The sequence below is a fragment of the Phyllobates terribilis genome, unplaced genomic scaffold (genome assembly GCF_046119375.1).
Source record: "Phyllobates terribilis strain yellow unplaced genomic scaffold, ASM4611937v1 Scaffold_11__3_contigs__length_659146591, whole genome shotgun sequence".
NCBI lineage: Eukaryota > Metazoa > Chordata > Amphibia > Anura > Dendrobatidae > Phyllobates > Phyllobates terribilis.
In genome coordinates this window covers 369,740,778-369,812,866 of record NW_027362771.1, presented here as the reverse complement: position 1 = coordinate 369,812,866, position 72,089 = coordinate 369,740,778, and the positions used below count along the sequence as shown (strand labels likewise).

Here is a 72,089-nt window from a genome sequence, read left to right as displayed (position 1 = left end):
GAAACTTGAAGGGTGCAGTTTTTAGAATGGTGTCATTTGGGGTATTTTCTGTCAAAAGGGCCCCTCAAAGTCACTTCAAATGTGATGTGGTCCCTAAAAAAAATTTGTTGGAAAAATCAGAAATCGCTGGGCAACTTTAAAGCCTTATAGCTCCCTAATAAAAAAAAAATTTGTTTCCAAAATTGTGCTGATGTAAAGTAGATATTTGGGAAATGTTATTTATTAACTATTTTGTGTGACATATCGCTCTGATTTAAGGGTATAAAAATTCAAATTTTGAAAATTGCAAAACTTTATAAATTTTAGCCAAATTTCCGATTTTTTCATAAATAAACGCATGTGATATCGAAGAAATTTTACCACTATCATGAAGTACAATATGTCACGAAAAAACAATCTCAGAATCAGTGGAATCCGTTGAAGCGTTCCAGAGGTATTACCTCAAAAAGTGACAGTGGTCAGATTTGTAAAAATTGGCCCGGTAATTAACGTGCAAACCACCCTCGGGGGTAGAGGGGGTTAATATAGGCTATACATATGATTTATTTTAGGATATTTATCCCTGTATATTTATAACAAGAGATCTTTTGCATTATTGGGATTTTATATATGAATACCTTGTAAGACTATTATGCTATGCTGCTGGAGCATTAAGGATTTGATATTACCCATGTATTTATATTAGCCATTGGGCTCTTATAATGTACAAACTTTGATTATTAGGTAGCAAAAAAATCTCTTTGTGGCTATTGTTTTTTTTTGGTTCATCCTTTAACTTGGGCAGTCATGAGGTCCAGACCCCTTTGTGTCTATATATTTTTTTAAAATATTTTGTCTACGAAGTTTCTGGAATAAAATTATACCTTTTATATACAGAAGTGTGCTGCTTCTTGCATGTGGTTCTTTTCTCTTTTTCTTGCATTCTTGGTTACACCACATGGGTTAGCACCTTCTTTAATATTATTGGACTCCATATTTGCTGTGCACTCTTGTATCTATATACAGTACAGACCAAAAGTTTGGACACATCTTCTCATTTAAAGATTTTTCTGTATTTTCATGACTATGAAAATTGTACATTCACACTGAAGGCATCAAAACTATGAATTAATACATGTGGAATTATATACTTAAAAAAAAGTGTGAAACAACTGAAAATATGTCATATTCTAGGTTCTTCAAAGTAGCCACCTTTTGCTTTGATGACTGCTTTGCACACTCTTGGCATTCTCTTGATGAGCTTCAAGAGGTAGTCACCAGAAATGGTTTTCATTTCACAGGTGTGCCCTGTCAGGTTTAATTAGTGGGATTTCTTGCCTTATAAATGGGGTTGGGACCATCAGTTGTGTTGTGCAGAAGTCTGGTGGATACCTAGCTGATAGTCCTACTGAATAGACTGTTAGAATTTGTATTATGGCAAGAAAAAAGCAGCTAAGTAAAGAAAAACGAGTGGCCATCATTACTTTAAGAAATGAAGGTCAGTCAGTGCGAAAAATTGGGAAAACTTTGAAAGTGTCCCCAAGTGCAGTTGCAAAAACCATCAAGCGCTACAAAGAAACTGGCTCACGTGAGGACTGACCCAGGAAAGGAAGACCAAGAGTCACCTCTGCTTCTGAGGATAAGTTTATCCGAGTCACCAGCCTCAGAAATCGCAGGTTAACAGCAGCTCAGATTAGAGACCAGGTCAATGCCACACAGAGTTCTAGCAGCAGACACATCTCTTCAACAACTGTTAAGAGGAGACTTTGTGCAGCAGGCCTTCATGGTAAAATAGCTGCTAGTAAACCACTGCTAAGGACAGTTTGGGCTAAAGAACACAAGGAATGGACATTAGACCAGTGGAAATCTGTGCTTTGGTCTGATGAGTCCAAATTTGAGATCTTTGGTTCCAACCACCGTGTCTGTGCGACGCAGAAAAGGTGAACGGATGGACTCTTCATGCCTGGTTCCCACCGTGAAGCATGGAGGAGGAGGTGTGATGGTGTGGGGGTGCTTTGCTCGTGACACTGTTGGGGATTTATTCAAAATTGAAGGCATACTGAACCAGCATGGCTACCACAGCATCTTGTTGCGGCATGCTATTCCATCTGGTTTGCGTTTAGTTGGACCATCATTTATTTTTCAACAGGACAATGACCCCAAACACACCTCCAGGCTGTGTAAGGGCAATTTGACCAAGACGGAGAGTGATGGGGTGCTACGCCAGATGACCTGGCCTCCACAGTCACCAGACCTGAACCCAATCGAGATGGTTTGGGGTGAGCTGGACCGCAGAGTGAAGGCAAAAGGGCCAACAAGTGCTAAGCATCTCTGGAAACTCCTTCAAGATTGTTGGAGTTTGGAAACACCTTCTCATTAAAAGATTTTTCTGTATTTTCATGACTATGAAAATTGTACATTCACACTGAAGGCATCAAAACTATCAATTAACACATGTGGAATTACATACTTAACAAAAAAGTGTGAAACAACTGAAAATATGTCTTATATTCTAGGTTCTTCAAAGTAGCCACCTTTTGCTTTGATGACTGCTTTGCACACTCTTGGCATTCTCTTGATGAGCTTCAAGAGATAGTCAACGGAAATGGTTTTCTCTTCACAGGTGTGCCCTGTCAGGTTTAATAAGTGGTATTTCTTGCCTTATAAATGGGGTTGGGACCATCAGTTGTGTTGTGCAGAAGTCAGGTGGATACACAGCTGATAGTCCTACTGAATAGACTGTTAGAATTTGTACTATGGCTAGAAAAAGAAGCTAAGTAAAGAAAAACGAGTGGCCATCATTACTTTAAGAAATGAAGGTCAGTCAGTCTGAAAAATTGGGCAAACTTTGAATGTGTCCACAAGTGCAGTTGCAAAAACCATCAAGCGCTACAAAGAAACTGGCTCACATGAGGAACGCCCAGGAAAAGGAAGACCAAGAGTCACCTCTGTTTCTGAGGATAAGTTTATCCGAGTCACCAGCCTCAGAAATCGCAGGTTAACAGCAGCTCAGATTAGAGACCAGGTCAATGCCACACAGAGTTCTAGCAGAAGACACATCTCTTCAACAACTGTTTAGAGGATACTTCGTGCAGCAGGCCTTCATGGTAAAATAGCTGCTAGGAAACCACTGCTAAGGACAGGCAACAAGCAGAAGAGACTTGTTTGGGCTAAAGAACACAAGGAATGGACATTAGACCAGTGGAAATCTGTGCTTTGGTCTGATGAGTCCAAATTTGAGATCTTTGGTTCCAACCACCGTGTCTTTGTGCGACGCAGAAAAGGTGAACAGATAAACTCTACATGCCTGGTTCCCAAGGTGAAGCATGGAGGAGGAGGTGTGATGGTGTAGGGGTGCTTTGCTGGTGACACTGTTGGGGATTTATTCAAAATTGAAGGCATACTGAACCAGCATGGCTGCTACAGCATCTTGCAGCGGCATGCTATTCCATCCGTTTTGCGTTTAGTTAGACCATCATTTATTTTTCAACAGGACAATGACCCCAAACACACCTTCAGGCTGTGTAAGGGCTATTTGACCAAGAAGGAGAGTGATGGGGTGCTACGCCAGATGACCTGGCCTCCACAGTCACCAGACCTGAACCCAACCGAGATGGTTTGGGGTGAGCTGGACAGCAGAGTGAAGGCAAAAGGGCCAACAAGTGCTAAGCATCTCTGGGAACTCCTTCAAGGTTGTTGGAAGACCATTTCCAGTGACTACCTCTTGAAGCTCATCAAGAGAATGCCAAGAGTGTGCAAAGCAGTCATCAAAGCAAAAGGTGGCTTCTTTGAAGAACCTAGAGTATAAGCCATATTTTCAGTTGTTTCACACTTTTTTGTTAAGTATATAATTCCACATGTGTTAATTCATAGTTTTGACGCCTTCAGTGTGAATGTACAATTTTCATACTCATGAAAATACAGAAAAATCTTTAAATGAGATGGTGTGTCCAAACTTTTGGTCTGTACTGTATATATATATATATATATATATATATATATATATATATATATATATATACATTTTGTTGGTCTCTCCTCTTGGGAGATTTTTCTTGAGTAGCATGCTTTCTATTGTGCCATTATTTGTAACAGGATATATAATTGTCTACTGGGTGTGGATACTCTGTTGACTTCCTTGAGATGGATTGGGAAACGAGAGAGGCCTCTTGGCGGGCCCAGACTACTAACGTTTTCTCAGATGCTACAAACCCTATTCCTCGGTCAGAGTTCACGCAAACTGCAGCAAAGCTTATATTAGTACATGAAACTGGTATCCGCCTATGGTGGAACATATGCAGTTTAGAGGAATACCTTAAAACAGGCATTGTCCCACGGGGATTTAGGATTCCCATTTATCCCGCCTGGGAACCTACCCCCAATTTTCGGTCTACTTGGGAGCAGGCATTACTCCGATGTTCCAGCATAATTATCAATATGCTGCTGGAACACGACAGGAAGTTGTTTGCGGAGACTAAAATTAAAATTAAAAGTCTAGAATCCAAATTGAATAAATTTGAACATCAACAGATACAGCCCTTTCAGGCTAAACTTAAGGAAAATCTTGATAAATATAATAATAAAATTAGAAACAAGAAATGTAGTAAATTTCAGAGGGATCGTGAGGATTTTGAGCAAAAACGAGCTTTCAAGTGAAAACACTGGGGAAATAGACACCGGACATCACACAGTACGGATAGGACAGAACATACGGAAAATGCATCACGGGCAGATAACACCTCGAGTGATTTTTTTATCATCCGCGGAAAGCGATCCAGAGGGAGGACTAGACGAGGCATCAAGCGTAAGAAACATCTTCACAAGAACAACCAGGAATGCAAACCGCAGGCCTCCCTTCCAATACAATCGGAACAGGAAACGATAACTCCATCTACAGCATCTGACACAATGGGGGCACCTGGCAGATAGGTATCACAGGACACTCTGCAAGTTATAAATCTATCATCTTATGAGCTATCTACTGGTGAAGTATCAGTTTTGCAGAAGGGATTAACCTTCTCCCCGACACAACCTATGGATAAGTTTATTATCATTAAAGATTTGTTTCTCTTTTGTAGACGCCTGATTCTTAGAGTCCTACATAACAAACCTGAGGCAATTCGAGCAATGGATGAAACGGATCATCAAGTCTTTCGAGATCTGTTGGATCTACTGGAGGAAACAGAGCCTAATAGGGGTAAGAAAGCATTTCCACACAGAAACAAATCCATGATATCTCCACCCCTATCCTTGTTTCCGGCTGTTAGGATCTTCTTTGAGTTAGTCAAAAAGGACATCACCAAGATGCCCCGTCTGCCAGGTCCACGATCCAATTTGACCCAGCAGGAACAAAAGATACTATACAACCACAAAAACAAGGAATTCCTGATAAAAGAGGCGGACAAAGGGGGCAATGTGGTCCTTTGGCCACATCTTTTGTATAAGGAAGAAGCTCACAGACAGCTGGATAACCCGAGGTTTTAACGTAAACTGCCCTCAGATCCTATTGAGATTTTTTCCAAGAGATTCAAGAAATTACTGAATTTAGCATGTGAGTTGAATATTATCAGTAATAAGGAAAGAAGCTATACTTGGGTTGCGCATCCTGTTACACCCACTTTCTACATGTTCCTCAAAGTACACAAATGCATATGCAAACAGCCCGGGAGACCAATTGTCTTTAGTATTGGAGGTTTATGTGAAAAGACAGGGACGTATATAGATTTCTTCCTCCAACCCATGGTCACAGCATTACCCTCCTATGTGAAGGATACCACGCATTTCATCACTATCTGTCGGGATATGATGATTCCCACTAATGGCTTATTAGTCACTTCTGACGTGGAATCTTTGTATTCTAATATCAACCATTCTGATGGGATGAGGGCAGTTACATGCTTTTGGAATCAGCAGATTGCCTCGGACAAAATGCATGACTCGTTCATTATTGATTTGTTGGATTTTGTTCTCCGTAACAACTATTTTTTATTTGACAGAACATTCTATTTACAAAATTCAGGCGTGGCCATGGGAGTACGGTGTGCACCATCCTTTGCTAACATATTTTTGGGATGGTGGGAGGAGACTATTGTGTATCCCTCGCAATGGTTTCGGGAGAAAGTCGGTTATTGGAAACAATACATCGACGATGTCTTTTTTACATGGAGAGAACAGGAATGCCGGACGTTTATGGACTTTTTGAATGGGAACTCCTTAAACATATTTTTAACATACTCAATGTCAACAACGACGGCGACTTACCTGGATCTCACTATCCAGACGAAGGGTGACCGGCTGGTCACAAACCTATATAGGAAACCAACAGCGACAAATAGCCTTTTGGATTTTAACAGCTTTCATCCATTTCATATTAGGCAAGGAGTACCAACTGGACAGTTCCTGAGAACCAGGAGAAATTGTACAGAAGACGAGGACTTTGAGAGCCAGGTGCATCCGCTCACGGACCGTTTCAGGAATCGGGGATATCCCAGGAGGACCATCTCCAAGACATACCAGCGGGCAAAATTGCACACACAGGGAACCCTTTTGGATAAAAGACCTAAACCTAAAGACAACTGCGCTTCATCACGGAATACAACAAACAATGGAACCAGGTAAGGAATGTCCTGACGGAACATTGGAAGATCCTTACCACCGATCTCTAAACCGGTACTTTAGTGGGGGATCGGCCCCACCTTACGGCAAGGAGGGCACCCAACTTTGGGGACATCTTAAGACGGAACCACTATACGAGACCTATGGTCCGTTTAAACAGGGGGGTCACCCCTGAAGGGTTCCTTTCCTTGTGGTGATTGCAATATATTCCAGTTTATGAGTCCTACCAGTGATTTTTTTCATCAACCCTTTAGATTCGAAAACATATCGACTCAAGACATACATCAATTGCAAGTCAAGGAAGGTGATCTACGTGATTATATGCCCTTGTCGACAGATATATGTTGGACAAACCTCACAAGAAATCAGAAGATTTCAGAAACACATCTCCACGATCAACTTGGCTGCCTCAGACATGGATAAAGGTAACACAATTTCCTCGGTGGCAGCATATTACCTGAAATATCATCACGGGAATTGTAGTAAAACGCAAATAGTGGGCTTGGAAAAGATCAGGCACCAGGAAAGAGGGGGGAATATCTGGAGGAAGTTACTCCAACAAGAATCACGTTGGATTTATGAACTCCAATTGATGGCACCCCATGGGATGAATGAGGAACTACTTTTTACCGTTTTTTGGGATCCTAAGTCGTTGGGATGTTTTACCTCTAACCCTTGTAATCCTCTCTCTTCTTTTCCTGACCCTACCAGGTCCTATGTCTAATAGCTATATTGGATCTTCTCTCTTGTGAGTATGGGCCTTTGTATATGGAAGAATCTTCTCCTCTACATTGGTTTAGGGATTCAAATGGTTTACCAGGCCCTCTCCACATCAAAACTTTGGGCTCCCTTTGTTGGAAGATGGCTGCTCGCAAACTGCAAGATTCTTCCATCCTGGATGACTACATTGAAATGGGCCTCATTAGCTGAATCCCATAGGAATCTACTTCTTTGTATCAACTGACAGTAGAATAAATATTTTCACCCCATTGAGTCATCCGGGCAGTTTATGGACTTGGAAACTTACATTGTTGGTGGAATGTTCAACGAAGCCGGATACTTGACCACCTGAAACTTGAAGCTCTACAATAACCAATGTTTACTGGAGGGGGCACATGTTGCTTTACACTTAGCATTCTTGGTACCTCATTTAGATTATTGAATGGGTCAACAATTCTAGTAGGTATTTTTTCTTGTCCCCCTCCCCCAGATGTATTTATGGGACAGCTTAGAGCTGGATACATTATTTGATTATCCAAATATTAGCTATCTGGAGGGGGGGGGGATATGTTGCCTTATCATCCCTATCCTGGTATGCATGGCACGCCTCATCCCTATCCAGGTATGCATGGCACCCCTCATCCCCAATCCTGGCATGCATGACACCCCTCATCCCCAATCCTGGCATGCATGGTGCCCTTCATCCCTCATCCTGGTATGCATTTTACCCCTCATCCCTATCCTGGCATACATGGTACCCCTCATCCCTATCCTGGTATGCATGGTACCCCTCATCCCTATCCTGGTATGCATGGCCTCCCAAGATCCCTATCCTGGTATGCATGGTACCCCTCATCCCCCAATTCTGGTATGCATGGTACCCCTCACCCCTCAATCCAGGTATGCATGGTACCCCTCTCCCCTCAATCCTAGTATGCATGGCACCCCTCATCCCCAATCCTTGTATGCATGGCACCCCCCATCCCCTATCCTGGTATGCATGGCATTCCTCATCCCCCAATCCTGGTATGCATGGTACCCCTCATCCCCTAATCCTGGTTTGCATGGTACCCCTCATCAACCAATCCTGGTATGCATGGTACCCCTCATCCCCAATCCTGGTATGTATGGTACCCCTCATCCCCCAATCCTGGTATGCATGGCCCCCCTCATCCCCCAATCCTGGTATGCATGATCCCCTCATCCCCCCAATACTGGTATGTGTGGCCCCCTCATCCCTCAATCCTGGTATGTATGGTACCCCTCATCCCCCAATCCTGGTATGTGTGGCCGCCTCACCCCCCAATCCTGGTATGTGTGGCCCCATCACCTCCCAATCCTGGTATGCATGGTACCCCTCATCCCCCAATCCTGGTATGTGTGGCCCCCTCATCCCCCAATCCTGGTATGCATGGTACTCCTCTGCACACATACAAAAAAAATACACACTTATACTCACCTTTCTTCCCTGTGCTCCAGTGCTGCTGTGTCCTGTTCTGCCGGAGGCCGGAGGAGGAGAGCGGCGCCGGAGCACCACGCTGTCTGGCGCCATTTTGCTGAAGACACACTGCAAATGTGTCTTCAGTAAAATGGCGCCAGATAGCGCTATGCACATGCGCCGATACCGACGCCTTCACTCCGCCCCCGGTCTCCGGCCAGAAGAGAGGCGCCGCGGCAAAGTTCGTCCCGTCAGGTAAGTATGTAAGTATGGCGCCGGAGATCACGGTATGCGTTCAGTGTCTACGCATACCGCGATCTCCGGTGCCATACACTCCTCTTACCTGTAACGGCTCCATGCGTTCTTCTGTCTGGGGCCAGACTGCGCGTCGCGCATGTGCAATCTATAGAGGCTTCAGACAGAGGGACGCTTGGTCATTATTGATGATTATCTAAACCAGTGTTTCCCAAACCCCATCCTCACAGACCCCCACAGGTCATGTTTTCAGGATCTCCTTAGTATTACACAGGTGATTGAAGTATCATCAAGGTATCAGGAATTCTCTCACCTGTGCAATACTAAGGAGATCCTGAAAACATGACCTGTGGGGGGCCGTGAGGATGGGGTTTGGGAAACACTGATCTAAGCAATCCGTCTTTTCTCTGGTACGCGTTCTGTGATTTGAAAGGGGCATGTATGTATGGGAATAGTCTCTTGGTGGGTTGGAGGTACTCTATGGAGATAATCTTATGTTAGATAAACGGGTATTTTCCTGGGTTCCTCCAGAAGATATCCTCCAGCCGTTTGTTAACCTTTTGAATTGCCTTTCAGATGAGTTAATCTTAAAACATTGCACTATGCAGTTGCGGGTACTACCGGGATTCGGATATTGAGATATGCGTAGGGAGCCTCTGTGACAAATAGGTAGTATTCCTTTATATACATATTCACATCACAGCAATTTTTTGGTAGGCCTTTAATATATGTAATAAGTATCAGTACGATATTGTTATGTTCTACAACTTAGAGCTAAGGAATAGGAGGGAAAACCTGTCCCTGCACTGAAACTCAGCTTTACCCTACGCTAGGGTGGGTGCCCTATTCCTTATAAAGGAAACAAAACAGGTGGAACAAGAAGTCCCAGGATAACTATAGTCCAAAGCAAGAAGAACTAAACAAGGCTTCTTAGCCAGAGCACGAGCGTTACAACACTGATGTCCAGCAGGGAATGGGGGCCAGGTGCTGGGTAATAAAAAGTGCAGAGATCACGTGACCAAGAAACCCAGCACCAGAGGAAAAGACTAGAAGCAAGCAAACGACAAGATGGCCGATAGTAAAACAACATAGATTCTAACAGTACCTCCCCTTTTATGAGGATCCTCCGGATCCTCTAGGCCGGGCCTTACCAGGAAATCTCCTGTGAAAAGCCTTAATTAGCCTTGAGGCCGAGACGTCCTCAGCCTTCACCCAGGAATTATCCTCGGAGTCGAAAACTCTTCAGGACACAAGATACTGTAATTTTCCTCTATGCCACCTGGAATCCAAAATGCGAGAAATCTCAAATTCACCGTCCTCATCAATAGGAGGAACAGTAGGCTTCCACTGCTTATCAGGAATGTGCACCTTCTTAAGTAACGACACATGAAACACAGAATTAATCCTCCAGGACGAGGGAATGCCCAACCTCACAGCTGCCTAGTTAACAATCTGAACCACTTTGAAAGGACCCACAAATTTAGGCCCCAGTTTTTTAGAAGGAATTTTCAAACGAAGATTCCTAGAGGACAACCAAACCATATCCCCAACAGTAAAACAAGGACTCCTTTCTTTTTTTGTCAAAATACCTTTTTGATCTCCTGTTAGCATATTTAAGGTTCAGGCGTACACTGGTCCCAACCCTCTCCAAATCACTAGAAAAATTGTCCTCCTCCGCTAAAGCAGCCCCAACTTTGGAAAATGGACCAAAAAGATGGATACCTGCCAGTACAACAAAAAAAAAGAGAACAACCAGCCGAGGAAGAAGTATGATTATTAAGGGCAAACTCCGCAAGTGGTAGAAATTCTGACCACATTTCCTGATTGTCTGCCACAAAACATCTCAAAAACTGCTCGACATCCTGGTTCTTCCTTTCAGTCTGTCCATTGGACTCTGGATGATACCCCGACGAGAATGACAAATGAATTTTCAATCTGTCACAAAAAGCATGCCAAAAGCGAGCTACAAACTGTGGTCCTCTATCGGAAACAACATCCGTGGGAATACCATGGAGCCTGACAATCTCCTTCACAAAAGCCTTAGCAAGAGTCTTGGCGCAAGGTAACTTGTTGAACGGAACCAGATGACACATTTTACTAAACCGGTCCACAACAACCCAGATGACAGAAAAACCCTCCGATAAAGGCAGATTGGTGATAAAATCCATGGCAAGGTGCGTCCATGGCAAACTAGGAACTTCCAAGGGGCATAGCAACCCCGCAGCCAGAGAGTGAGAGGCCTTCGACCTAGGGCACACAGAACACTGACGCACCCACTTGATGACTTCCCTTTGCCACCCTGGCCACCAGAAACTCTGACCAATAGACTTCCTAGTTTCCGAAATTCCTGGGTGACCCGCCAACCGAGACTCATGACATTCAACAAACAACGCTCTCCCCAAGACTCTAGGCACAAACAATTTACCACACGGAGTGTTAGTTGGTGCCGCACTCTGAGCTCCTAGGATGCTATTCTCCAACTCAGAATCCAATGCGGCCACAACCACCCCTCTTTACAAAATAAACTCCTCCCTCTCAGCATTCACCGCTGGAGAGAAACTATGAGACAAAGCGTCAGCCTTAACATTCTTTTTCCCCGGGACAAAGGTTACGGAAAAATTGAACCTGGCAAAAAACAGTGCCCACCTAGCCTGACAGGCATTCAAACGTTTAGCTGCATCCAGATAGATCAAATTCTTATGATCAGTGAAAACCTATATAGGATGTCGAACCCCCTCCAAAAAATGTTGCCAATGCTCGAACGCGAGTTTAATAGCTAACAACTCACAATTCCCAACATGATAGTTGAGCTCTGTCTCAGAATTTTTTGTTGAAAAGAAAGCACAGGGATGCACCCCGTCCTCACCCTCCTGGGACAGAACTGCCCCTACGCCTATAAATGAGGCATCCACCTCAACCAAAAATGGCTTGGTCTCATCCATCTGGATAAGAACAGGAGCAGAGCTGAACCTCTCCTTGAGATACTCAAAAGCTTCAATAGCCTCAGTGGACACTTGGACTGTATTAGCACCCTTCTTGGTGAGATCAGTGATGGGTTTAGCGATGACAGAGAAATTCTTTATGAATTTCCTGTAATAATTGGCAAACCCCAAAAACCTCTGTATGGACTTCAAACCCTCAGGCCTCGGCCACTCCAGCACAGCCTGAACTTTCACCGGGTCCATCTCAAAATGATCACAAGAGACAAAGTAACCCAAAAAAATGAATTTTCTGGACAGCAAACTGACACTACTCCAATTTAGCAAAGAGTGTGTTATCTCTCAGTATCTGAAGAACTTCGCGGACTCTCTGCCAATGAGACTCAAGATCCGATGAATAAATCAAAATGTCATCCAGATAAACAATAACACTCCTACCGATCAAGGGTCTCGGAATGTCATTGATGAAATTTTGAAAAAATGCAGGGGCGTTAGTAAGCCCAAAAGGCATCACCAAACACTCAAAATGTCCTTCCGGGGTGTTAAAAGCTGTCTTCCATTCATCTCCGTCCTTCACCCGCAGCAAATTATATGCCCCACGAAGGTCAATCTTAGAAAACCATTTAGCTCCGGTCAATTGGTTAAACAAATCCGGAATAAGTGGTAAGGATTGCGCACAGTGATCTTATTAATCTCCCGAAAATCCAGACATGGCCTAAGACCCCCATCCTTTTTTTTTGACAAAAAAAGAACCCAACCACCACAGGAGACTTAGAGGGTCTTATGTGACCTGCAGCTAAACTAGTCTGAAGGTACTCCTTCAAAGCCTCCCTCTCGGGAATTGTCAGATTAAACAACCGGCTCTTAGGGAGCTTAGTATCTGGAACGAAGTCAATAGCGCAATCGTAATCTCTATGAGGTGGTAAAGCTTTCGACTCCATCTCCGAAAAAACCCTCCAAAAATCCTGAATAGGTTCAGGTAACTCCCCCTTCACAACAGCCCAATGTGAACATTACAACACATATCATAACACCCCTGACCCCAGGATCTTATGGAACCAGATGACCAGTCCAGCAAAGGATTATGCACTTTTAACCAGGGCAACCCCAGGACGACTGGGGAGGCAACTTAGCAAGTACAAATAAGTCAATCTGCTCCTGATGGTACATATTTATAGTAAGAAGAAACCCAGTGACCTTTCGAAGAATGCTCCCATGCTCCAGGGGAGTATTATCAATCGCCACCACAGGAAAAGGAGACGACAAAGGTTCAGAATCAAACTTATACTTGTCAAGAAATTGTTGATCAATCAAATTAAGTGCAGAACCACAATCCACCATAACCTGAAACTCAATCAAACGACCCTGACAGGTGGTATTACCAGGAAAAAACACCCCAGCAGAACGTAAAAACGCAATGCGAACGGGAGTGTTATTTCTACTGACCATTTTTTTTTTCTTTCCTTTACCAAACCTCACATTGCTTTACAAAATGATCAGCCTTACCGCAATACAAGCAAAGTCCCTCAGAGAGCCTCCTGTCCCTCTCCCTGGAATGAGATGACATTGCCCCGACCTGCATAGGTTCCCCAGTGTCGGCAGGAATATCGTGAGAAACAGAATCCAACAATACAGAAAACTTCTCATTCTGTCTAGCCCTCAACCTTCTATCCACACGATAGCTAACTGCATGGCAACTTGCAGAGTATCAGGTGCAGGGAATGAAATGAGCAAATCTTTAACCTTTTCACACAAGCCTGCCAGAAACTGAAACTTGAGTGCAGGGTCATTCCACCTGACCTTTGCAGACCATCGTCTGAACAGGGTGCAATAACTCTCAGCATCAAGAGAACCCTGTTTGAGACGTCTGAGTTCTGCCTCAGCTGATGCAACCCGATCAGGATCATCATATAGCAAACCCATTAAGAAATGCCTCCACAGACCTCAGACAATGATCATCAGGAGACAAGGAAAACGCCCAGATTTGAGGTTCCTTACGCAATAGAGACATAATAATTCCTACACGCTGTAGTTCACTACCAGAAGATCTAGGTCCGAGCCGAAAATACAACAAACAAGCATTTTTAAATGAAAATAAATCCTGTCGTCGCCCCGAGAAACACTCAGGTAATCCTACCTTAGGTTCTTCATAGCGTTCTGTAATTACTCACTTACTTCTGAAGATCGGCAACCTCCAAAGTTAACTCTTGCAAGCATTGAGCAACCTCCTGGATGGTAACCATACTGAAAAAATCCAGGAAGAGGAGAGGAGAGGAAAAAAAAAATAACTTTTTTTTTTTTTTAAACGCGGCTGGACATACTGTTATGTTCTGCAACTTAGAACTAAGGAATAGGAAGGAAAACCTGTCCCTGCACTGAGACTCAGCTTTACCCTACGCTGGGGTAGCCCCACCGAAAACTTTGTTGGTAGTCTTCAGACTTCATAATGCCATGCACACGGTCAAGGAGTCCAGTGCCAGAGGCAGCAAAGCAATCCCAAAACATGAGGGAACCTCCGCCATGTTTGACTGTAGGGACCGTGTTCTTTTCTTTGAATGCCTCTTTTTTTTTCCTGTACACTCTATGTTGATGCTTTTTCCCAAAAAAGCTCTACTTTTGTCTCATCTGACCAGAGAACTTTCTTCCAAAACGTTTTAGGCTTTCTCAGGTAAGTTTTGGCAAACTCCAGACTGGCTTTTTTATGTCTCGGGGTAAGAAGTGGGGTCTTCCTGGGTATCCTACCATACAGTCCCTTTTCATTCAGACGCCGACGGATAGTACAGGTTGACACTGTTGTACCCTCGGACTGCAGGGCAGCTTGAACTTGTTTGGATGTTAGTCAAGGTTCTTTATCCACCATCCACACAATCTTGCGTTGAAATCTCTTGTCAATTTTTCTTTTCCGTCCACATCTAGGGAGGTTAGCTACAGTGCCATGGGCTTTAAACTTCTTGATGACACTGCGCACGGAAGACACAGGAACATTCAGGTCTTTGGAGATGGATTTGTAGCCTTGAGATTGCTCATGCTTCCTCACAATTTGGTTTCTCAAGTCCTCAGACAGTTCTTTGGTCTTCTTTCTTTTCTCCATGCTCAATGTGGTACACACAAGGACACAGGACAGAGGTTGAGTCAACTTTAATCCATGTTAACTGGCTGCAAGTGTGATTTAGTTATTGCCAACACCTGTTGGGTGCCACAGGTAAGTTACATGTGCTGTTAATTACACGAATTAGAGAAGCATCACATGATTTTTCAAAAAGTGCCAATACTTTTGTCCACCCCCTTTTTTAGGTTTGGTGTGGAATTGTATCCAATTTGGCTTTAGGACAATTCTTTTTGTGTTTTTTCATTGAAGACAAATTAAATGAAGATAATAATACCAAAGAATTTGTGACTGCAATCATTTTCAGGAAGAAACTGAGTATTATCTGACAGAATTGCAGGGGTGCCAATACTTTTGGCCACCACTGTACCAGTATTTGTTTGTTTAGAGTTTTATGAGGTGGACAGAAGCCACTAAGGAGGCTGTGGAGAGAAAGGGTATTATTAGAAAAAGAAGGTAATAGCCGCTGGGTCCAGTGAGGGGTCAGTGGTGGACACATACCTTGCATTAATGTTTGGGCTGCATGGAGCTATAGGAACGCGGTATCCACCGCTTGTTCCGGAGATGTGTAGTGTGGACTGTATGTGGTAGGCCTTAAATAGGCTGTGGGTGGGTCTAGTGTGGATGAATGAACATTGGTGGCAGTGGGACGCCGAGGATGCGCGCAATGCAGGAAGGACCTGACGGACGAGAAGTGACGCGGCGGCCGCGTCACCTGGTCCTGTAGCTGAGCGGCGGTCACGTGGGCGGAAGTGACGTGCCGCTTGCGTTCCACTCCGTGGGCTGTGTGTTCCACTGGGCAGCTGGTGAGAATGGCTGGCTATTGCAGGGGATAATGCAAAATAATGAAAAAAGGAAAGAAGAATCCAAAGTAGGGACATTGTAGCATCGGCGTCTCTGCCCCGTTCTAGGCAGAGATGCCGTCCCTCTCACCTCCCCGCTCCTGACGCGGCGTCCTCCAGCGCTTCTCTCCCCGCTGCTTCCGGCACGCGCTCCTTCCCCGGCAGTGTGCTTAGGGCGCACGCGCTCCCCCTCTCTTAAAGGGACCGCGCGCGCCGTCCTAAGGAGTCCCCGGCCAATTGCCGGAGGACCTCCCATATAAAAGGCACCTCCTCCAAAATGGAGGTGCCCGAGCAATGTTGTAGCACTGTTCACTACTCTGCTTCAGCCCTCAGGTCCCGTTACCAGTTACCTGCCAGATACCTGCCAGATTCCTGCCAGTCTGCTGTCTAATTCCTGCCTGATATCCTGCTACCTGCCTGCTAGCCTGAGGTCCGACGGTCTGCCTTCCAACTCCTGTCAGTCTGTCTAAGGACCAGCTTGCCCGCTCACCTGGGAGCGCACATCTTCTACCTGCCTGCTTGCCTGAGGTCCGACGGTCTGCCTTCCAACTCCTGTCAGTCTGTCTAAGGACCAGCTTGCCCGCTCACCTGGGAGCGCTCATCTGCTGCCTGTCAGCTAGCCTACCAGGAGGCTCTGCCGTCACGTGCTGTGACCACCCGCCTGTCCAGAGACTCCTGCCCGCTCACCTGGGAGCGCTCATCTGCTACCTGTCTGTTGGTCTTCCTGGAGGCCCCACCATCACATGCTGTGACCACCCGTTTATCCAGAGACTCTCGCCTGCTCACCTGGGAGCTCAAGTCTATCATCTGCCGCCACAGGTCGTACCAATCCTTTACCCAGAGACTGCCCCGGTCACTTGCCGTGACCTCCTGCCCGTTCATCCAGAGACTGCCCCGGTCACTTGCTGTGACCTCCTGTCCGTTCATCCAGAGACTGCCCCGGTCACTTGCCGTGACCTCCTGTCCGTTCATCCAGAGACTGCCCCGGTCACTTGCCGTGACCTCCTGCCCGTTCATCCAGAGACTGCCCCGGTCACTTGCTGTGACCTCCTGTCCGTTCATTCAGAGACTGTGCCGGTCACCTGCTGTGACTGCCTGCCCGTCTACCCTGGTCGCCACCCGCTCCCTTACAAGGACCGCTTCCTTGTATAGTAGCTCAGAGGTTCCGCCTCCCAGACCCGTTACAGTTTGCTCGGGCCATGGAACCCGGTGGCACCCAAGCTCCCTCGCTCTCGGACCTGTGTCATGAACTGTCCCGTCAGAGGTCCCAACAGGAGTCTATCCTGGGTCACCTGCGGAATGTCAATTCTCGCCTGGACACTCTGACTGCTCTGCCTGCATCCACCGCCAGTGCCATGACTCGCAATCTGGCAGCTCCACTGCCCACTAATAACATGGTATCCTACCCCGGACCCCGGCTTTCTGCACCTCCTCGTTTCAGAGGCGACTCCGCCCAGGCTCGGGGCTTCATAAATCAGTGCACCCTGCACTTTGAACTCCTGTCTCACCAGTTTAACTCCGACCGAGCCAAAATTGCCTTCATCATGTCCCATCTCACCGGGGAGGCCCTGGCCTGGCTAAATCCTCTATGGGAGAGAGGAGACCCCCTGGTGTCCGACTTGCCTGCCTTTCTCACGGCTTTCCGGAAAGTCTTCGACGAACCCGGACGGAAGACCTCATCCGCATCATCTCTGCTACGCCTCCGTCAGGGAAGTCTCACCGTGGGCCAATATGCCATACGGTTCCGTACCCTTGCCTCGGAGCTGGCCTGGGATAATGACGCTCTGGTTTCCGTCTTCTGGGAGGGTCTGTCCGGCCGTATTAAAGATGAACTTGCCGGTCGGGACATTCCTACCACTCTCGATGACCTAATATCTCTTGCCACCCGGATTGACCTGCGGTTCCAGGAGCGGGCCAAAGAGGTCACCCGTGAGAGGAGGTTTCCACGTCTAGCTCCTACTTTTCAGAAACCCGTCACTCCCTCCGTCTCTCCTCAGGTACACTCTCCTGAGCCTATGCAGGTCGACCAGACCAAGATGGTCGGTTCTCGCCGAGAATCTCGCCGAGCCGAGGGAACCTGTTTCTATTGTGGCAGTATGAAGCACTTCATCCGTTCCTGCCCGGAAAAGCCGGGAAACGCCACTGTCTAGGACCACTCGGAGAGGTCGTCCTAGACAAAAATAAGCCCTCTCCGTCTCTGACCTTACCGGTCTCTATTGCTTGGGGAGAGAACCGTCTCTTTGAACTCGCCCATCTGGATTCTGGAGCTGCTGGAAACCTCATCTCCCAGTCTCTGGTAGAGAGATACCATATTCCCACCAAGTCCCTGGCTGAACCATTGTCAGTCGCCTCCGTGGATGGAAGACTTCTCTCGGAGACCATCCTGCTCGTCACTGAACCCATAACCCTGCAGGTGGGAATGCTGCACTCTAAGGAGATCTCATTCCATGTGCTGTCCGGACTTTCTCACTCCCTGTTGCTAGGTCTACCTTGGCTCCAGACACATGAACCCGTATTGAACTGGCGGTCCGGTGAAGTACTCCGATGGGGTCCTGACTGCCATAGGACCTGCCTGGTCCCGGTCCGTCCACTTCGCCCTCAGCCTACTCCAGCTAACTTACCTGGTCTCCCGGCTCCCTACTGGCCCTATGCGGACGTCTTCGGTAAGAAGGAAGCTGAGACGTTGCCACCCCATAGGCCATACGATTGCCCGATCGACCTGGTACCTGGCACCACTCCTCCCCGTGGGCGTATCTACCCGTTGTCTGCAGCCGAGACCCAAGCCATGTCTGAGTACATTGAAGAGAATCTGGCTAGGGGATTTATCCGAAAATCTACCTCCCCGGCTGGAGCCGGATTCTTCTTTGTCAAAAAGAAAGACGGCTCGCTACGTCCCTGTATTGACTACAGAGGACTCAATCTCATCACGGTAAAAAACAAATATCCCCTGCCACTCATCTCCGAATTGTTTGACCGTCTCAAGGGCGCCAGGATCTTCTCCAAGCTGGATCTACGAGGAGCGTATAATCTGGTCCGTATCCGTCAAGGAGACGAGTGGAAGACGGCATTCAATACCCGGGACGGTGACTACGAGTACCTTGTGATGCCCTTCGGTCTCTGTAATGCTCCCGCGGTCTTTCAGGAACTAGTCAACGACATCTTCCGTGACCTCCTGTACTCCTGCGTAGTGGTATACCTGGACGATATCTTGGTCTTCTCTCCGGATCTCCCCACACACCGGAGGGATGTTCGTCAGGTCCTGCTTAGGCTTCGGCAGAACCACCTTTATGCCAAATATGAGAAGTGCCTCTTCGATCAGACCTCCCTTCCGTTCTTGGGCTATGTCATCTCCCAAACAGGTCTGCAAATGGATCCCGAGAAGCTCTCTTCCGTTCTAAAATGGCCTCGTCCTGAAGGTTTGAAGGCGATACAGCGATTCCTGGGCTTCGCTAATTACTATCGTCTTTTCATCCCACACTTCTCGTCTCGGACTGCTCCCATATCTGCACTTACCCGTAAGGGGGCTAACCCCAGGACATGGTCGCCTGAAGCCGAGGAGGCCTTCCTTTCCCTAAAGAAAGCCTTCGCCTCTGCTCCCGTCCTGCACCGTCCGGACTGTAATAAACAATTCTACCTGGAGGTTGATGCCTCCTCCTCCGGAGCCGGAGCGGTGCTCACCCAGAAGTCTTCTACCGGGAGAATGGTAACGTGCGGCTTCTTCTCCAAAATCTTCTCCTCGTCGGAGCGCAACTACTCCATAGGAGACCGTGAATTGCTAGCCATCAAATTGGCACTGGGAGAGTGGCGCTATCTGCTTGAAGGGGCTCTCTACCCGGTAATTATCTACACGGATCACAAAAACCTGGCATATCTCCAAAATGCCCAGAGACTCAATCCTCGCCAGGCCCTGTGGTCGTTGTTTTTTTCCCGCTTCGACTTCATTCTTCATTTCCGTCCGGCGGACAAGAACGTCAAAGCTGATGCCTTGTCCCGGTCCTTCCTGTCCTCCGATCAAGAGGAGGAACCTACGCACATCATCGACTCCTCCAAGGAGATGAATGTGGCCCCCTTGGATCTGGCTCGTCTTCCACCCGGTAAGACGTTCGTAGCTGTGCCAGATCGGGAGAGGGTTCTTCGCTGGGGACATTCTTCTAAACTAGCTGGCCATGCTGGCCAAAAGAAGACCTTCCAACTCATTACCCGGCATTACTGGTGGCCTACCCTGCGTAAGGACGTGGTAGACTTCGTCGCGGCCTGTTCATCCTGTGCCCGTAACAAAGTTCCCCGACATCTACCTGCCGGCCATCTCCTGCCCCTTCCCGTACCTGCTGCTCCTTGGCAACACATCGCTATGGACTTTATCACCGACCTTCCAGTTTCTGCCGGTTGTACTGTCATTTGGGTTGTCGCTGACCGTTTTTCTAAGATGGCCCACTTCATTCCCCTGCCTGGTCTTCCGTCTGCACCCGAGCTGGCTAAAGATTTTATCCGCCACATCTTCCGTCTCCATGGTCTGCCCCTCCACATCGTGTCGGATCGTGGGGTTCAGTTCACCTCTCGCTTCTGGAGAGCCACATGTAAGCTGCTGGACATTACCCTGGATTTCTCCTCCGCTTACCACCCTCAGTTCAATGGTCAAGTGGAGCGGATCAATCAGATCTTGACCAGCTACCTCCGGCACTTCGTTGATGCTCACCACTCGGACTGGGTGGATCTCCTACCATGGGCCGAGTTCTCTTATAACAACCATGAGAGCGAGTCCTCTTCCAAATCCCCGTTCTTTATTGTCGGTGGCCAACATCCCCGGATTCCACTTCCTGTCTCAGTTTCTGTGGACAACCCTGCTGCGGAGTCTCTTGTCAGCGAATTTTCTACTATTTGGGAGAGCACCAGGTCCGCTCTTCTTCTCTCCTCTGAGCGGATGAAGAGATATGCTGATAAGAGACGTCTGGATCCGCCCCAATTCCGTCCGGGAGACAAGGTTTGGCTCTCATCCAAACATGTGCGGATCAAAGTACCCTCCTACAAGTTGGGTCCTCGATTCATCGGCCCCTTCGAAGTCCTCAGCAAATTAACCCTGTGGCCTACAAATTAAAACTCCCGGCCACCCTACGGATCCCCAACTCCTTCCACGTATCTCTCCTCAAACCCGTTGTCTTTAACTTTTTTTCCAAAAATCCAGGTGCCCCTCCTGCTCCGGTTTCCGCTGATGACATCTTTGAGGTAGAGAGTATTTTGGCCTCCAAGAGGGTAAGAGGAAAAACCTTTTTTCTGGTAGATTGGAAGGGGTTTGGTCCTGAGGAGAGAACTTGGGAACCCAGGGAGAACATCAACGCCCCGCTTCTCCTTGAGAAATTTCTTTCTGGCCAAAAAAAGAGGGGGCCTAAAGGGGGGGGTACTGTAACATCGGCGTCTCTGCCCCGTTCTAGGCAGAGACGCCGTCCCTCTCACCTCCCCGCTCCTGGCGCGGCGTCCTCCAGCGCTTCTCTCCCCGCTGCTTCCGGCACGCGCTCCTTCCCCGGCAGTGTGCTTAGGGCGCGCGCGCTCCCCCTCTCTTAAAGGGACCGCGCGCGCCGTCCTAAGGAGTCCCCGGCCAATTGCCGGAGGACCTCCCATATAAAAGGCACCTCCTCCAAAATGGAGGTGCCCGAGCAATGTTGTAGCACTGTTCACTACTCTGCTTCAGCCCTCAGGTCCTGTTGCCAGTTACCTGCCAGATTCCTGCCAGTCTGCTGTCTAATTCCTGCCTGATATCCTGCTACCTGCCTGCTAGCCTGAGGTCCGACGGTCTGCCTTCCAACTCCTGTCAGTCTGTCTAAGGACCAGCTTGCCCGCTCACCTGGGAGCGCACATCTTCTACCTGCCTGCTTGCCTGAGGTCCGACGGTCTGCCTTCCAACTCCTGTCAGTCTGTCTAAGGACCAGCTTGCCCGCTCACCTGGGAGCGCTCATCTGCTGCCTGTCTGCTAGCCTACCAGGAGGCTCTGCCGTCACGTGCTGTGACCACCCGCCTGTCCAGAGACTCCTGCCCGCTCACCTGGGAGCGCTCGTCTGCTACCTGTCTGTTGGTCTTCCTGGAGGCTCCGCCGTCACATGCTGTGACCACCCGTTTATCCAGAGACTCTCGCCTGCTCACCTGGGAGCTCAAGTCTATCATCTGCCGCCACAGGTCGTACCAATCCTTTACCCAGAGACTGCCCCGGTCACTTGCCGTGACCTCCTGTCCGTTCATCCAGAGACTGCCCCGGTCACTGGCCGTGACCTCCTGCCCGTTCATCCAGAGACTGCCCCGGTCACTTGCTGTGACCTCCTGTCCGTTCATTCAGAGACTGTCCCGGTCACCTGCTGTGACTGCCTGCCCGTCTACCCTGGTCGCCACCCGCTCCCTTACAAGGACCGCCCCCTTGTATAGTAGCTCAGAGGTTCCGCCTTCCAGACCCGTTACAGACATCAGGAGGGATCAGGGAAGAAGGCTGGGATCTAGGGAGGATTCTAGGAGATAAGGAAAAAGAACGTTAGAATACATACAATGATACATATACCATAATGTAAATGCTAATTATGGAAGACACTGGCGAGTATATATAGATTATGTAGTCATACTCATAAATGAGGCATGTATTATACATAGAACCAAAATAAACGTAGAACCAGAAGATCCCATACATTATCATAATGCAACATGTGCTGGAAAATTTTATGTGTAAGGACCGAGTTAGTATGGGTTCAACGCCAAGGTTGTGATGTTATTTATTAGAGGGATATTGTTCAGGTAAAAGACAGAAGATCATATTCTTGGTTGAGTCCCCTAGGTGTAAGCGATTGTAGTTCATGGATCCAATAGGCTTCACGGTGCTTAAGCATACGTATACGGTCACCCCCCCGGCGTGGTAATGGTACATGGTCAATAACCTGGAATTTAAGTTGTGAAACTGTGTGGCGGCTGATGTGAAGTGATTGGGTAATGGTAATAGTAGGTTCTTACAACGTACAGTAGATTTATGTTTTGATATACGGTCTTTGACGGATTGTGTTGTTTCGCCAACGTAAATAAGCCCGCATGGGCATTTGATTAGATAGATCACAAAGGTTGAGTCACAAGTGTAATAGTCCTTGATTTGGTACTGTTTACCTGAGTGTGGGTGGTAAAATGTGTTACCTCTGGTGACATTGTTACACTGGTAGCATTGAAAACATGGAAACGTGCCGGTTTTCGGGTTTGATAGAAATCTTTGTCTAGGTAAAGTTTTAGTCATGCCAAAATCAGCTTGAATGAGTTGATCTCTGATACTGGGGGCTCTCTTAAAGCAAGGTAAGAAGGGGCCGTTAAATTCCGGTACAGAGGGATATGCTGTTTGTAGTATTTTCCAATGTTGTCGGATTTTTTTATGGAAGATGAGTACAGCCGGATGGTAGGTATGGACAAAAGGAATGCGGTTAGAGGTTTTGGGTCTGATGTTGGCCCTAGGTTGCAAGGATTTTTTCAACAGATCGGGGGGATATCCACGTTCCTCAAATTTGCATTGCATTTCTTTGAGTCTAAGGTCACAAATGGTCAGATCACTGACTATCCGTTTCACACGATGGAATTGTGACTTGGGAATTGAGGAAACCGTGGATTTGGGGTGTAAGCTGTTGAAACGGAATAGCCCGTTTCGGTCAGTGGGTTTAACATAGAGGTCAGTAGAGAGTATCCCCTCCTGGTTCTTTATGACCCTAATATCTAGGAAATTGATGGAATCAAGGTCTGAGGAAATTGTGAATTTAAGTCCCTCCCATGCTGAGTTGATAGTATTGAAGAAATCTGTAAGTGACTCGACCGAGCCCCCCCATATGCAGAATATATCATCTATATATCTTTTCCATAAGATAGCATGAGTTTTATATAGGTTATTGGGGTAAACAATATTTTCTTCAAAAATGGCCATGTAACAATTGGCGTATGGAGGGGCTACATTGGAGCCCATCGCGGTCCCCTGTTTTTGGATGTAATAGGTGTCCTTAAACAGAAAGAAGTTTTTTGTCAAGACTAGGGTGAGGAGATCTATGCAAAGATCGCGTGTTTCTGGAGATACGTTAGATTTGTTCAATAGGTTCCCCACGCATTGAATGTCTTTTTTGTGTGGAATGGACGTATAGAGGTTATTGACATCTAGAGTCACTAGGAAAGCGCCTGGTTGAATTCGGTGAATTGTTCGAATCATACTGCGGAAAGTTTCTGTATCAAGTATAAACGATGGACTTTCTTTTATCAATGGGGTCAGTATTTTTTCTAGAAAGATTGATAATAGAGACAATATAGAGTCAGTGGAGGCAACTATCGGGCGTCCTGGTGGATTCTCTAGGCATTTATGTATTTTAGGAAGTATGTAAAATACTGGAGTTATGGTAAATTTCTTAATTAGAAAATCTCATGTTTTGAGATCAATTGTGCCCTTACTCAGGTGTTGATCTACAATCCCTGTGATGGATGTGCTGATGCCGTGTGAGGCGTCATTTAATAATTTGAAATATACAGTGGTGTCATCGAGTTGCCGCTGGATTTCTGTTATGTATGTAGTCTTGTCCATTACGACAGTGGAACGCACAGCCCACGGAGTGGAACGCAAGCGGCACGTCACTTCCGCCCACGTGACCGCCGCTCAGCTACAGGACCTGGTGACACGGCCGCCGCGTCACTTCCGGTCCGGCAGGTCCTTCCAGCATTGCGCGCATCCTCGGCGTCCCACTGCCACCAATGTTCATTCATCCACACTAGACCCACCCACAGCCTATTTAAGGCCTACCACATACAGTCCACACTACACATCTCCGGAACAAGCGGTGGATACCGCGTTCCTATAGCTCCATGCAGCCCATACATTAATGCAAGGTATGTGTCCACCACTGACCCCTCTCTGAACCCAACGGCTATTACCTTCTTTTCCTAATAATATCCTTTCTCTCCACAGCCTCCTTAGTGGCTTCTGTCCACCTCATGAAACTCTAAACAAACAAATACTGGTATTTTCTCTTTCTTTTCTTCCATTTCTGGGACATGTACCTCATGCCTCCTTCCCCTCCTTCCCTGACCCTCGCAGTACAGGTAGTCCACAATTGGCACAGCTATAAACTACATGTCATATATTATATATCTTGTTATATAATGGCGTTTTTTTTTCTCAACCTCTGTGACCATATATTGATTGTTATTTCCTTTTGTTTTGTTGTTTTAGTACACTGATGAAGGTCCTAAGCGACCGAAACGTTTGTACACTGTATTAAACCTCATTAAAATTAAATCAAGAAAATTAATCTAAGTTTTTGAGTGCCGGGCTATTATAATAGTCCAACAAATCTGTGTCATATTCCCTCCTATCTGATGTGAAGTCAATAATGCTATATATTTTTTCCTACATATACACTGCTCAAAAAAATAAAGGGATCACTTAAACAACAGAATATAACTCCAAGTAAATCAAACTTCTGTGAAATCAAACTGTCCACTTAGGAAGCAACACTGATTGACAATCAATTTCACATGCTGTTGTGCAAATGGAATAGACAATAGATGGAAATTATTGGCAATTATCAAGACACACTCAATAAAGGAGTGGTTCTGCAGGTGGGGACCACAGACCACATCTCAGTACCAATGCTTTCTGGCTGATGTTTTGGTCACTTTTGAATGTTGGTTGTGCTTTCACACTCGTGGTAGCATGAGACGGACTCTACAACCCACAGAAGTTGCTCAGGTAGTGCAGCTCATCCAGGATGGCACATAGTTTCCAGAGGCTGGAGGCGCTACCAGGAGACAGGCCAGTACAACAGGAGACGTGGAGGGGTCGTAGGAGGGCAACAACTCAGCAGAAGGACCGCTACCTCTGTCTTTGTGCAAGGCGGAACAGGAGGAGCACTGCCAGAGCCCTGCAAAATGACCTCCAGCAGGCCATAAATGTGCATGTGTCTGCCCAATCAGTTAGAAACCGACTCCATGAGGGTGGTATGAGGGCCCGAAGTCCACAGATGGGGGTTGTGCTCACAGCCCAACACAGTGCAGGACGCTTGGCATTTGCCACAGAACCAGGATTGGCAAAGTCGCCACTGGCGCCCTGTGCTCTTCACAGACAGTAGGCTCACACTGAGCACACGTGACAGACGTGACAGAGTCTGGAGACGCCGTGGAGAGCGATCTGCTGCCTGCAACATCTTTCAGCAAGACCGGTTTGGCAGTGGGTCAGTAATGGTGTGAGGTGGCATTTCTTTGGAGCCCTCCATGTGCTCGCCAGAGGTAGCCTGACTGCCATTAGGTTCCGAGATGAGATCCTCAGAGCCCTGCTGGTGTGGTTGGCCCTGGGTTCCTCCTAATACAGGACAATGCCAGACCTCATGTGGCTGGAGTGTGTCAGCAGTTCCTGCAAGATGACGACATTGAAGCTATGGACTGTCCAGGAGTTGGCGGATGCTTTAGTCCAGGTCTGGGAGGAGATCCCACAGGAGACCATCCGCAACCTCATCAGGAGCATACCCAGGCGTTGTAGGGAGGTCATACAGGCACGTGGAGGCCACACACAATACTGAGCCTCGTTTTGACTTGTTTTAAGGACATTACATCAAAGTTGGATCAGCCTGTAGTGTGTTTTTCCTCTTTAATTTTGGGGGTGACTCCAAATCCAGGCTAATTGGTTAATAAATTTGATTTCCATTGATGATTTTTGTGTGATTTTGTTGTCAGCACATTCAACTTTGTACAGAACAAAGTATTCAATGAGAATATTTCATTCATTCAGATCTAGGATGTGTTATTTGAGTGTTCCCTTTATTTTTTTGAGCAGTGTATTTATTCCTTCATTTGTGATCCAAAGGTAGTAAAATATAAAAAAATACTAATATAAATATGTTATTTGTAATTGTACCAACCCACAGAATCAAACTAATATTTTAGTACATGGTGAATACCGTAAGCAATTAAAAAAACACAAATAACAATATATTGGAAAAAGTAATTTTCAATCCCTCAATTAAAAAAATAAATACGTTTTTTTTTAAGGAGTCTGGACTTTGCTGCTTGTCTCATGTATTGCTGGGACCTGTTGTGCCCTCCTAACCTCGCTGGAAGTAGTCTGCATGGTCAGAGCCAGGGAAGCCATGTCACTGCCGTATTCTGAACACAGCCGTCACGGAGCTGCCAGCGGAGTGAGGAGGGCTGATAGCCCATAAAACCCAACTTGTTGCCCCCAAACCTACAGAGCTAACACTTCACCTTGCAGTGGCTCTTGCTCGCCTGCTCTCTGCATCACTCTGCTGACACCCAGACTCCAGCACAACCATAGAGCAAGAGTACAGTCATTTACACAGACAAAAATGAGCAGTGTTTTTGGGGTTAATATGGTGTACCTATATATACGTGCCCTGTAGTGAGAGCCCAGGCTGAGCTTGTCTGTGCTGCACCTCTGAAGTGTTGTGAGGTGTCTCCATAGAGAAACGTAATACTAATAGTTACTATACTATTTGCAGTAAAATCATGTCATTTATTATCCTGAATATATGTCTATAGTATTATCCAGATAGACGTCTCTCCTTCTCTTCTCCCCGTCGAGCTATAACTTACTGTCTATCAGATATTAGCCTGTGAATCCAGCACTGCTGGCACACTGCCCACTTCTAAGATGGCGTCTACGCTCCTAGACGCACAACCGGAAATCCATGCCAATAAAGTTTTCATTAAAAAAAAATAAATAAATAAAAAAATAAACAACATGGCGGCGTCCATGGTCAGGGTGACAGGTAATGAAGGTCTCAGAGAGCGGGCGATGGAGAGGGCTGTGTGTTGATAGCGCGCAGTGCTGCAGGCGGCTGCTCTCCTAGGAGGCAGGAGGAGAGTGTGAGGCGCTGCAGCATGGCGTGTGATGCCGGACACTGTTATGTCGCGACACACTGATGACAGCCGCGGCACCCCGGAGGCACTGCTTTATGGAGACTGGTTGCTGTGACCCTGGATAGAAGTCCACACACAAGTAGCCAGCGGTCACAGTAGCCACATTACCTCTGATTAGATACACTTCGCCTTGATTTTCTGACCTGGCTGCTGCACCTTCTCAATGAGGCTGAATTCACACGTCCGTCCCTATTGTATGGCCCATGCGATGGCCGCATTGCCCATTCTGTCCGAGGACTTCTGACCTGAAGTAAAACCTTGGTATATGCCTATGCGACTGTTCAGGTCCGGAGACCCACGGGCTGGCCGGCAATGGTGGCCATAAGGCTGGGCAACACAGGTGTGTTTCACAGTCCGTATATGGACCACGTTGACTGTCTCATGAACACGTACATGAAGGATGTACAGGTGCATCTCACTCAATTAGAATATAATCAAAAAGTTAATTTATTTCAGTTCTTCAATATAAAAAGTGAAACTCATATATAGAGTCATTACAAACAGAGTGATCTATTTCAAGTGTTTATTTCTGTTAATGTTGATGATTATGGCTTACAGCCAATGAAAACACAAAAGTCATTATCTCAGTAAATTAGAATACTTTATAAAAACAGCTTGAAAAATGTTTTTAAAATCCAAAATGTTGGCCTACTGAAATGTATGTTCAGTAATTGCACTCAGTACTTGGTCGGGGCTCCTTTTGCATCAATGCGGCGTAGCATGGAGGCGATCTGCCTGTGGCACTGCTGAGGTGTTATGGAAGCCCTGGTTGCTTTGATAGTAGCCTTCAGCTCGTCTGCATTGTTGGGTCTGGTGTCTCCCATATCCCTCTTCACAATACCTCATAGATTCTCTAAGCGGTTAAGGTCAGGCGAGTTTGCTGGCCAATCAAGCTCAGTGATACTGTTGTTATTAAACCAGGTATTGGTACTTTTGGCAGTGTGGACAGGTGCCAAGTTCTGCTGGAGAATGAAATGTCCATCTCCAAAAAGCTTGTTGGCAGAGGGAAGCATGAAGTGCTCTAAAATTTCCTGGTAGACAGCTGCCCTGACTTTGGTCTTGATAAAACACAGTGGACCTACACCAGCAGATGACATGGCTCCCCAAACCATCACTGATTGTGGAAACTTCTCACTAGACCTCAAGCTGCTTGGATTGTGTGCCTCTCCTCTCTTCCTTCAGACTCTGGGACCTTGATTTCCAAATGAAAATTGGAACTTTGGGACCTTGTGGAGTGTGTCAATGACTGCCTTCTGGACATCTGTCAAGTCAGCAGTGTTCCCCATGTTTGTGGAGCCTACTGAAACAGACTAAAGAACCTGTTTAAATGCTTAGGAAGCCTTTGCAGGTGTTATTTGTTAATTATTTTAATTTACTGAGATAATGACTGTTGTGTTTTCATTGGCTGTAAGCCATAATCATCAACATTAACAGAAATAAACACTTGAAATAGATCACTCTGTTTATAATGACTCTATATAATATGAGTTTCACTTTTTGCATTGATGAACTGAAATAAATGAACTTTTTGATGATATTCTAATTTAGTGAGATGCACCTGTATACCCAAGGAACCTGGGAGAAATGTGATAATGTCTGAGGATAAGAAGAGATTCAAACAACAATAACTAAAGCGTTGTTAGATCAGGAGTTATTTTATCTATCCTGACTCCATCTTGATTTTTGTACGTGCATATTCTGCTTACCAGAATGGAGTTTGAGCTAGCATGTGTGTTTTATCCATGTACTTTGCTCTCAAAGAGAAGCTTGTGATCATATAAGAAGGTTTTAGGAATGTCTTTGTTTGAGGCTGCTTGCCCACTATGCTTTTTTCAAGCGTTTTTGACGCGGAATTAGCACAGCGAAAATGCTTAAAAAATGCTTGGTAATACGTGCCCCATGGTCCCCAATTATAATCCGCATATGCTGTGCACATGCTTCGGAAATCTCTGCCGCCGATTATCATTGCGGAAAAATACGCAGCATGTTCATTAATTTTGCGGCACGGAGCGTAATTGCCGCCATTAACTTGCATTGAATCGCTTAATATCCGCATGACTACATGTGCACATGCGGATATTAAGCGATTCAATGTGCGGATGGTACCTGGGTCTGGAGAAGTGGAGACTCTCATCCAGACCCGGGTACCATGGTACCTGTTAAAAAAAAAAAAAAGAAAAATTAAATAAAAAATAAACATAATACTCACCTTCCGATGTTTCCCGGTCTCCTATATGATGCGTCCGGTCTCTTGTACAGCTCGCGATGGTCTAAAAGGACCTTCCATGACGTCATTTAGTCATGTGACAGGTCACGCGACCGCTGACGGCACTCGCGTGACCTGTCACATGGCTAAATGACATCATGAAAGGTCCTTTCACACAACTGCAAACCATACAAGAGACCGGACACATCGGAGAAAAGACCGCGAGCCATCAGAAGGTGAGTATAATGTTTTTTTTTTATTTTTTACCATTTTAAATCTTTTTTTCATCTATTAACTTGGTAACACTATATAAATCCATGCCGGTTGCATGGATTTATATAGTGTGACCAAGTTGTCAAGCACTTTTCCAAGTGATGTTTAAATCGCTTGGTAAAGCGCTTGATAACCCGTATGCAGAAATGCATGCAAAAACGCTTGACAAACGCTTCTACCCGGCAGGAAAAACTCATGTAAAATCCGTATGCGTTTTTCCTACTTGGGAGATGCGGAAAAAATCTGCAGCATTTCTGCATCGTGGGCACTTAGCCTGAAGAGACTTGGAGATAAGGAAGAACTGAAACTAGAAGGTAGAGAGATTCCTAAAATCCAAAAGCTGGGTGCAGACAGAATTACCATTGGCCAATGAGATGTATGTATGCTAATGTCAGCACTTATGTAGAGATAAGCTGAGCCAATTATATTGTTACCATGTATGACTATTAACAAGCTAGAAGACCCTGACTAATGATGTAATAAAGTCAGATCTGCCCTGATGCTGAATTGTATCAGACATGGACATATTTGAATTTTACGATTTAATTTGGAACAGGCACAACATCTCAGAACGTCCCACATTATGTGGCGACAACAAGTATATTAGTTTTTATTGAAAAATTATTTAAAACCATATATAAAATGACAGGGAAAGCCTCAAAAAGGACACGGTAAATGCCTGGACAACCAGTAATATCATGAGAGGGTCCCCAAGGAGATGTAGCTAAGGGTTAGAGCTATAGGATGCAAATGCTTAGCTGTAATAATAATTATCCCTACCCATAGGGCTTAACCAAGTGAGATCCCCAGGTTCCACAACACCTCACAGTGGCATAATCATAGATAAATGTAAAGAGGTAATAATACCTGTAAAATAAATGCGCTGCCTATGAGGTCCCAGGCACTGTGTCCCACCACGCTGATGCCGTTTCGTTTCGCCTCGCCTGCCACCACCCCGAGGCGAAACGGCGGTAAAGTATTGCAATATAGATACTCCCGAAAAGAACCCCTCTAGTGGGGGCAGCATCACTCCATACACTTGTATTGAGCGACGAGGCACCCCGGCTGTCTGCTGTTTAGTCGCAGACCAGTCAGAGTGTCCATTCAGACACCTTCTTTTTGATGAAGGTTTTTAATTGGGCATGTGAACATCAGACCTTGAGCATAGGAAGAAGGTTGCCTAGTCCACTGAATCACAGATTAATGCACCCTCCCATTCTGCAAAAAAATGTTTTGGAATGGTCTAAGAAACATAACAAATATTTGAAGATGATGACTTGGCCTCCAAATTCTCCAGATCTTAATTTGATAGAGTCATGGCCGAAAGTCTTGGTACGTCTGAAATTGTTCCAGAAAATAAAGTATTTCTCCCAGAAAATTAGTGCAATTAAACATTTTGTTATACACATTTATTTCCTTTGTGTGTACTGGAACAAGACAAAAGTTGATGAAAGGTGCAGAATAGTCTGGATGGTGGATAAGCAGCCCTACTCAAGTTCCAAAGAAAAATTCAATCCATCCTGCAGGTTCAGTGTCAGTGCAAACTATTCGTCGACATTTGAATAAAATGAAATGCTATGGCAGGAGACCCTGGAGGACCCCACTGTTGACACAGAGACATAAAAATATTAGACTGCAGTTTGCCAAAATGTACGTGAGTAAGCCAAAATCCTTCTGGGAAAGTGTCTTGTGGACAGATGAGACCAAGATAGAGCTTTTTGGTAAAGCACATCATTCACATCATTCTGTTTACCAAAAATGGAATGAGGCCTACAAAGAAAAGAACACTACTCACAGTCAAATATGGTCTAGGTTCAAAGATGTTTTGGCGTTGTTTTGCTGCCTCTGGCACCGTGTGCCTTGACTGTGTGCAAAGCATCATGAAATATGAAGATTACCAAAGGATTTTTGGTTGCAATGTAGAGCCCAGTGTCAGAAAGCTGGGTTTGTGTCTTAGGTCATGGGTCTTCCAGCAGGACAATGACCCCAAACATATTTCAAGAAGCACGCAGAAATGGGTGGAAACAAAGTGCTGTAGAGTTCTGAAGTGGCCAGCAATGAATCCGGATCTAAATCCCATTGAACACCTGTGGAGAGATCTTACAATTGCTGTTGGGAGAAGGCACCCTTCAAATATGAAAGACCTGTGGCAGTTTGCAAAAGAAGAGTGCTTCAAAATTCCAGTTGAGTGATTGATTGCAGTTATTTATTCCAAAGGGTGTGTGACCAAATATTAGGTTGATGGTGCCAACAATTTTGTCTTGCCCATTTTTGGGGTTTTGCGTGAAATTATGTCCAAGTTGACTTTTTTTCTTTGTGGTGTTCAAATACACAAAGGAAATAAACGTGTTTAAGAAAATTTGTATAATTTTCTGGGAGAAATACTTCATGTTCTGGAACAATTTCAAGGGTGCCAACACTTTTCGGCTAGGACTGTATTTTGTACACTGTAGTCTGCTGCAAATGTCTACCTGCCAAATGCCAGAGATTTTGCCAACAAGAGGTGAACCTACACCACTTTCAGCAGGTGTATATAATGTTATGAGTGACCTCTTTTATGCAAAATGGTAGATTTGGGTCAAAATAAAGCATTTAGTGCTTGTTCACAATAAACGACCTGCGACGTTAAGCATTCGCCGATTGGCAGTCGTTAAGTAGTCTGATTAAACAGGCCAACTGCATTTACGATGCACAAGGATCGATCATTAATATTCACTATTCTTGGCAGTGCATGCAGGATTATGCAATGATAATGATTTTTCTGGCTAACACGGTACCACAATATAACTTTGTATTGTGCATCATAAGTTTCCTTAAAACTCAATGTAAATACTTTTATGCCCAAAAATTACGAGTATTCTCGGAGTGATACCTTTATTGGCTAACCAGAGAAAAATATATATACAGTACAGACCAAAAGTTTGGACACACCTTCTCATTTAAAGATTTTTCTGTATTTTCTTGACTATGAAAATTGTACATTCACACTGAAGGCATCAAAACTATGAATTAACACATGTGGAATTATATACTTAACAAAAAAGTGTGAAACAACTGAAAATATGTATTATATTCTAGGTTCTTTAAAGTAGCCACCTTTTGCTTTGATGACTTCTTTGCACACTCTTGGCATTCTCTTGATGACCTTCAAGAGGTAGTCACCGGAAATGGTTTTGACTTGACCGGTGTGCCTTGTCAGGTTTAATAAGTGGGATTTCTTGCCTTATAAATGGGGTTGGGACCATCAGTTGTGTTGTGCAGAAGTCTGGTGGATACACAGCTGATAGTCCTACTGAATAGACTGTTAGCTGCTTTTTTTCTTGCCATAATACAAATTTTATGTAAAGAAAAATGAGTGGCCATCATTACTTTAAGAAATGAAGGTCAGTCAGTCCAAAATATTGGGCAAACTTTGAACCCAAGTGCAGTTGCAAAAACCATCAAGCTCTACAAAGAAACTGGCTCACATGAGGACCGCCCCAGGAAAGTAAGACCAAGAGTCACCTCTGCTTCTGAGGATAAGTTTATCCAAGTCACCAGCCTCAGAAATTGCAGGTTAACAGCAGCTCAGATTAGAGACCAGGTCAATGCCACACAGAGTTCTAGCAGCAGACACATCTCTTCAACAACTAAGAGGAGACTTTGTGCAGCAGGCCTTCATGGTAAAATAGCTACTAGGAAACCACTGCTAAGGACAGGCAACAAGCAGAAGAGACTTGTTTGGGCTAAAGAACACAAGGAATGGTAGACCAGTGGAAATCTGTGCTTTGGTCTGATATGTCCAAATTTGAGATCTTTGGTTCCAACCACTGTGTCTTTGTGCGACGCAGAAAAGGTGAACGGATGGACTCTACATGCCTGGTTCCCACCGTGAAGCATGGAGGAGGAGGTGTGATGGTGTGGGGGTGCTTTGCTCGTGTCACTGTTGGGGATTTATTCAAAATTGAAGGCATACTGAACCAGCATGGCTACCACAGCCTCTTGCAGCGGCATGCTATTCCATCTTGTTTGCGTTTAGTTGGACCATCATTTATTTTTCAACAGGACAATGACCCCAAACACACCTTCAGGCTGTGTAAGGGCTATTTGACCAAGTAGGAGAGTGATGAGGTGCTACACCAGATGACCTGGCCTCCACAGTCACCAGACCTGAACCCAATCGAGATGGTTTGGGGTGAGCTGGACCGCAGAGTGAAGGCAAAAGTGCCAGCAAGTGCCAAGCTTCTCTGGGAACTCCTTCAAGATTGTTGGAAAACCATTTCCGGTGACTTCCTCTTGAAGCTCATCAAGAGAATGCCAAGAGTGTGCAAAGCAGTCATCAAAGCAAAAGGTGGCTACTTTGAGGAACCTAGAATATAAGACATATTTTCAGTTGTTTCACACTCTTTTGTTAAGTATATCATTCCACATGTGTTAATTCATAGTTTTGATGCCTTCAGTGTGAATGTACAATTTTCATAGTCAAGAAAATAGGTGTGTCCAAACTTTTGGTCTGTACTGTATATGCAAGCTTTCAGAGCACAGGGGCCCTTCTTCAGACAATATTACAAACTAGATGGTGGCCCGATTCTAACGCATCGGGTATTCTAGAATATGTATGCGGCCAACCGGGCGCAATCAGCAGAGCGTTGTTTAAATTTGGCACCAATCTCGCTGATTGGTCGCGGACGCCAGCCGCGACCGATCAGCACAGCAGTGTTTAAATGTGGCGCCAAAATCGCTGATTGGTTGCGGCCTCTATTTAAATGTGGCGCCCAATTCGGTGATTGGTCGCGGGCGGCGGCCGTGACCAATCAGCACAGCGGTGTTTAACTTTTGCGCCAAGATCACTGATTGGTCGTGGGCGGAGACCGCGACCATTCAGCGAATCGTATTGGTGAGGACCGGGGAGCGCCGCTGCCTGTGCGGCTACTTACGCTCCGAGAAGCCAGGAGATGAGCGGCTTCTCGCAGCAGAAGTATCCCGACCCGCAGCGCCGCTCCCTGGTCCTCCCTTCACACCCTAGCCTCATGGATGTCAGCACCACTTCCTGTGCGGATACTTCCGCTGCGAGAAGCCGGGAGATGAGCGGCTTCTCGCAGCAGAAGTATCCCGACCCGCAGCGCCGCTCCCCGGTCCTCCCTTGACACCCTAGCCGCATGGAGGTCAGCGGCGCCGGCGGTCGGGGTCCTTCTGCTGCTAGCGGCCGAGAGATGAGCGCCTCTCGCCGGTCATCTCCCGGCTGCATCGCCGCTGAGCCGCTAACGGCCGCCATCTTTTTTTCTGAAATCCCGCGTCGCTGATTGGCCGCTGCCGGACCAATCAGCGACGCGGGATTTCCTAGACAGACAGACGGGATAAGACAAATATATATATATATATATATATATATATATATATATATATATATATATATATATATATATATATATATATATATATATATAGATGAATTGATAAGACAAAAGGCACAACATTTAAGAGATGTTACAGCAATACATTTGTTCATGAGGTGTAAGGGGTGGTACCTTAGGAGGCATCAGGAAACTTATAAATCATTTAATCCAAGAAACCAACGTTTTGCTGCTTCTTCCCATGATTGAGAGTCTATTTACACTGCATGAATATCTGGAAATGAATGTTGCTGTGAATGCTTGTTCCCTATAATCATGCAGTGTGAATGCACCCTTAGTAAAAACATTGTTTCATCTCCGTTTCTTAAGCCTCATCTAATTGTGTGCTGACCATGATGCATGGACTGGCCGCGATTCTCCTGACCCAACCTTGAGAGTCTTATAGGAATACTAGATGGTGGCCCGATTCTAACGCATTGGGTATTCTAGAATATGTATGCGGCCGACCGGGCGCAATCAGCAGAGCTGTGTTTAAATTTGGCGCCAAAATCGCTGATTGGTCGAGGCCGGCAACCGTGACCAATCAGCAAAGCGGTGTTAAAACTTGGCGCCTATATTGCAGATTGGTCACGGCCGGTGGTCGTGACTAATCAGAGCGGGGTTTAAATTTGGCGCCAATAATGCTGATTGGTCGCGGCCAGCGAACGCGACCAATCAGCAGAGCGGTATTTAAATTTGGCGCTAATAATGCTGGTTGGTCGCGTCTGGCGTCCGCGACCAATCAGCACAGCAGTGTTTAAATGTGGTGCCAAGATCGGTGATTGGTCGTGGCCGCTATTTAAATGTGGCGCCCAAATCGGTGATTGGTCGCGGGCAGCGGCCGCGACCAATCAGCACAGCGGTGTTTAACTTTTGCGCCAAGATCACTGATTGGTCGCGGGCGGAGACCACGACCAATCAGCGAATCGTATTGGTGAGGACCGGGGAGCGGAATCGTATTGGTGAGGACCGGGGAGCGCCACTGCCTGTGCGGCTACTTACTCTGCGAGAAGCCGGGAGATGAGCGGGCGCTCGCAGCAGAAGTATCCCGACCCGCAGCGCCGCTCCCCGGTCCTCCCTTGACACCCTAGCCGCATGGAGGTCAGCGGCGCCGGCGATCGGTGTCCTTCTGCGAGCGGCCGGGAGATGAGCGCCTCGCGCCTGTCATCTCCCGGCTGCATCGCCGCTGAGCTCCGTCCCGCAGATGAGCCGCTAACGCCCGCCATCTTTTTTCTGAAATCCTGCGTCGGTGATTGGCTGCTGCCGGACCAATCAGCGACGCGGGAATTCCTGGACAGACAGACAGACAGACTGGATAAGACGATTATATATATAGATATGAGGCTGTCAATTTCAGGTCAGGGGACCTTCTTCCAGACCGTGCATAACTGATCATGTTACATGGACATGTGAATGAAGCTTTAGAGTGAGAGAGTGAGATTTACTGGATACAATATATTGTAATGATATGTGCACATAACATCTTTTTCGGGTAGATTCTGCCTGGAACAAGCCTGATAAAGGGCTAAAAAATGATTAACCTATGCACAGCAGTGAAATAACAATTTGCTATGTATATGTTCCTTCTTTTGTTAATTCTTTAAATGAATTCTGTCACCAGATATTTGTAATCTGAGGAAATCATAATGTAGGAACAGATACCCTGTTATAGAATGTATAAAAAAATGGCCTACAAAACAGCCGCTGAAGACATTCAAAAATGCATCAGAAAAGATGCTTTGGGAAAAATACAGCAGGTTTTTTTCCTGAAGCGTCTCCTGGTTCAAAAATGATGTGGGTACGCTGGTGTCACAAACATGCTGTGTGCATTTACCCTAACAATGTCGAATTTCATAGACCTTAATCTTTTATTCTACATTTCCAGGTCTAATTTGCAGAGTTCATGGCGCCGTTCGCGCAAGAAGGAATTTGTCATCATCGCAAACCTTTGTTCAGAAGATTCCTCATGCCTTGTGGAATTTAGGACGCTTGAATCATGTAGCCATTGCTGTACCTGACTTAGAAAAAGCCAAATCATTATATCAAAATGTTTTAGGAGCCAAAGTAAGTGAGACCATTCCCCTTCCTGATCATGGAGTATATACCATTTTTGTGGAGCTGGGAAACACAAAACTGGAGCTTCTTCATCCTCTAGGACAGAACAGCCCTATCTCTGGCTTCCTGCAGAAAAACAAGGCTGGTGGAATGCATCACATTTGTATTGAGGTATTGAATCTTCACAACAAATCAATCCCTATTTCTTATGTATGAATATATAGCAATTCTTCTGGTAATATAGGAAGAATGCTGGCATTTAAACAAGCCATTGCAGTTTCTTTGGCTCACATTTCAAGGGGTATGTGCAGATGGTATCTTATAGACGCTGGCGTACTTGCATAGTTTATGCTGTAGGTTGACATTGCAGGAAAATGCGTTTTTTCTGACATCATTTTGGACGTCTTTCTTGGCGGCTTTTCTGCATGTGTCTTTTCTTTTCATTCTACATATAGTGGAAGGTGCATGCGCCGCTTTCAACTTGCGAGTCATCCAATACACGTAGAGACGCGTCACACAACACACCGGGCTGCTAGTTTGAGCTTCACTGCCATTGGGCGGCTCACCCTGTTTAAATGAGCCATCCTCTTCCCATAAACACGCCCCCTGACGAAGAAAGGGCAAAACGTGCGTTGGGGCGCTGGGGATCTCCCTCCTTGTGATACACATTTATGTAAGTGCACTTTACTTTACTACAATATCTATACTTTCCTTGAATGAATAGAGCTGGGAATGTTGAGCATACTTACACCTCTTATCTCTTCCGTCTCTTTTGTGATTATTGCAACCATATTTATCCCTTATTTATCTTTTTCTTTTGTCTTAATAGCTAAATGAAATATATTCTTATATTGAGGGATATTAGATATCTTATTAATGAACAGCTACTTATCTATTAGGCACTTTTTTCTAACATGGCTAGCATTAATACTGTGTTGTGATTTACTCTGACCTGATATGCACTGGTCACATTATTGCGTTTAGATCAGTTGATAAAAATACAATATACTAATAAGGTTTGCATTCAATACTAACCTATCTTTGATCTACATGCAATTTGTCACTTTACAATCTGTTTTTGTCAGGATTAACAATTGTTGTTAAATTAATGGTGTAGAATAATATATAAATATGGCCGGCATTTGATTAATGACTTGTTTTTTACTTTGTAAAGTGACAAGTGCATATAAATCAATCTATTACTGTGTGACTAATTGGTGCAGTATAACACACTATAACTTTATAGTAGTCCCTTGCATTTTTTCTACTCATTCTGTCCATGTAAATTTGAAGGTGTATGTAATAACAATCATGGACTATATGATAGAAGGATTGTGGATCCACATCTTTTTAGCAGTTCTGTATTTGGTTTTATTGTTTGGATTTTTTCTATGAATAATAAAGATTTATGGTCTAAATTACTTCTCGTGTTGGGCTTTTTTGAATGCCCGTATTGGTATTTTGATATAGTGGAAGCTGCCAGAAGACTGGGCCGGTCACTTTTTTTTAGCCGCTTCACATCTTTTGAAGCCTGAAGTGGTTAAAAAAGTGACAAAAGGCAGAACATGTGCACAGCAAGTCAATTTGACATTGCTGTGCATATTTTTTTACTTTTTTACTTTTATTTAGCTCTTTTTCAGGTAGGTTCCAGGAAGAGTCTTCCTGAATAACACATTGTGTGCACATACCCTACAAGAGGTTTCCATAAATCATACTTGCTGTACAAGGAAAAATTATGCAACTTTCTAGCATACTTTGGCCCCAAACCATCAAACAGTTTTCAGTTAATTATTGGAAGAGTGGTGTACACCTCTGTGTGCAGCTCGCCATAAATCCTACTCCAGGTCCAAGTTACAGCAATTATGCAGCTTTTTTACATCATAATACTGGCATAAAATCTTTGATGAATCGGGCCCTAAGTGTTTAAATTCTTTCGTCTTTTTCAAGATTTCTGCTTGATGTATAGAAATATTCTTGTTAACTTTAAGAAGATGCACTACAGTATGGTGCTCCTTGCCTTCCGAGCCCTGCCCAAACAGTAGTTTTGTCCCACATATAGGACATCATCGTACTCAATAGAAATTACCCAACAAATTGGTATATTTTTTTCCTGTTACCCTTGTGAAAATTAAAAATTTAGGGTTAAAGCACATTTTTGGGAAAAAAAACGTAATTTTTATTTTCACGCTCCAATGTCTTAAAATTCCGTGACGCATCTGTGGGTTGAAGATGCTCACCACAATCCTTGATAAATTAATTGAGGGGTGTAGATTCCACATTGGGGTCACTTGTGGGTGGTTTCCGCTGTTGTGGTACATTGGGAGCTCTTCAAACGCAATACTGTATCCACAGTCTATTCCAAGCTCTCGAAAAGCCAAATACCGCTCCTTCCCTTCCAATTCCTGACGTGTGCCAAAACTGTAGTTTACCCCCACTTTATAGGGAATCGGCGCACTCAGGAGAAATTGCACAACAAATTTGTATGATCCATTTTCTCCTGTTAGCCTTGTGAAAATTAAAAATTTGGAGCTAAAGCAACATTTTTGCGGGACAATCTAATTTTTCATTTTCACAGCTCAATATTATAAAATTCTTTGAAGCACTTGTGGGTTCAAGGCACTCACTACACCTCTATATAAATTCATTGAGGGGTCTTGTTTCCAAAATGGAGTTACTTGTGGGGATTTCCACTGTATAGGCACATCAGGAGCTCCCCAAACACAACATGGCATCTGCTATCTATTCCAGACAATTTTGTGCTTCAGAAGTCAAATGGCGCTCCTTCCCTTCCGTGCCCTGCAATGTGCCCAAACAGTAGTTTTCCACCACATATGGGATATCGGAGTACTGAGGAGAAATTGCGCAACAAATATTTGGGTCCATTTTCTCCTGTTACCTTTGTGAAGATGAAAAATTTGAGGCTAAAGCAACATTTTTGATGGAAAAAGTAAAGTTAGAATTTTTTTTCCTCCATGCTTCTTTAATTCCTGTGAAGCAGCTAAAGGGTTAATAAACTTCTTGAATGTGGTTTTCAGGACTTTGAGGGGTGAAGTTTTTAGAATGGTGTCACTTTGAGGTATTGTTAGTCACATAGGCCCTTTTATTTTAACCCCTTTACAACATGTGCAGTAATAGTATGGCACACATCGTATCCCCCCGCGCGGGCTAAACAGGTGACTTGCTGACATGTGCCCGCAACAGCAGCGGGGAGAATCGCCATCCACCTGCGGCTGTAAACTAGTTAAATGCCGCTGTCAGTCTCTGACATTGGCATTTAACAGCGCCGCGCCGGAAGCGCGTCACTTACCTTGCCCATCAGTGACCCCGTCACATGATCGTGGGTCACTGATGGGTTGGTATGACAACCTGGGGTCTGCAGGAGACCCCTGTGGTTGTCATAGAATAAGAAAGCACAGCAGGGCCAATACATAAAGTTAGGTCCATATATATTTGGACAGAGACAACATTTTTCTAATTTTGGTTCTAGACATTACCACAATGAATTTTAAACAAAACAATTCAAATGCAGTTGAAGTTCAGACTTTAAGCTTTCATTTGAGGGTATCCCCAAAAAATTGGTTTTGGAAATTTTTGGAAAAATGAAAAAATTGCTAATAAACTTTTAACCCTTCTAACTTCCTAACAAAAAAAATTGTTTAAAAAATGATGCAGATGTAAAGTAGACATATGGAAAATGTTATTTAATAATTGTAATTATTTTAGTGGTATGACCATCTGTTTTTTAAGTGCATAAAAAATTTAAAGTTTGACAATTGCAAACTTTTCAAAATTGTCTTAATTTTTCCAATTTTTTCATAAATTAACACAAATCATTTCGCTATTTACCACTTACATAAAGTACCGTATTTTTCGGACTATAAGACGCACCGGACCATAAGACTCACGTAGGTTTTAGAGGAGGAAAATAGAAAAAAAAATGTAAGCAGAAAATGTGGTCACGATGCACTGTTAAGGGGGAGCGGGTCTGCTGCTGACACTGGTATAGGAGTAATGTCCCCCAATTCTGATAATATCCCCAATCCTGGTAGATATGCCCCCTCTTCCTATTATACGTGGCCCCCATCCTGATATGCATGGCACCCCTCCATCCTGGTATGCATGGCAGCCCTAATCCCTATCCTGGTATGCATGGCACCCCTCATCCCTATCCTGGTATGCATGGCACCCCTCATCCCTATCCTGGTATGCATGGCACCCCTCATCCCTATCCTGGTATGCATGGCACCCCTCATCCCTATCCTGGTATGCATGGCACCCCTCATCCCTATCCTGGTATGCATGGCACCCCTCATCCCTATCCTGGTATGCATGGCACCCCTCATCCCTATCCTGGTATGCATGGCACCCCTCATCCCTATCCTGGTATGCATGGCACCCCTCATCCCTATCCTGGTATGCATGGCACCCCTCATCCCTATCCTGGTATGCATGGCACCCCTCATCCCTATCCTGGTATGCATGGCACCCCTCATCCCTATCCTGGTATGCATGGCACCCCTCATCCCTATCCTAGTATGCATGGCACCCCTCATCCCTATCCTGGTATGCATGGCACCCCTCATCCCTATCCTGGTATGCATGGCACCCCTCATCCCTATCCTGGTATGCATGGCACCCCTCATCCCTATCCTGGTATGCATGGCACCCCTCATCCCTATCCTGGTATGCATGGCACCCCTCATCCCTATCCTGGTATGCATGGCACCCCTCATCCCTATCCTGGTATGCATGGCACCCCTCATCCCTATCCTGGTATGCATGGCACCCCTCATCCCTATCCTGGTATGCATGGCACCCCTCATCCCTATCCTGGTATGCATGGCACCCCTCATCCCTATCCTGGTATGCATGGCACCCCTCATCCCTATCCTGGTATGCATGGCACCCCTCATCCCTATCCTGGTATGCATGGCACCCCTCATCCCTATCCTGGTATGCATGGCACCCCTCATCCCTATCCTGGTATGCATGGCACCCCTCATCCCTATCCTGGTATGCATGGCACCCCTCATCCCTATCCTGGTATGCATGGCACCCCTCATCCCTATCCTGGTATGCATGGCACCCCTCATCCCTATCCTGGTATGCATGGCACCCCTCATCCCTATCCTGGTATGCATGGCACCCCTCATCTTTATCCTGGTATGCATGGCACCCCTCATCTTTATCCTGATATGCATGGCACCCCTCATCCCTATCCTGGTATGCATGGCACCCCTCATCCTTATCCTGGTATGCATGGCACCCCTCATCCCTATCCTGGTATGCCCGGCACCCCTCATCCCTATCCTGGTATGCCGGGCACCCCTCATCCCTATCCTGGTATGCCGGGCACCCCTCATCCCTATCCTGGTATGCCGGGCACCCCTCATCCCTATCCTGGTATGCCGGGCACCCCTCATCCCTATCCTGGTATGCCGGGCACCCCTCCTTATCCTGGTATGCATGGCACCCAGTGGCGTACCACCAGTGGCGGCAGGCCACGCGACTGCTATGGGGCCCATGAGCCGGGGGGGCCCGATAGCAGTCGCCCCCCTTCTGCAACCCCCGCTCCCCTGTTTGATTGCCGCTGCCGCCCACCGCCACTGTGTTCAGACATTGCCATGCGCTGTGCGGCTGTGTCTTGTAGTAATGACGGCAGGGACGACACTGCGCCTTTAATTGTGCTTGTGTGACCCCTGCCGCGTCATTACTAGCAGACACAGCCGCACAGTGCACTGCGCGGGGCCATGTCTGGAATCAGTGTCGGCGCGCGGCGGCAATCAAACAGTGGAGCGGGGGGTGCAGGAGGGGGGGCCCTGTTTAAGGGAGGCCCCGATGGAGGGGGGGTCCCGATGGAGGGCGGGCTCTGTTGAAGGGAGGCCCCGATGGAGGGCGGGCCCTGTTGAAGGGAGGCCCCGATGGAGGGCGGGCCCTGTTGAAGGGAGGCCCCGATGGAGGGCGGGCCCTGTTGAAGGGAGGCCCCGATGGAGGGCGGGCCCTGTTGAAGGGAGGCCCCGATGGAGGGCGGGCCCTGTTGAAGGGAGGCCCCGATGGAGGGCGGGCCCTGTTGAAGGGAGGCCCCGATGGAGGGCGGGCCCTGTTGAAGGGAGGCCCCGATGGAGGGCGGGCCCTGTTGAAGGGAGGCCCCGATGGAGGGCGGGCCCTGTTGAAGGGAGGCCCCGATGGAGGGCGGGCCCTGTTGAAGGGAGGCCCCGATGGAGGGCGGGCCCTGTTGAAGGGAGGCCCCGATGGAGGGCGGGCCCTGTTGAAGGGAGGCCCCGATGGAGGGCGGGCCCTGTTGAAGGGAGGCCCCGATGGAGGGCGGGCCCTGTTGAAGGGAGGCCCCGATGGAGGGCGGGCCCTGTTGAAGGGAGGCCCCGATGGAGGGCGGGCCCTGTTGAAGGGAGGCCCCGATGGAGGGCGGGCCCTGTTGAAGGGAGGCCCCGATGGAGGGCGGGCCCTGTTGAAGGGAGGCCCCGATGGAGGGCGGGCCCTGTTGAAGGGAGGCCCCGATGGAGGGCGGGCCCTGTTGAAGGGAGGCCCCGATGGAGGGCGGGCCCTGTTGAAGGGAGGCCCCGATGGAGGGCGGGCCCTGTTGAAGGGAGGCCCCGATGGAGGGCGGGCCCTGTTGAAGGGAGGCCCCGATGGAGGGCGGGCCCTGTTGAAGGGAGGCCCCGATGGAGGGCGGGCCCTGTTGAAGGGAGGCCCCGATGGAGGGCGGGCCCTGTTGAAGGGAGGCCCCGATGGAGGGCGGGCCCTGTTGAAGGGAGGCCCCGATGGAGGGCGGGCCCTGTTGAAGGGAGGCCCCGATGGAGGGCGGGCCCTGTTGAAGGGAGGCCCCGATGGAGGGCGGGCCCTGTTGAAGGGAGGCCCTGTGGGGTCCTTGATAAAGGGAGGCCCCGTGGGGGTCCTTGATGAAGGGAGGCCCCGTGGGGGTCCTTGATGAAGGGAGGCCCCGTGGGGGTCCTTGATAAAGGGAGGCCCCGTGGGGGTCCTTGATGAAGGGAGGCCCCGAGGGGGGGCTCTGATGAAGTGGTGGCAATTAAGCAGCGCCGGCGGAGCATAGGGTGCAGGAGGGGGGCCCCGATTAAGTGCTGGCAATCAAACACTGCCTGAGGTCATCTCTGTGGACATGCTGGGGGAGCGGTCTGGGCCCCGACGGCAAGTGGGCCCCTCTGATGGTCCAGAGCCTGTGATGGCCATCAGACATGCCTGCGGCCCTGCACAGCTGGGCAGGTAAGAGAGGCTTGCCACCAGATTTTCCAGTCCCCATATTAAATATATTTCTAATGTGTATTGTGTGTATGTCAGTGTGTATGCCTATGTATATATATATATTTATGGCTGTATTATGTGTTTTTAAGAATGTGTTCAAATATGTACGTATCTGTGTATGTGCTTGTCTGCATATGTATGTGTGCATATCTGTGTAACATCTGCATGTCTGCGTACTGTGTGTTTGCATGTCTGCGTGCTGTGTGCGTGCATGTTTGCATATGTGAAGGGTGAGGGGGCAGCCTTTGCCCTGTGTTGTATACCTACATTTCTCCGCCGTATCTGTGCATCATGAATGCTGTATGTATTAAAGGGGCCACTGAGACTCTTTCACCCGGGCCTACGAAAACCTGGAGCCGGCCCTGGTTGAAAGCAAAGATGGAGGAGGGATAGTCATTTGACACTCCATCTCCCTCATTCCTCCTCTGCTTCTGACGCAGTGGGGTGATGACGCACCACGCTCTGTCAGACAGTAGAGCTGGCAGCTGCTGAGGTGATGACAGAGACGCACTGCAGAGACTGAAGCAGCGGGGAACGAGGAGCGGTAAGTATGTATTTATTTATTTTTGTAAATCAGTGAGTACTCATAGTACTGGAGGACTGGGGTTGCATTTTACCCTATGGTGGGGGCTGCCTTTTAGCCTATGGGGGGCTGCATTATACTGCATACTGAACCATGGGGAGCGCATTATACTGTGTGGAGGACCATGGGGAGTTCATTATACTGTGTGGAGGACCATGGGGAGTGCATTATACTGTGTGCAGGACCATGGGGAGTGCATTATACTGTGTGGAGGACCATGGGGAATGCATTATACTGCATGGAGGACCATGGGGAGTGCATTATACTGTGTGGAGGACCATAGGGACTGCATAATACTGTGTGGAGGACCATGAGGAGTTCATTATACTGTGTGGAGGACCAGGGGGAGTGCATTATACTGTGTGCAGGACCATGGCGAGTGCATTATACTGCGTGGAGGACCATGGCAAGTGCATTATACTGTGTGGAGGTCCATGGCGAGTGCATTATACTGTGTGGAGGACCATGGCGAGTGCATTATACTGTGTGGAGGACCATGGCGAGTGCATTATACTGTGTGGAGGACCATGGCGAGTGCATTATACTGTGTGGAGGACCATAGGGACTGCATAATACTGTGTGGAGGACCATGTCGAGTGCATTATACTGCGTGGAGGACCATATTGAGTGCATTATACTGTGTGGAGGACCATATTGAGTGCATTATACTGTGTGGAGGACCATGTCGAGTGCATTATACTGTGTGGAGGACCATGTCGAGTGCATTATACTGTGTGGAGGACCATGTCGAGTGCATTATACTGTGTGGAGGACCATGTCGAGTGCATTATACTGTGTGGAGGACCATGTCGAGTGCATTATACTGTGTGGAGGACCATGTCGAGTGCATTATACTGTGTGGAGGACCATGTCGAGTGCATTATACTGTGTGGAGGACCATGTCGAGTGCATTATACTGTGTGGAGGACCATGTCGAGTGCATTATACTGTGTGGAGGACCATGTCGAGTGCATTATACTGTGTGGAGGACCATGTCGAGTGCATTATACTGTGTGGAGGACCATGTCGAGTGCATTATACTGTGTGGAGGACCATGTCGAGTGCATTATACTGTGTGGAGGACCATAGCGAGTGCATTATACTGTGTGGAGGACCATGGGGAGTGCATTATACTCAGTGGAGTGTGGAGGCCATTATACTGTATGTAGGCCCACTATACTGCATGGAAGGCTGTGTGGGAGTCACAGTTGGGGGATTATACTGTGTTGGGGTCACCATACTTTGTCCTGGGAGTTGAGGTGGGGTACAGCAGGCAGGGCTGTGGAGTCAGTAAGCCAAACCTCCGACTCCTCAATTTCCATGACACAGACTCCAACTGCGACTCCCTCATACATGGCTCATGTTTAAGTGATAAATTTACTGTAGCACAGATTCATCTCAGCTACAAGTCTAGACCCTTAGATCCGGAATAGGACATACATTTATAGGACATTTCATAACTTTCCCAAATTCTTATGAAAAAAATATTCCCCACAAACTGCATTGAACTACTGTACCCAATTTATTATATATTTTAGGAGTCTGTCCATTTTATACCGACTCCCACTCCACAGCCCTGACAGTAGGGTCATTACACTGTGCATGTAGAGGCTAATGAGGAGGAATGCACCATGGCATTTTGTTGGCATCACATTTTATGGGGCAATGAAAGCGGAATCTAGGACTTCAGCAAGGAAGAAAATTGCTTTGCAAAGGCTGGAAAGTTGTGAGATCTTCTCTTCTGTGCCCCCAACAATTATTTTCATTTTTTTTTTGGGGGGGGGGTGGCAATTAGAACTTCTGCTATGGGGCCCCATGATTCCTATGTATGCCCCTGATGGCACCCCTCATCCTTATCCTGGTATGTATCGCCCTTTCATCCTTATCCCCCTAATCCCCATCAGGCTGCACATAAAAAAATAAACACTCCTACTCACCTTTCTTCTCTCCTCCAGTGCTGCGTCCTGTCTGCCCGCACTGATCTCTCCATGTGAGCCGCGCATGACGTCACTGCCATGCGCGGCTCACAAGGAGACATCAGCTGCCGGAAGTCACTGCTCCCCACGCCGGGACTGTGTGCCCAGGGAGCAGTGACTTCATGCGCCTTCATAGCCGGCACACAGCGTAGCTGCAGCGTGGCTCCTGCTCCTGCCGGGCGATCGCGTTTCCCCTCTGTTAAAGGGCATAAATATTCACCCTCTCCCCACGCCCATGCGATCTCCTGGCAGCAGCAGGAGCCGCGCTGCTGATACACTGTGTGCCACAATTCAGGAGCATGAATATTCAGTGCTCCCCATGCCTATGGGCGTGGGTGCAGTGAATATTCATTTTCTTAAGCAGCGGAGACAGTATAGGCTGCAGCTGGCGGCTGCTGCCTCCTGTGCCCCGCTCCTCCGCTGCAACCGCTCCCCCCAACACAGTATATATATATATACCCCCCCCAGCAACATTCGGACTATAAGACGCACCCCCCATTTTTCTCCAAAATTTTGGAGGAAAAAAGTGCATCTTATAGTCCGAAAAATACGGTACAATGTGTCATGAAAAAGCAGTCTCAGAATCACCGGCATACGTTGAAGTGTTCCAGAGTTTTTATCTCATAAGGTGACACTGATCACAAAAATTTGGCCTGGGTAGGGAGGTGAAAACGGGCTTGGGAGAGAAGGGGTTAAGACATCGTTCGTATTGCATGTAAGGAACTATCATCATTTTCTTCTCCTGTAGGTTAATATCCGCTTCCTCATTTGTGTCAGCAGAGGGAGCAATCCACACTCGCCATGAAAAAATTAAATACCTGCCAATAAATTTAAAGGACTGCAGTCTTTTTTTGTTTTTTTTGCGGTGGTATATATATGTGTGTGTGTGTGTATAATATATATATATATATATATATATATATATATATATATATATATATACAGTGCCTACAAGTAGTATTCAACCCCCTGCAGATTTAGCTGGTTTGATAAGATGCAAATAAGTTAGAGCCTTCAAACTGCAAACGAGAGTAGGTTTTATGAACAGAAGCATAAATCTTACAAACCAAAAAGTTATGTTGCTCAGTTGAATTTTATTAAATTTTAAACATAAAAGTGTGGGTCAATTATTATACAACCCCTATGTTTAATATTTTGTGGAATAACCCTTGTTTGCAATTACAGCTAATAATCGTCTTTTATAAGACCTGATCAGGCCGGCACAGGTCTGTGGAGTTATCTTGGCCCACTCCTCCATGCAGATCTTCTCCAAGTTATCTAGGTTCTTTGGGTGTCTCATGTGGACTTTATTCTTGAGCTCCTTCCACAAGTTTTCAATTGGGTTAAGGTCAGGAGACTGACTAGGCCACTCCAACACCTTGACTTTTTCCCTATTGAACCAGGCCTCGGTTTTCTTGGCTGTGTGCTTTGGGTCGTTGTCTTGTTGGAAGATGAAATTACGACCCATCTTAAGATCCTTGATGGAGGAGCGGAGGTTCTTGGCCAAAATCTCCAGGTAGGCCGTGCTATCCATCTTCCCATGGATGCGGACCAGATGGCCAGGCCCCTTGGCAGAGAAACAGCCCCACAGCATGATGCTGCCACCACCATGCTTGACTGTAAGGATGGTATTCTTGGGGTCGTATGCAGTGCCATCCAGTCTCCAAACGTCACGTGTGTGGTTGGCACCAAAGATCTCGATCTTGGTCTCATCAGACCATAGAACCTTGAACCAGTCTGTCTCAGAGTCCTTCAAGTGATCATGAGCAAACTGTAGACGAGCCTTGACATGATGCTTTGAAATTAAAGGTACCTTACGGGCTCGTCTGGAACAGAGACCATTGCGGTGGAGTACGTTACTTATGGTATTGACTGAAACCAATGTCCCCACTGCCATGAGATCTTCCCGGAGCTCCTTCCTTGTTGTCCTTGGGTTAGCCTTGACTCTTCGGACAAGCCTGGCCTCGGCACGGGAGGACACTTTCAAAGGCTGTCCTGGCCGTGGAAGGCTAACAGTAGTTCCATAAGCCTTCCACTTACGGATGATGCTCCCAACAGTGGAGACAGGTAGGCCCAACTCCTTGGAAAGGGTTTTGTACCCCTTGCCAGCCTTGTGACCCTCCACGATCTTGTCTCTGATGGCCTTGGAATGCTCCTTTGTCTTTCCCATGTTGACCATGTCTGAGTGCTGTTCACAAGTTTGGGGAGGGTCTTAAATAGTCTGAAAAGGCTGGCAAAAGAGATCTTTAATCCACACATGTGAAGCTCATTATTCTTGGTGCCTGAACTACTTCTTAATACTTTAGGGGGACCAAACAGAATTCTTGTGGTTTGAGGGGTTGAATAATAAATGACACTCTGTATTAACTTTTTACGTTTAAAAAAAAAAAAAAAAAAATTTTGCTGCAGTGCATTTCCCACTTCCAGGCTGATCTACAGTACAAATGTCACAATGCCAAGTTAATTCCGCATGTGTCAACCAGCTAAATCTGCAGGGGGTTGAATACTACTTGTAGGCACTGTGTATATATATATATATATATATATATATATATATATATATATATATATATATATATATATATATATATATAATTATTATTTTAAACTGTATTGGAAAGCAGCATTGACTATGCTTTCTGATGCAAAAGCTTTCCACAAAAAAAAACAACCAAAAAATGGATGGGAAATATAAGAATAATATCCCTGGCTTAATTTAAGAGTACATTATATAATTGCTGTTAGTGTATTTTTATTAAACCTACATAAAAAAATACATCAATGTGTATATATTACCCTAATACATAAAATGACATGCCAACGGCACCAAAATATACATAACCAATATAGATATGTACTGAAGTCAACCACATAATTACTTTGTTAAACTACCAGCTATATACTGCTACCATAAAACCATATTTATCATAAGACACACCTGAAAATGTATGAATGTGCACAAAACACATAAATTATTATAATCTGTATCCCATGGCAGTATTTAATGCAACAACAGTTTATACAGTCACTCCGGTGTTGAGGCGCAGCAAAGCTGTGGACCCACAAACAAGAATAATGTGAGGGCAAATCTTTTAATTCTTGTTACTGACCTGGATTGAACACTGTGGCAAACTACATCTTTGTGTTAGGTCTGAGAAAGACAAATACTGCCACGACGAAGGTCAGACAGTGTGTACAGGGACTCTTATCGGCTTCATTTCAGTGAATAGCTCCCTGTTCCTGTTGGAATACAGTCTTTACGGAATTTCAACAGAAACACCAATTTAGTGTGCTGTATTAATGTGAACCTAGTTTTAATTCCATTTTATTACTGTTTTATTTTATTTTTTTACGTTTTTTAATACATTTGTTTATTTTACTTTTTAGCCTTCTTAGTGGACTCTTGAACCTGCAATCATTTGATCGCTTTTACTACATACCGCAGTATTTAGGGAAATCGCTGTCTTCAATGGATTTCACCCTGTAGTTGTGCTTCATTTGAGGAACAAGATGGTAGTGACAGAGACCTTCATCAGGCCCCGGCTACCATGGTATCCCAACCCATAGTTCTTTACAGGGAGTTGTTGGAAGCCAGTGACCGTGTGCTTTGACACTCATGTAATTTAAATTATGTTTTTGGAGATTGACAGTGGCATTCAAGTGGTTAAATGTGCTCCAACCTCTGTAGTTAGACAGATGCCAGCTATGTAACTCAGCCGGCGTCTGCCTATTAGGAACAGGCTCATCTCACACTGCTTCATACATTCCTTATTGATGTATGAGGAAAATGTGTGGAAATAAGAGAACAGCTATGTACAAGGTGATGTTATCTTTTTTCACTTTTATAAAGACCTGGGAAAAGGGGATGATTTGAACTTTTATACAGAGCCGGCATTAGAGCTGTATGGCACAGGCACAGCTTCTGAGCCAGCTCCATATACAGGTTTTATAAGTGGGATTTCTTGCCTTATAAATGGGGTTGGGACTAGTGTTGAGCGAGTATGTTCTATTAACTCTTCGCTGAGTATGCTCGGGCCGAGCTCCGAGTATTTATAGCTGCTCGGTGATATGGTTGAATCGCTCCCGTGTGCATGATTTGAAACTGTTTGACAGTTTTATTACATGTGAGGAATGGTAAGAAATAGATATTCCTCACATGTAATAAAACTGTCAAACCGTGCAAATCATGCACACGGGAGCGATTCAACCATATCACCGAGCAGCTATAAATACTCGGAGCTCGGCCCGAGCATACTTGGCGAAGGGTTAATAGAACATACTTGCCCAACACTAGTCCCAACCCCATTTATAAGGCAAGAAATCCCACTTATAAAATCTGACAGGGCACACCTGTGAAGTGAAAACCATTTCCGGTGACTACCTCTTGAAGCTTATCAAGAGAATGCCAAGAGTGTGTAAAGCAGTCATCAAAGCAAAAGGTGGCTACTTTGAAGAACCTCGAATATAAGACATACTTACAGTTGTTTCACACTTTTTTGTTAAGTATATAATTCCACATGTGTTAATTCATAGTTTTGATGCCTTCAGTGTGAATGTACAATTTTCATAGTCATGAAAATACAGAAAAAATCTTTAAATGAGAAGGTGTGTCCAAACTTTTGGTCTGTACTGTATGCAATGTGAACAGGGAGTTAAGGAAGCAAAATAGTTTTGTTTTTCTTCTTTTTCCTTGTACTCCTGCTTCTCGGTGAGGGTGAAATAGGTGTTGGTGAGGGGGTTTAACAAGGTTTAAAAGTATATCTATTGATTACATTTTCTGATCTTTTTTTTTTTTTGCATAATTAAGACATTAAGATGACAGCTAAATGGCTTAGAGAAGAAAATGAATATCATGCCATCTTTTGTTTTTTGTTCCTAGGTTGATGACATCAAAAAGGCAATGTCAGATCTGAAACAGAAAAACATTAGGTTATTAAGTGAAGAACCAAAAACTGGTGCACATGGAAAACCAGTTGTATTCTTGCACCCAAAAGACTGTGATGGAGTCCTGGTGGAGCTGGAAGAAGCCTAATGCAAATACTGAAATATACAGAACTGAGAAAATGTAAAGTTAATTGCAGTCCAAGAAGTCAAATCAAATTACATTACCATTACTATTAATTTTCTATATCACACTGGAATTAGGATCTTACCAAGGAAATAAATATATAACTACCTAGAAGTACTCTTTTGCTAATTCTAACATCTGTCTGTATCCATATGAGCTGTCTGTATCCATATGTGGATTGAATGATTATGAGCTGTGTGTTAACCTTAATGCAATCTCTAGAGATAAGTGATGAACTTCAGAAGGGGTGCAAACCTAGCACCTGAGGGGCCAGATTGCTATACAAAGGCCCTAATGGAGATGGGTGTCCACCACAACTGTGATGCCTGTCAATAGAGAAGGCCATCTCTCAGAGGCATTGTGTGGGGGTGTAAAGTTCAATGTTGTATCCCTTAGCACCATCCGGGTATGCTATAAATTGGGTAACTGCCCCTGAGACTGACTGTAAATGTATGAACAAAATAATGGAATCAACATAGGGAATGGAAAGGTGGGGGAGGTGGAGGAGTAGAGAAAAAGTTAAAAGATAGGGGTGAGTCCAGAGTGGGAGAAGAGGGTTGCATTGACAATCCCACACAATGGGCAGCACTTTGAACACATTTTATAAGTGGTCATAAACTTGTAAAAAACTCATGAAATAATAAAGTTACGTTAAAACCGAACACACCATTGTTTTTCATATGAAATTCTCAATAAGTTTGATGTGTCACATGACTCTCTTCCCATTGAAAAAAATAAAGTTGGATCCAAAATGGCTGACTTCAAAATGGCCGCCATGGTCACCACCCATCTGGAAAAGTTTTCCTCCTCCCATATACTAATGTGCCACAAACAGGAATTTGATATCACCAACCATTCCCATTTAATTTAGGTGTATCCATATAAATGGCCCACCCTGTAGATAGGATGCTATATGAATTTTCCTGCAGACGTACATAACGAGAGGTGAATTTTGGAACTCTTAATATCATCTTAAGTGTTGCTGGAGAGAAGGAGCGGTTGAGGTCTGTTTTCCACTAAGAAAGAGGGAGACTGAATAAAAGTGGAAGTTAGGAGTTTGATAATGACAGAGAGGAGCCCTTTGGGGAGTTTTTGTTGACTCCAATGACTTTTAAACCAGATTAGGAATATGTGTTTTTAAATTGATTCAATTTACGGTCTCTATCTTTGTGATAAGATACAATGGAAATAAGTTCTCTGCGTATGTCCACCTTGTGTGTTTTCCATAGTGTGTAGGTGAATTTTCAGGAGTGTTATTGGTGGAGAAAATTTCTTTAAGTTTCATGTTATTCTGGTCTTTGGCGCTATGCAAGTTTGATGAAGTTTCATTTAGCCTCCAGTAACAGTCCTTCTGTTTGGGAAGCTGGGGTGTTGACAGTTAAAATGACAGGTGAGTGGTCCATGATGTTTATGGTTACATGAATACAATGCTGAAGAAGTTGGGCGAGGAAGCTAATTTAATCTAGTATGTGGTATGAATTATGGGGTGTGAAGTAAAAAGTATAGTCTTTGCATTGAAGAGAGATTTGTTAACCGCTTCCCGACCGCCCACTTTACATAAACATCGGCGCTGCCTGGGCTCTGTGCAGCGCCGACGTTTATGAACGGTCGGTGGTCCCGCAGCCCTCAGGACCCCCAGGGTCCTGCAAGTGCTACGGTTGCGGTTCAGAGCGACAGCTCTGACAGGGGACATCATCGGTACCTGATTGGATCAGGTCCCAATGATATTAACCCTTTGCTATCTTCTATATGCCGCGATCTATAGTGATCGCGGCATATAGAAGATAGTGAGAGGAGAGGCGGTCGTCCACTTACCTCTCCGACAGCCCGCTGATGCCTTCCAGGACCTGCCATTGTTATGGCAGCTGGAAGTCACATGACCGCCTCCAGATCTGCCATATATGGTGTCCTGCTGAGCTCAGACTGCAGCTGAGTCCAGCAGGAGACAGACAGTGTGAAACTGTCAGCAAACTTCTCATGCAATGCAATACAATTACATTGCATGAGAACAGTGGTTAGAAAAATAAAAATTATTGTCCCTACAGGGACTAAGTAAAAATGTAAAAAAAAAAAGTCTAAAAAATTTTTTCAAACTGTTAAAAAAAATCACAAAATAAATAAATAAAATATTAAACCAATAAATCCGTATATTTATGCAAAAACAAAGAGTACACATATTTGGTATCGCCGTGTCCGAAACAACCCGATATATAAAACTATCACACTAATTAACTCCTTCTGTGCACACAGTAATAAAAATAAATAAAAAACGGAGAAAAAAACTATGCTTTTTCATCATATCGCCAAACAAAAAGTGGAAAAAAATGCGATCAAAAAGCAAAATGGAAATAAAAATGGTACCGCTGAAAACGTCATCTTGTTCCACAAAAAAAAGCCGCCATACAGCTCCATCAGCCAAAAAATAAAAAAGTTATAGCTCTCAGAATAAAGCGATGCAAAAAAAATATTTTTTCTATAAAATTGTTTTATTGAGTAAAAGCGCCAAAACATAAAAAAAATACAGTAAGTGTAGTATCGCTGTAAGGCTGGGTGCCCACGTAGCGTTTTACAAGCGTTTATGCTGCGGAATTTCCGCAGCGTAAACGCTTCAAAAACGCTTGGTAATCCGCCCCCCCATGGTCCTCAATGACAAGCCGCACTGTCAATGCCCACGCTGCGGTTTTTTCCGCTGCGTTTATGCTCCGCAGAAAAATCCGCAGCATGTCATTTAATTTTGCGGAAGCGCGGCGTAATCGCCGCCATTGACTTGCATTGGGCCGCTTCAAATCCACAAATATGTAAAAATAATTGCTTAATTGAAGCGCATTTGCTGCGGTCTTGTACCTCAAAACCGCAGCAAATAGGAAGTGACCTCACAATTGGGCGTTCCATCCATCCATCCCATGAGCATCCCATAATCCAGGAAGACGAGAATCCCATAATATTCCCGTCTCTCAGGATCATGGCTGCTCATCTTGGATAGTATAAGCGCATGAATCTCAACGTGGGATTCATGATTAGTGTGGTAAGTGTCTGTATGGGGTCTGTGTGCGCTGGTGTCAGCAGGGAGACATAGGCCGATGTGAGACTACTACTCCCATCGGCCTATGTCTGTCCCCCGTCCACTAGTGCCAGCAGGAGTAGCTCGATGGGAGCAGTAGTTCCCATCAGCCTGCTCCTGCTGTAAAATGTGCCCCAAAATTAAATTTAATAGCCCCCATATGTGCCTCCATATATTATTGACCCTATTCCCCCCCCCCCTAACTTTTTTATTTTTTTGGGGGGGTGTGGTGCTATCATCATTAAACTTTTTTGTTTATTGGCCCCAATAATATCTAATCTACTGTCCCCTTTATTTTTTTTTCATTGGTGGCCAGTGGTTACCTAAAAAAAACTTTATACATTACCTGTCCCCGCCGATCGCCACCTAAAATAAAGTAAAAAATAAAAAACTACACCTATACTCACCTAGACACCTAATTCCCCGAAGCCATCGATCTCCTGTAATAAAATATAAAATAATAAACCACAACCTTATCCTTACCCCTCCGTAGTATTCCACGAGTGTCCCACGATGATCTCCAGTTCAGAGCAGCCACATAGAATGTGACCGCTCTGAACCACTGCCGCTAGAATGAACGGGTTCGCCGGAGTTCAGGCAGCGCTGCTCCGGTGATCTGCTTTACGGGCCTGCTGTACCGTGAGAAATTCCCACAGTACAACAGAGTCGTAAAGGAGGTCTCCGGAGCTGCGCTGCCTGAATGCACTCCGGTGACCTCAGTCAGGGGCTCACGCTGCCGGGATTGGACGTGTTCCCGGTAGCGTGAGCTTACAGCAGCAATGACAGCTGTCACATCTCCAGATGTGACAGCTGTGCATGGGAGATCAGCGCAGGAACGTGGACAGGTAACTATTTTTTTTTTTAGTAAACTTAGAATTAAATAAAATTGTGTTTTCATTTCAAATAAATTATTTTTTTCTGGGTGTAGTGTGTGTTTTTTCTTTTTGTAGGTTAGTAATGGGGGTGTCTTATAGACGCCCATCATTACTAACCTGGGCTTCATGGCAGCTGGCGCTGACATGAACCCCACCACTATTACCCCCTGCCACCGCACCAGGGCAGCGTGGAAGAGCGAGGCTAAGCGCCAGATTTGGCGCACAAATATGCGCCAAATCTGGGCGGCTGAGGGCTGATATTATAGCCTGGGAGGGGGCCTACAACCATGGCCCCTTTCTAGGCTATTAATATCAGGTCGCAGCTGTCCGCCTAGCCGTTGCTGGCTACAATTTATAGGGGGACGCCATGTCATTTTTTGGGGGGGGGGTCTTCCTATATAGTAGCCAGAAAAGGCAAAGCAGCTAGCCTTTGCTGGCTACAATTTATAGGGGGACTCCATGTCATTTTTTTGGGGGGGGGGTCTTCCTATATAGTAGCCAGAAAAGGCAAAGCGGCTAGCCTTTGCTGGCTACAATGGCTACAATTTATAGGGGGACACCATGGCATTTTTTTGTGGGGGGTCTTCCTATATAGTAGCCAGAAAAGGCAAAACGGCTAGCCTTTGCTGGCTGCAATTTATAGGGGGACCCCATGTCATTTTTTTGTGGGGGGTCTTCCTATATAGTAGCCAGAAAAGGCAAAGCGGCTAGCCTTTGCTGGCTACAATTTATAGGGGGACCCCATATCATTTTTTTTGGGGGGGTCTTCCTATATAGTAGCCAGAAAAGGCAAAGCAGCTAGCCTTTGCTGGCTACAATTTATAAGGGGACTCCATGTCATTTTTTTGTGGGGGGTCTTCCTATATAGTAGCCAGAAAAGGCAAAGCGGCTAGCCTTTGCTGGCTACAATTTATAGGGGGACCCTATGGCATTTTTTTGTGGGGGGTCTTCCTATATAGTAGCCAGAAAAGGCAAAGCGGCTAGCCTTTGCTGGCTACAATTTATAGGGGGACCCCATGGCATTTTTTTGTGGGGGGGTCTTCCTATATAGTAGCCAGAAAAGGCAAAGCGGCTATCCTTTGCTGGCTTCAATTTATAGGGGGACCCATGTTTTTTTGGGGTGGTCCCCTTGTACAATTAGCCAGTAAAGGCTAAGCTAACTGCTGCGGCCTGGTATTAATTTAAAGGGAAGGGTCCATGGTTATTGGCTACTTCACAGACTATAACATCAGCCAACAACCGTCTGCTTTCCCTTTGCTAGTTATTAAAACTATGCGTGAGCCCACTTATTTTTTGGGGTTAAAAGATTTTATTAAACTGAAAGATTATTGTACAGTGTATGTAGGTTCATTAACTGAAAGCTCCTGCATACGCTGTAAGGTTGATTTCTCACGTCCACATATACACGTTACTACAGATAAGTGTGACCGAGCATGCTTTGCAATGGGTCTGTGTGTGGGTCTCCGCTTTGTGTGGAAAATGGCATCAACACTCGTCCCGGAGATTGACGTGTGAAAGAACCGTACAATATAGGTGAGGGGTTAGTGTTGGTGAGTGTGCGTAGATATCTCCATATGTTTATTTAATTTTTTTTTTTTGGGTTAATCTTTTATTCCTCCATTTTGTTTTAAAAATAATATTCACAGACGTTATTATTCACTCTAGATTGAAAAATATCCCGAAATATGGGACCGAGCTAGTCCTGAATACAAAGACAAGCAGAAGAAAAAAGACGCCTGGGCCTCTGTGTTGAGCCAAATGTATCCCCAGTGGGTGAATGCGGAACGTGATGCCCAAGAGGAAATTAGTAAGTTTTGATTTTTACATTTATTTTTATATCTATTTATAATTGCATTTTTGGTGTTAAAGCAGTTCATAAATTGTTTTGGTTTTGTCATTGCAGTGTCTGATATTAAAAATTGGTGGAGATCGGTCACCGACCGGCTGGTGAAGTATCACCAGTCGGTGCAAAGTGGCTCATCACCAAGAAAAAGAAAATTTCCTTTTGCAGACGAGCTGGCCTTCATACTAAACAGTAGGAGTTTGCGGAGGTAAATTCCCAAAACATATTAATTGAAATGTTTCCAAAAATGTTGTATTTACATTGGTTTTTACCTTTTATTTTATACAGAACTGAAGGAAACATCAGGGCCCCAACAGCAGAAGAGGACACAAACACTGAGCAAGCAGAGGAGGAATCCGAGGACTTTTTCCAGCTTTCCTCACCGGATCCATCTGCTTCGGCGTCTTCAACATCTGGTTGTCCCCCACATTCTTTGTGCAATCCAGCGGACGTCGGGACGGGTTTGGTGACTGATTCTCCTGCTCCTGCTCCAAGTGATGCTGGAAGCTCTGCTGGTGATGTGTTGAGGCCCACTGGGAGGGGGTCTGGTTCTGCTCATCTCGTGCCATCGAGAAGGGCGGGCAAAAAAAAGGCCAAAAGCCACGGGGGTGGGACTATTGTGCTTGAAGCACTCACAAATCGAACCCTCAGCCTTGTGGAAAGGGCAGCCGAGGAAGATGCCATAGATAAATTTTGCTCAGCCCAAGCTGCCCTCATCAGATCTCTGCCACGAGATAGGCAGAACATGTACATGACTGCAGCAGGCGCTATGACTGCAGCAGGCGCTATGGTCATGGCAATTGAAGAGGCATCAGTTATGCCCTCGTCCCCAGCCATACTATGTGGAATATTTAATTTATTCAATCCCAGTGTGCCTCCACCACCACCAGCAGCTGCAACCCAGCGTTTTGGGCATGTTGCTGCTGCATACCGTCCTGAAGATATGCAACCAAGTTATGGTCGCCAAATGGCTCATTGTGCATCATCATTTGTCAGAGGACCATCCCCCAACTCTAGTTTTTCACCAGAAATGTTTCCTGGGTACAGCTTTGAACAAGACCTTCAAAACTTGTAGTTCAATAATTTTACCCCTCCCTGTCATCATTTTTGGACCCTAGCAAATACAGACAGCACCTGTAGGTCGATAGATACACAATGTTTTAGAGAATCAGACAATTAACAAAGACCTTTTCTTATGGTCACCTATTCCAGGCTTCAGGCGTAGGGGACTGTAAGAAAAGGTGTTTCTTTTTATATAATTAAACAACCTACAGGTGCTGCCCGTATTTTAGGGCCCAAAACTGATTACAGGACAGGTGTGCTGTACACAGTGTGTAATTTATTCCCAAGTTATGGGCAATGTTTGTGCGATTAAATTTTCTAGAAGTTTTTTGTTTTTACAAAGTTTTTTACAGTTATTCTATATTATGTATTAAAAAAAATTAGTTAAACTATCTGTTAATTTTTCTTTTCAAGTGTATATGTGGTTGGATTGGGTTTAAATGAAAAAGTGTTACCCTGATCTGCGCTCACCATAGCGCAGGTCAGAGGAACTCTACATTTTTGAAATTTGTTCATACTAATCTACGTATGTGGTCGGCTGTATACAGTCGTTTTTAAATTAGAAATATACTTTGATATTTTGGACCACAACTATTTTTTGGATGAATACTACTCTCAACACTGTTCTTTGCTAGTTCTGTTCTTAGCGCAAGCAAATAACAATGGTGAGGGATGACTTTAGCAGACAGTACTTTGGAAGAGCGCTGTAGGTAGTAATGCCAATTTACAGGCTCTGGTCTTTGTGGGTTGTTCACTTTTGCGTTGACGTATGGTCGGAAAACAATACGTAGAAGGTTGCAATTCAAGAAATATTTTAGACAAATTAAAATTTAACCAAAATTTATTTTTTTATAAACACTTTTTTGTACATTTTTATTTAAAAAAAAAAAAGGAGGAAGTTCTTCTTTTATTGTTCATCAGATCTTCTCTGCTGGTCAGGCTGCTCAACACCAGCACAGGAGTATTGCCAGTGCACGGCACCTTCAGGACTCATGAAGTAGTCAGTGAAGGTTTCTCGCACCCTGGCACCAGAGTTGGATGGCCTTCCCTGACCGGAGTTGACAACTGGAATTAATTCAGACAGCTGTGACTCCTCATCTTGCTCAGTGCTGTACTCACGAGCATAGTTGTGGAGTACACAGCATGCCTTAATTACAGTGTCAACGGTCTCCGTATCCAACTGGATGGCAGTGTGAAAGATCCTCCACTGACTACACATGATTCCGAAGGTGCATTCCACATATCTGCGTGCACGACTCAGCCGATAATTGAAAATCCTCCGCCGGGCATTCAGTGCCCTTCGTGGGTATGGGCGCAGCTGGTTGGTCTGTAAGGGAAATGCCTCATCCGATACCATCACAAAAGGAACTGGATCTGTGGAACCCGGCAAAGGTCTTGGGGCTGGGAGCGTTACACCATCTTGAACAATTTGCAGCCCAATCTGTGATGATCTGAACACCCGAGAGTCCCCAGTACTGCCATAAGCACCAACGTCAATGGCAACAAATTTGAAATGTGCATCAGCCACCGCCATCAGGACCACAGAAAAATACTTCTTATAATTAAAGAAGCGTGATCCTGATCGTGGTGGCTGCTGAACTCTCACATGTTTTCCATCATCAGCACCAATGCAGTTTGGGAAATTGGCCACAGTTTGAAAGCCTGCTGCGACCTGCAGCCAAGTCTCCTCGGTTGGAGAAGGCATCACGATGGGCTGCAACTTCTGCCAGATGACGCTACATGTGCACCTCACAATTCTGGAAATGGTGGATTTACCAACCCTAAATTGGAGGTGCAGTGATGTATAGCTCTCTCCTGTGGCCAAAAATCTGAAAAGGAAAAATAGAACATTAGAAAAGCCATAAAAAGAAATACAAGCCAACAGTAATTATCCATTATTGATTCGTCTTTTAAAAAATGAAGGTCTTTATTACAAAATACTATTCCAGCAATGGTAGGGTGCACCCACATCTTTTTTTGTCGTCTTCTCCTCCTTAAACGCTCCTATAGAACAATAATAGGTTAGTACACAACTACATAAAAATAATGTACCCCAAAAAAACATAGTTTATATTACCTGCTCAACGTTGTAGTGCAGGAGATTTATGCAAGTCATTAGCAGAAGGTTTAGGCATGGTCTGCTGACCCACAGGGGCTGCAATTCCTGTGGCATACTGTCTTTTGCAAAAAACAAAATGGTGAAGAAGGGTTGAACTAGGAAATGACATCAGGATTTCCCTCTTTTTTTTTTTTTTTTTCAATAACTTTATTTGTGCTCAAAAACGCATGAAGTAAGCTTACAAAAACGCATGTAAAATCCGCATACAAAAACGCGTCAAAAAACGCATGCGTTTTTCTGGCAAGGGAGATGCAGAAATGCTGCAGAAATTTTCTGCTTCATTTCTGCATCGTGGGCACATAGCCTAAACGTACTGACCCGAAGAATAATGCTGCCTCATCACTTTTACCACACGCAGAACGGCATAAAAAAAACCTCAAAAAACAATTCCTGAAAAAAAAAGCGTCTCTTAGGCTATGTGCCCACGTTGCATTTATGAAGCAGAAAATTTCTGCTTCATTTCTGCAAGTCCTCTCCCGGAAAAACGCATGCGGAATTCCGCACGCGTTTATCGCGCATTTTTCGCGCGTTTATCACGCGTTTTCCACATGCGGAATTGCCTTGCGTTTTTTATGCATTGGATAAAGGCAATTCCGCTTGCGGAAACGCAAAATTAAATGACATGCTGCGGATTTTTGAACGCAGCATAAACGCTGCGGAAAAATCCTCAGCATGTGCATAGAACTTGCGGAATCCCATTGGGGACCATGGGGTGCGGATATACATGCGTTTTTCAAGCGTTTACGCTGCGGAAATTCCGCAGCATATACGCTTGAAAAACGCTACGTGGGCACACAGCCTTAGTGTGTGACAGCTGTCAGTCATAAAAACCCGATATAAATCTGGTATCTCTGTAATTGCACCGACCCGAAGAATAAAGTAATCTCATCACTTATACCGCACGAGGTAAATAAAACCAATTCTTCACCTGCTACTGATTTGTTTATTATGTCTCCCAAAGATCGCAGTAAGGCTCTGCTCACATTTATCTTGCGCTCTGCTCTGAGCACTAACACCAGATTTTCCATGTAAATCTCTGAAATACGTGATTCAGACGGAACCCATGACGGAAGATTCCGTGTAGTGAGGCAGATATAGGCCACTGTGGATGCCATCTGGCCTGTGATTCCACGGTGTCATTTTTTTTAGGCGTGCATAAAAGTGCGGTTGGCCACAGTTTTGTGCACTTCTGAAAAAAAGGACACCGCTAAACAGAGGCCAGACGGAGTCCAGAGTAACTCTGCTGCCTCATTATAGTGAATGGATCCTGCAGGGGTTTCATCTGAATTACATCACTTGGAAATTTAGATGGAAACCCCTATGTACTGTAAGTGCTCAGCCTAGAGCGCCGGATAAATGTTACGTAAAATGTTCCCAATAAAGGCTTCAACTCTGTCTTCAAAAAAAGCTAGTCCCCACTCAGGTCCGTCATCTGTTAAAAATATAAGGGACTTCCAAGTTACTGGTAGCAGAAAGGCTCTGGAAAAGCAAAATGGCCCTTGCCCCCCAAAAGAAATTCAGAAAATTTTGTGCTCCCAAATCCAAATGCCTAATCTACTATAATTTGTTCTCCAATTGTCAAATAGCGCTCCGTCCCTCCCAGATCTCGCCGTATGGCTAAGCGGTACGATACAGTCACATATGGGGTATTGCCACTTTTAGAAGAAATTGTGTGACACATTTCGGCACCAATTTTACCCATTGCTCTGTGTGAAAATGTAAAATCTGAGGGAAAACATTTTTTTGTGGTAAAAATACAATTGTTTTCGTCACTGCCCAATGGTATAAATTTAAAAATTAAAAATCCTCACTACTTCCCTAGATGAATTCCTTGAGAGGTGTAGTTTACAAAATGGGGTCACTTGTGGGGGTTTCTGCTGTTTCGGCATGTCAGCGACTCTTCAAATGTGACATGGTGTCTGCAACCTATCCCAGCCAACATAGTGCTCCTTTCTCTTCCGAACCCTGCCGTACACCAAAGCAGTAATTTGCCTCCACATATGGGGTATCGGCGTACTCAGGAGAAATTGCACAACAAATTTCATAATGCAATTTATCCTATTACCCTTATGATAATGCAAAATTAAGGGATGGAAAATGTTTTTGTGGGAAAAATGTGAAAATTTTATTTTTACGGCTCAATATTATAAACTTCTGTGAAGCACCTGGGGGTGCAAGGTGCTCACCACACATCTAGATAAGTTCCCTAAGGGGTCTAGTTTCCAAAATGGTGTCATTTGTGGGGGGTTTCCACTGTTTAGGCACATCAGGGGCTCCCCAAATGCAACATGGCGTTCACTAATTATTCAAGCAAATTTTACATTCAAAAAGTCTAATGGCGCTCCTTCCCTTCCGAACCCTGCAGTGCGCCCAAACAGTGGTTTTCCCTCACATATGGGGTATCAGCGTGCTAATGAGAAATTGCACTACAAATTGTGTATTCCATTTTTTCCTGTTACCCTTGTGAAAATAAAAAAATTGGGTCTAAAGTAACATTTTTGTGAAAAAAAGTTAAATGTTCATTGTTTTCTTCCACATTCCAAAAATTCCCGTGAAACACCTGAAGGGTTAATAAACTTCTTGAATGTGGTTTTGAGCACCTTGAGGGGTGCAGTTTTTAGAATGGTGTCACTTTTGGGTATTTTCTGTCATAAAGGCCCCTCAAAGTCACTTCAAATAAGATGTGGTCCCTAAAAAAATGTTTTTGTAAATGTTGTTGGAAAAATGAGAAATCGCTGGTCAACTTTTAACCCTTATAGCTTCCTAACAAAAAAAAATTTTGGTTCCAAAATTGTGCTGATGTAAAGTAGACATGTGGGAAATGTTATTTATTAACTATTTTGTGTGAAATATCTCTCTGATTTAAGGGCATGAAAATTCAAAGTTTGAAAATTGCGAAATTTTCTAAATTTTTGCCAAATTTCCGATTTTTTTCATAAATAAACGCAAGTGATATTGAAGAGATTTTACCACTATCATGAAGTACAATATGTCACGAAAAAACAATCTCAGAGTCAGGGGAATCCGTTGAAGTGTTCCAGAGTAATTACTTCATAAAGTGACAGTGGTCAGAATTGAAAAAATTGGCCTAGTCACGAAGGAAAAAGCAGGCTCTGGCGCGAAGTGGTTAATAGAGGCAGGAGAGCTGAAAAACCTGATGAGGAGTTAAGAGTAGGGTCTAGGGAGCTATTGAGGTCACTTGCAAGAGTCATACTGCCTTTAGCATATTTGGATAACGTGATGGTGGTCCATTGGTGTTGGGCTTTGTTGGGAACATAGAGATTACAGATGGAGTACATTTGGTTATCAATTTTAGCTTTGGCAAATACAAAGCTACCATTGGGGTCCGTTGCATGGTTAAGTAGTTGGAAATTCAGATTTTAATGGAAACTAATGCTAACCCTCATTGTAGCAGGTTAAGAAGAATTATACAGCCACTAAAAATAATTAGATTTTGAAAAGTTTGGTTGTGGTTATGTTTGAAATTGGTCTTTTGGAGTAGTCAAATTTGATTTTTTTCTTTATTTAAAGGGAATCTGTCAGAAGGATCAACCTTTCTAATCCGCCTACATGGACATGCAGGTCATAAAAAACTAAACTAAATTATACTTTGATATCTGGGATCCAATGTCTTATTCCATAGAAATTAAGAAGAATATTGATTGCTCTGGATTAAATTATCGGCTCGCAGATTTTAAGATATTATTTTATTCAACTTTCTATAACCTACATGTCCATATAGACAGATTAAGTGGGTTGATTCTAGTGACAGATTCTCTTTAAATCGTAAATGATTTGGCCACTTTTTGATGGGGGGTTCACCTCTTTAGTGTTATAAGTAATGGATGGGATGGAGGTGCATAACAATAGTAAATGTTGCAACCATTGACAAGGGACACAGTTTCCTGGTTTTCTTCCTGACTTTGGCATTCCAGATAAGAGGCTGATCTCTTCTATATTGTCTGGGAAAGAGAGTGGAGGGATATTCAGAAGCTGAGGCATGCTGTTGGTAGCACAACAGTGATTGATCTGTAGATCAGGGATGTTCATTCAGAAGACTGGAAGCTTTGTTGAGATCTTTGACTCTTCTGGACGTGATTTTGTGGTTTGGTGTAGAAATGAGACCTGATGGAAAAAGCCAGGAAAAGGCTATATGTTTAGATATCGGTCCGTTAGAGGTTTCAATTTTTTGCTCTTTTATATACTGGAAGAGCAAGATTGTAGCATCATTTCATTGGATTAGATTTGCTTCTCTGACTTTTTGCGCAATCATCTACTTTTGTTAACCGTTTATAAATCTGCAGGTATTGTCTCTGGGAAGATTGCCTGATTTCGGAGCTGGGCACTGGGGCCTTATGTGCACATTCAATTATCAGAGGGTCTGAGTAATTGGAGCCCAAGAGTTCATTGCATATCTCTTGTATTGCCTTAAGGTACCGTCACACTTAGCGATGCTACAGCGATCCCGACAACGATACGACGTGGCAGGGATCGTTGCTGCGTCGCTATATGGTCGCTGGTGAGCTGTCAAACAGTCAGATCTTCCCAACAATGCAGCAACGATACGGCGACCCGTAGCGACCTGTATAACGATTAAACGCAAATGCACGCCTATGTGTCTCAGTTCTGAGTCGCCAACGAGGTCGTTGGTAAGGTGTCAAACACACCGATGCATGCTACCCAGTGGGACCTCAACGATCAAAAAATGGTCCAGGCCATTTCGACACGACCAGCGATCTCATAGCAGGGGCCTGGTCGCTGCTACGTGTCGAATGTAGCGAGATCGTTGCTGAGGTCGCTGTTGCGTCACAAAACTTGTGACTCAGCAGCGATCTCGCTAGCGATCTCGCTTAGTGTGACGGGGGCTTTAAGGATGGCCTTGGAGGCAATGGACATTGTAGAATCTCACATTATGTCTGCCCTTGTTATCTTGGTCTTCAATGTGGTCATAGATAAGGTTTAGATGATGTTGGCAGCTTTGAAAATTGTCAGAAGCTGAATTAGCAAAGGTGAGTAGTTCCTGTTGTGTTGTTTCAAGAGCCCCTATTCTACTTCCAATCTAATTTCTGTCAGCCCAAATGATTGTTCAAACCAAGTACAGGCGCTCGATGTATCATGGCGTTACCAATCATTTAAATACACCTTCCCACCTGCTTGATTTCCATCTGTCTCCTCCCTTCTCTGGCTCTGTGAAGCCAGAGCTGCCAATCAAATAAGGGAGGAGGGTGGAGATAGAGGGATAACAAGCAGGTGGAAAGGTGTATAGAAATGATTGGCCCCGCCATGAAGCACCAAGCGGCAGGACTTAGTTTAAACAGTCATTCTTTAAAACTTGGGAGATGAAGTTTCTGGAGATTGGCAAATCAGAGGATGTCATGGTTTCTTCCCCATCGCTTTCCATGTCATCGTCAAGGTTTGGTAAACGGGTTTGATATTTTTTTCAAGAGAGTGCGGAGCAGTAGATGCATGTTTCTTTAGCAATTTGTTAAAATCTCATAAGAAAGAGTCAACTTGGGATGTTTTGATGCTTCAGCTTCTTGGTATTTTCCAATTTTCACAAGGGAGGAAAATGTTTATGATTATTGCATGGAAGTCTCATCTGATTTGAAGGCAGTTTTACATTTTCAAATTCTGAAAAGGGAGGATAGTCCACCCTTAGGTGAACCTTAAAAAATTAGAGCTAGGCTTTAGAGTAAGTTGCTATCAAATTAAGGCAGGGATGAGTTGTGTTTCTGAGATTCTCCATTAGGTGGCAGTAGAGTATAGGAGGTGAAAGAGAGAAATGTTCTTTATGCAATAACCAATTTTATCTTTCCCAGGAAGAAACTTTCAGTAAAACATTCAGGCAGAGCCTGTATATTTAACACCTTCACCCCAAAGCCTGTTTTCACCTTCCTGACCAGGCCAATTTTTTTAATTCTGACCACTGTCACTTTGAGGTAATTACTCTGGAACGCTTCAACAGATCCCCCTGATTCTGAGAATGTTTTTTCATGACATATTGTACTTCTTGATAGTGGTAAAACTTATTTGATATGACTTAAGTTTATTTGTGAAAAAATCAGAAATTCAGCGAAATTTTTGCAAATTTCATAATTTTAATTTTTATGCCCTTAAATCAGAGAGATATGTCACATAAAATAGTTAATAAATAACATTTCCCACATGTCTACTTTACATCAGCACAATTTGGAACCAAAATTTTTTTTCGTTAGGAAGTTCTAAGGGTTAAAAGTTGACTCGCGATTCTCATTTTTCCAACAAAATTTACAAAACCATTTTTTTAGGGACCACATCACATTTGAAATGACTTTGAGGGGTCTATATGACAGAAAATACCCAAGAGTGACACCATTCTAAAAACTGCATCCCTCAAGGTGCTCAAAACCACATTCAAGAAGTTTATTAACCCTTCAGGTGCTTCACAGGAATTTTTGGAATGTGGAGGAAAAAATAAACAACTTTTTTTTACAAAAATGTTACTTTAGACCCATTTTTTTTTTACTTTCACAAGAGTAACAGGAGAAAATGGACCCCAAAATTTGTTGTGCAGTTTCTCTTGAGCACACCAATACCCAATATGTGGAAAAAAACCACTGTTTGGGCGTATGTCAAGGTTCGGAAGGGAATGAGCGCCATTTGACTTTTTGAATGTAAAATTTGCTGGCATAATTAACGGATGCCATGTCGTGTTTGGAGGGCCGCTGATGTGCCTAAACAGTGGAAACCTCCCACAAGTGACACCATTTTGGAAACTAGACCCCTCAGGGAACTTATCTAGATGAGTGGTGAGCCCTTTGAACCCTCAGGTACTTCACAGAAGTTTATAACATTGAGCCGTGAAAATAAAGAAATCAAATTTTTCCACAAAAATGTTTTTTTTCAGCCCCAAAATTTGCATTTTCACTAGGGTAACAGGAAAAATTGCACCATACAATTTGTTGTGCAATTTCTCCTGGGTACGCAGATATCCAATATGTGGAGGAAGACTACTCTTTGGGCACACAGAAGGGCTTGGAACTAAAGGAGCGCCATTTGACTTTTTGAATGTAAAATTTGCTGGAATAATTAGCCGACGCTGTGTCGCATTTGGAGAGCTCCTGATGTGCCTAAACAGTGGAAACCACCCACAAGTGACCCCATTTTGGAAACTAGACCCCTCAGGAAATGTATCTGGACGTGTGGTGAGCACCTTGTTCTCCCAGGTGCTTCACAGAAGTTTATAACATTGAGCCGTAAAAATAAATTTTTCACATTTTTCCCACAAAGTTTTTCAGCCCCCAATTTTGCGTTTTCATAAGAGTAACAGGAGAAATTGACCCATGCCCCACTTGTTTTGAAATTTCTCCTGAGTAAGCCGATACACATATGTGGGGAAAAACCACTGTTTGGGCGTACGGCAGGGCTTGGAAGGGAAGGAGTGCCATTTGACTTTTTGAATGTAAAATTTGCTGGAATAATTAGCGGACGCCATGTCGCGTTTGGGGAGCCCCTAATGTGCCTAAACAGTGGAAACCCCCCACAAGTGCCACCATTTTGGAAGCTAGACACCTCAGGGAACTTATCTAGATGTGTGGTGAGCACTTTGAACCCCCAGGTGCTTCACAGAAGTTTACAACATTGAGCTGTGAAAATAAAATAAAAAATAAAAATTTCCCACAAGAATGTTTTTTAGCACAAAATTTTGCATTTTCACAAGGGTTACAGGAGAAAATGGACCCCAAAATTTGTTGTGCAATTCCTCTCGAGTATGCAGATACCCCGTATGAGATCAAAAACTACTTTTGAGGCATAGTGCAAAACTCAGAAGGGAAGAAGCACCATATTGGAGTTCAGATTTTGTTGGACTGGTTTGATGGAGCCATGTCACATTGGTAAAGTCCCTGAGGTGCCAGATCAGCTGAACCTACCCCCCCCATAAGTGACCTCATTTTACAAACTACACCTCTCAATGAATTCATCTAGGGGTGCAGTGATAATATTGACACCACAGGTATGTCACATCATTTTATGCCATTGGGCAGTGAAGAAAAAATAATTAAATTTTTACCAAGAAAATTTTGTTTTAGCCCCAGATTTTACATTTTCACACTGGGAAATGGGTAAAAATGGCACCAAAATTTGTCCCACAATTTCTGCTGAATGTAGAGATACCCAATATGTGGCTGTTCAGTACTGCTTAGCCACACGGCGAGACTTGGGAGGGACGGAGTGCTTTTTGCCTCCTGTAGCGCCGATTTTCCTAGAATAGTTTGCGGACTCCATATACAGAGACCCTACGTGGTAGAAGAGCAGAATAAAGTGACCCCATTTTGGAAATTATACGCCTTTGTGAATTTATCTACAGGTGTAGTGATGATTTTGACTCCATGGGTGTTTTCCAGAAACAAGCAGCAGTGGATGTTGCTAAGTGAAGATTGCAAACTGCCACTGTAGTGACCAGTACATTATGCCCAGCTCGTTCTTCTGGAGACATGCACCCATAAATTAGGCAGGCTCTCATTGCTACAGGAATGCCAAACATGTTTACGTTAACTGCAGTTTAGACACACACTGGAGCGCAGAATGGAGGGGGACATTTGGATTTGGGAGCGCAGAATTCGCTGGATTTCTTTTGGAGGGCAAGGAGCCATTTAGTTTTTCCAGAGCCTTTGTGCTATCAGTAATGTGGAAGCCCCTATATTATTGTTGACGGACCTGAGTGGGGGCTTTTTTGTGAATGGAGTTGAAGCTTTTATTGGGAACATTTTACATAACATTTTGGATCACGTCTTTCCTGCGCTATGCGCTGAACACTTATATTGGAGTTTCCATCTAAATGTTCGAGTGATGTGATTTAGATGAAATCCCCAAGGGATCCATTCACTATGAGTCAGCAGAGTTAATCTGGACTCCGTCTGGCCTCTGTTCAGCGTCGTCCTTCTTTTCACAAGTGCACAGAACTGTGGCCAACGGCACTTTTATACACACCTAATAAAAAGACGGACACCGTGGGATCATCGGTGAGACGGGGCACTGCAGAGCATCAGAGCAGGCACTGACAGGCCACCTTCCTGAAGGACCCCGCTGCCATCTTGGGACCAGGGGTCACCATGGAGATCATCAACACAACGCGATCACATTGCGTTGTGTTGATGGGATCACAGAGGGAGTCCACTCCCTCTGTGATGCACTGCGATGTTGCTGTCACTACTGACAGCAGCATCAGAGGGGTTAAACGCCTGCGATCGGCACTAGCACCGATCGTGGGCGCTGCTGCGGGGTGTCAGCTCTCACACAGAGCTGACACCTGCATGTGATCGCAGCGTCGCTCAGCGTGAGCCCGCCCGATCACCGCGCCGTTGATGCACTGCTATTTGTGGGAACGCAACTCCCGCAGAGCAGTACATATACACAGCATGTCGGGAAGGGGTTAAACTCACGGCGTAGTTCCTGTCAGAATGCAGAGCTGCAAATGTAAGTGCTATCCATAAGATGGCCACTCAAATGAGAAAAAGCCAGGGGGCTTAATGACGAGTTCATTGGCTACTGACTAGAGATGAGCGGTGTTCGACTAGAACTGTTCGCCAATCTCAAATTCGAGCTGTTTTGGGCGGTGTTCGAGTTGTTCGACGAACCCGAACGATTTGCAAAAAATTCGGCTGTTCGAGGTTATGTTCGATAACTGTTCGTGCACCAAAAGCGTGTCCTGCATGTCTGGTGCTATTTAGAGCACCAATCATGCAGGGATTGTCTGCCACTCACTGTAATGCCACAGCCATGGTGGTTGTGGCATTACAGTGATTGTCCAAATCGATGGGAACAGTGCTCACAGTGAAACATGAAAAGCCGGCAATTCAGCAGCGGCATACACCAATTTAGAACAGAAAGAATAGAGAATCACACATAGATTAGATAGATAGAAACATGTCAGTCACACATATAAGAAGCACAGTGACAGTGTTGCTTACTGTACTTGTCATTTAGTGTAAAGGATTTATCAAAAAAAATAATAGTGTTTTCATGCACCGTCTCTTTAAAAAAGCCGGCCGGCAATTCAGCATCTGTACCCGACAATTTAGAATAGAAGGAATAGAGAATCACACATAGATTAGATAGATAGAAACATGTCAGCCACATATATACGAAGTACAGTGACAGTGTTGCTTACTGTACTTGTCATTTAGTGTAAAGGATTTATTAAAAAATATAATAGTGTTTTCGTGCACCGTCTCTTTAAAAAAGCCGGCCGGCAATTCAGCAACGGTACCCGACAATTTATAACAGACAGAATAGAGCTTCACACATAGATTAGATAGATAGAAACATGTCAGTCACATATATATGAAGTACTGTGACAGTGTTGCTTACTGTACTTGTCATTTACTGCAAAGGATTTATTAAAAAAAATAATAGTGTTTTCATGCACCGTCTCTTTAAAAAAGCCGGCCGGCAATTCAGCATCTGTACCCGACAATTTATAACAGACAGAATAGAGCTTCACACATAGATTAGATAGATAGAAACAT

The 72,089-nt window shown here is 45.0% G+C and overlaps 2 protein-coding genes across 3 annotated transcripts; both read left to right on the top strand.

Moving 5' to 3' along the window:
* The first annotated feature begins 27,618 nt into the window (after positions 1-27,618).
* Positions 27,619-53,267, top strand: MCEE (methylmalonyl-CoA epimerase). 2 transcript variants are annotated; one of them, XR_012251084.1, is made up of 4 exons: positions 27,619-27,659; positions 37,547-37,887; positions 38,172-38,389; positions 52,433-52,571. XR_012251084.1 is itself a non-coding variant. In XM_073650813.1 (3 exons), exons 1-3 carry the CDS (start codon positions 27,632-27,634, stop codon positions 52,583-52,585), a joined length of 522 nt encoding a protein of 173 aa, XP_073506914.1. In that variant the 5' UTR covers positions 27,619-27,631; the 3' UTR covers positions 52,586-53,267. The 2 variants fall into 2 exon arrangements, 1 of the variants encoding a protein (XP_073506914.1); XM_073650813.1 differs by lacking the exon at positions 38,172-38,389 and having other exon boundaries at positions 52,433-53,267.
* A 4,773-nt stretch (positions 53,268-58,040) lies between these two features.
* On the top strand, positions 58,041-59,564 carry LOC141165182 (uncharacterized). Its single transcript, XM_073650812.1, has 3 exons — positions 58,041-58,364; positions 58,461-58,608; positions 58,689-59,564. The coding sequence occupies exons 1-3, from the start codon at positions 58,316-58,318 to the stop codon at positions 59,473-59,475; spliced, it is 984 nt and encodes a 327-aa protein (XP_073506913.1). The 5' UTR covers positions 58,041-58,315; the 3' UTR covers positions 59,476-59,564.
* Positions 59,565-72,089: the final 12,525 nt, after the last annotated feature.

Bases quoted from the DNA above. Each gene is read 5' to 3' on its own strand.
- MCEE (XM_073650813.1), top strand. From the start codon at position 27,632: ATGGCGGCGTCCATGGTCAGGGTGACAG. The intron at 27,660-37,546 runs GTAATGAAGGTC...CTACATTTCCAG, and splicing joins GTCCATGGTCAGGGTGACAG to GTCTAATTTGCAGAGTTCAT. The intron at 37,888-52,432 runs GTATTGAATCTT...TTTTGTTCCTAG, and splicing joins TGCATCACATTTGTATTGAG to GTTGATGACATCAAAAAGGC.
- LOC141165182 (XM_073650812.1), top strand. From the start codon at position 58,316: ATGTATCCCCAGTGGGTGAATGCGGAACGTGATGCCCAAGAGGAAATT. The intron at 58,365-58,460 runs GTAAGTTTTGAT...TTGTCATTGCAG, and splicing joins TGATGCCCAAGAGGAAATTA to TGTCTGATATTAAAAATTGG. The intron at 58,609-58,688 runs GTAAATTCCCAA...TATTTTATACAG, and splicing joins AACAGTAGGAGTTTGCGGAG to AACTGAAGGAAACATCAGGG.